The following is a 69,256-nucleotide window of genomic DNA, read 5'->3' as shown; positions in this document are numbered from 1 at the left end:
AAAATCTGTGTTAGCAGTAGAGGTAGCGGATTTGAAGGCACGGGATGCTGCACGGACAGAGGAGTCTTGTGAGGCAATCCGGAGAGAGAGGGACGAACTGCTGGGGAGAGTAGGAGACTTAGAGGAGGAATTGTATTATTGTAAACATGGGGGCAATGGACTTGGGGACCCCAAACCATCCGCCCCACTAATGGAACTGAAGGAGACACCTCCACCACCCTACCCTGAAAAAACACTGTACCCACCACTGCCGGTGGATGTTGTAAGCCGGCGATCCACAGTTACAGCCCCTGCGAGAGAGGCTTCCCCGGAGGAACTGCAGGAGGCAGGAATAGTGGCCCCGGTTGCGGGGTGGGGGGACCATGCCCCACAAGTAGTAGAGCAGGCAGAAATCCGCCCCTTGTCCCTGAAGGACCGGGAGGCAGTACTGGGCCGCTTGGGAAAGGTACCCCGGGAGGATTGGGATCAGTTTGTGCTGTGGCTACTGGAGGTGGGCAGAGAGATGGAGGGTCTAACTCATGAGGACCAGGTGATAATATGGCGTAGTCTTTTGGGATGAGGTACCTTGGGAATCGATGTGGCAGGAGTGGCACATCCATTTCTAATCCCCGGACAGGTGGCAAAACCCTTGTTTGGGGTGTACTCTCATACTGCGGGGATGAATAAGATGAAGCGAGTCCCTGGGGAAACAGGGCAGGATACACTTAATCGCATACAGGCCTGGGCACGGTGCTGGGTGGATCCCCTGGACGGTCCATGGGTGCTGCCACAGGCAGGGGCACCGGGACCTGGTGGGGGTGTGGAGCAGGGCAGGGGTGTGGAATTGCTGGAGAAATGGTTGGAGCTGAGCAATCCGCAGTTCGTGGGGCATTTAAGGTTGCAGCACCCTGAACTTGCTCCCAATCAGCTACCCCAGTTTCTGGTACAGGCAGATGTGTGGAGGCAGATGCATCAGGGGGAAGAGCCAGTCCATGCTATTACTGCGGGGGATCAATACAAGGTGGAAAGGAGTGGGTCAGCCTGGAGAGGAGGAGGTAGAGGGAGAGTTCATGGCTTTGGGGGGCTAGTCAGGGACGAGCGGGCAGCTATAGAGCAACAGATCCAGAGACTGCAGGCTAAACTGACTACCCACGATCTTACCAGATCAGGGGGAAAGTGGTCCCGGAGGCCAAGGGACTGGGACTGCCTGAAATGCCAGACATACAATTTTGCATGGAGACAGGAATGTGTTCGGTGCCAGGACCCCCGGTCCCCCCATGAACCAGTGGGAGGGACAGAGGTGGGTACTGCAACTTAGGGGTGCCCTGGGAGGCGTCCTGTCCATGTTCTCAGTTTAGGACGGGATGCATCTGGTCGCCCCACGCTCCAGGGGGCAATCCAAGGGAGTCCCATGAGGGATTTTTTGATAGACACTGGAGCAGCCATCAGTTTAACCACATGGGGGCAGGGGAGACCCTCAGAAGGGACGGTGGCAATTGTAGGGGCAACAGGAGGGGAGACACAGTTAACCCTGAGGAGGGGACAAATCAAAGGAATCTGGGGGGAAGGGGAGATTATGTGGGGTTGTAATGATATGCTTAATCTGTTGGGGGCAGGAGATTTACACAAACTGGGACTTGTACTGGATTTAGCCAATTGGGTGTGTTTACTGGGGCAAACACAGGACGGTCAGGGCTATACCATTCCCATGGGGATAGCCACTATGACCATTAAAGCGGCACATGCCCTCCCACCACCCCCGGCATCCCTGTGTGGGCTAAGGATAACCTGGATTGTGGTAGGGGCAGCATGGAGGTACTGATGGAGGGAGGGGACCCTCCCCCACAGAAACCCTATTCCTCGGGAGGCATTGGCAGAGGTGGGGGCAACTATTGAGGAATTGGAACAGAGGGGACTGATTCGGGCAGTTGCATCCCCTTGCAATGCTGCTGTGTGGCCCGTGAGGAAGCCAAATGGTACCTGGCGCCTCACTGTGGATTACAGGGCACTAAATGCTCTGGCCAATTGGCCAGCCTCAGTGGTGGCAGCGTATCCTGAAATGTTGGCCCGTATTGGACCCCAATTCCGAATTTTCACTGTTTTGGACATAGCTAATGGATTTTGGTCTCTGCCACTAGCTACCTCGTGTCAGTATAAAACTGCATTCACATGGGAGGGCAGACAATTCTGCTGGACAGTCCTACCCCAGGGATATAGGGACTCCTCTGCAATTTTTCACAGATACATGAGACAGGCTCTGGAGGGGGCGGATTCAGCAAGGTGCATGCAATATGTAGACGACCTGTTGCTAATGTCAGGGACAGAGGAAGAAGACAGGGAACTAACTGAGCAGGTCTTGCAAGCTTTGGCAAGAGCAGGATTGAAGGTCAATGGGAAAAAGGCTCAGATGGGACAGACAAGAGTGACCTACTTAGGAGTGGAAGTGTCTCAGATGGGAAGGGAAATCGATAAGGGACGGGTGCAACTGATCCAGTCCCTGCCACTGCCTACGGATGTTAAAAGCTTGCAAAGTTTTCTGGGTCTAACTGGATTTTGCAGGGATTTTGTGGCCAATTATGCAGAAATAGCCCAGCCTCTATTTGACCTAACCCGAGCCTCAACTTGGGAATGGTCAGAAGAGTGTACTGAGGCAGTGAGAGTGCTAAAGGAAAACCTGGCCAGTGCTCCAGTGCTGGCCTCCCCAGATGGGGAGAAATTCTTTTATCTGTACCCTTTGGTATCGGACACTACCATTGGTTGTGCATTAACACAGGAGTATGGAGCAAAGGACCGACCTGTGGCCTTTGCCTCTCGACTTTTGAGTGCTGTGGAATTGAAGTATGGATGGTGTGAAAAGGTGCTGTTGTGCTCCTACTGGGGGGTAGGGAAATTTAAATACCTTACGGGAATGCAGAAAGTAATAATCCGATCTCATCATGACCCCCTGCGGCTGTTAAACATGCACACTATTTTACAGGGACAAGTGAGTGGGCAGCGTATTGCTAAATGGTTGCTGGCTCTACAGGCAGAAAACATTAAAGCAGAGGTGTTAAAGGAACCCATAGTCTGGGTAGCTGGATTACATCTGGCTGGCACCCCACACCAATGTGAAGCCAGTCCAGGTAAAACCCAACATCAGGTGTTTCGGGCAGCTAATCCCAATCAGGTAAAGGAGGGGACACTGGTATGGTTTTTGGATGGAAGTTGTAGCTATCAAGGGGGACGGAAAACTGCAGGCTTAGCTGTTGTGGGAATCAGAGGCAATGAGACAGTCAGCACCATTGGTTTCTCACTAGAAGCAAAGTCAGCTCAGGAGGCAGAACTGGCAGCCTTGCTAACAGCTTTAAATGAAGTGGATCCCAAATTTGAGGCAGAATGTTGGGTGGTGGTAGATTCAGATTATGTATTTCGTGGTGCCACATTAATGCTGAGATGGTGGGCAGATAATCATTTCAGGGCGACAGACGGCTCCACAATCAAGCATGCTACCTGGTGGAAGCGAGTGGAGGAGCTGAGTCACTGTTTTACACGGATCAATGTGGTGAAGGTAAAGGCACACAAGAAAACAGGACCCCTAAGCAAAGGGAATAATCTGGCCGATGTAGAGGCCAAGCGGGCTGCAACAGAGGCACCCCCATGGCCCTGGGAGCCAGAAGAGAGTGTGCCTGTAGCAGTGTTAACAAGAAGCGGGGTGGATACAGATCGGGGAGGGCGAATTCGAGAGTTGCAGGAATCTGACCCAGGACTGGAAGGCATCATGAAACTTGGGGACAGGCATGTGCCAAAGGTGGAACTAATGGAAGGGATTTGGTGTGTCTTAACAACTGAGGGACCAGTAATGTTGTGCCCTCAGGGAAGTCGGACAGCTTTCTTAAGCTGGGTGCATGGGAGCTTGGCAGGGGGACACCCCAGGTTTGAGGAGGCACTGGGAACTTTAAAAAGGTTGTGCTGGTGGCCAGGAATGGCAGCTGATTTAAAATCACATCTGGAACGTTGTTTGGACTGTGCCAGGCACAGCCCACCTCACAAGGTGCTAAGGGGAGAATTAATGAGACAAGCCCCAAGGGGACCATGGGAAAGGATACAGATTGATTACACAGGACCCCTACCACCAGATCACAGGAAAAACCGATTCATGTTGGTGGTAGTGGATGCTTTCAGCCGGTGGGTGGAAGCTTTCCCCACAAAGTATCAAACAGCCCGGGTAACTGCTGCAATACTGGTAAATGAGGTATTCACTCGCTGGGGGGTCCCAAAGGTGATTGACTCAGACCAAGGAGCTGCTTTTCGATCAGATCTGTTAGGGGAGCTATCGGCCCTCACTGGAATCACACAGTTGTTCCACATTGCTTACCACCCCCAGGCTGCGGGGCAGGGGGAACGCATGAACCGCACCATTAAAAGTGAGCTAAGAAAGGGAGTGGAAGTTGGAGGAAAAAACTGGTCACAGTTACTGCCCTTTGTCTTAATGAGAATAAGGGCCCGAGAATCAAAGGGCACAGGATTTTCTCCATATGAAGCTCTCATGGGAAGGCCTATGGAACGGTGGGAAAATCTACTTACCCCAGTACCTGGGGAAGTCACTACACATGGCCTAACACAAGAATGGATTTTAACTTTAATTGACCATGTAAAACAGGTACAGCAGGCGGTGGCCTGGCGAGACGAGCAAGGAGCAGCAAGAGTCAGAGCGTGGTACGACCTGCCTGGGGAGCGTAATCTACCCATGGTGGGAGATCTAGTGATGTACAAGATTCCAGGTCAACACCATCCATTCCCAGCTCCTAAATGGAAGGGCCCTTATCTTGTCCTTGACCAATTAGGGCCCAGTCTGCTATTACTGGGTACAGAGAATGGAGGACGGGAGTGGGTTCACTGCACGCAAATAAAAAGGTACAAACAGGGGATTGGGAAAGGGGACATGTAAATTTTGTTATGTATGTATTACAGGTTAATTCAAAAAGGAGAAAAGGATGAAAATTCCCTGGCCCTGGATGGAACAATTACTAGTGCTAATCACAATTGTCACATTTACAAATTCTATTCAGATCCCACGATGTGAAGTGTCAAAAGGAGGAAACACATGGACGGCTACACATGCAACCTGTGGTAATAAAGCTAATGAAGACTATGAGAATCTCCCCATAGAAAGATGTACCACTAATACTCCAACAGGAATTTGGCAGTGTCGGTATATGGTTTATGGATTAGATGGGGGAATCCCAACCAGGTGGAGAATATCAAATTTATCAGGAAATATTGCATGGTACTCCCTGGGTGCTGCCATGATTAACGATAGTGAAAAACACAGTTACCCAGCTATGTGGTTTGTTACAGAGGGTCCAAAGAATATAACCCTCTGGTCTCCTGGAGCAAATGAACCCTCTTGGGAAAATAGGGCCCCACATTTAGGGTGTGATGTTACCATATGTAACCACAATGGTACTTCCATGGAAGATAATCCCCAAAGGTGTGATTGTTATGTACATATTACATTAGGCGTAAAATCCCCTTTGGGACGCTGGGTGTACGATGAGTTAACCATTTTACAGAATGTAACCCTACAGGTGATATGGATGCCAAGTTGGAAGAATCCAAATTTAAAGTGGCCACAGCCTGGAGCCGAGAATATTCCCCGACGAGCAAATGTCTGGGAGCCATTGTGGGAGCAGGTGCAGCCAGCACTTTTTAACGTGTCCTTTCACTCTATTACATGGGTGGTACGCCCCAAGGAATGGTGGTTGGACCAAATCCATCCTAATTGTAGTATGTATATAAAAGGATTGAAACAACAATTCAATGCATGGGTGAGGGGACACACCTGGAATCGTCGTCGGAAAAGGGGATTGTGGGCAGCTGGGAACACTATGCTGGGTACATGGAATCTGGGGGACGAGTGGGTAACCAAACAATTAGTAAGCCAAAATGTGAAATTTCAACAACAAATTAATGAATTAATGGCACAGCAACTATCAGCAGTTGCCACAGGGTGGAGGACAGCAGTAGAGGTAAACTTGCAGTTAACTCATTGGGCAGGGGACCTGGTGACATGGGTAGAAGATGGCTTCAGAAGACTAACATGGGGAGAAGTGTGCATAGGTATTCAAAATGCTCAGTTAATAATGTTAATGGATATTATGAGAGATGCTTGGTCAGAACAATGGCCTTCAGTATTGAATCGGGAAGCTAGCCCATATTTATCCACAATTGCAAAAACATACCCATCTACCTGGAAAATAACATCCCCGACCTGTGGGGACAGTTCTTGTGTAATTGTTACTATGATACCATGGGAAGGAAATGCAAATAAGGTTGTTCCCTTGTACCCTATGGGAGTAAGTAGGGAAGGGGGAGCACGTTGGGAGCCACTAGGGAATAGGTGGGGGGCATGGAATGGGGTAAATTGGACTGTCATCACATTAAGCAGTTGTATATCCAGAGGAGGAATATGGATGTGCCCCTCTCCTATGACTATGGAGGAGCAGGATCAATGGCCTATTGCAAAGGGGGGGCATTTAGGGGTAATGTATATGGGGTACGGTGTATTCTGTTGGGAATGTATGCAATCCTGCAATATAACACTAGGAGGCAAAATCCTTCCAGTGTATGACAAAATTATGAACTTCTATACTCTGCCACCTGGACTATGGTGCACCAATGGATCAGTGGACCCAATCGTTGTAAACAATCGAACCAGCACCTACTACCCGATACCGTACCAAGTAGTTGAATTGGTTTGGACAATACCAAATTTCACTGTGGATATTCAACGGACACACAATATGGACAAAAGTACACAAAGATTACAAGAGCAACTTGCTGCAAGCGACAACAGTTGGACACACTTACAATACACACTACAGGATGGCGCTGACAAAATTTTAACCTTATCAAAGGAGGAGAAGCAGTGTTTTTGGTGGTGGCCAGGATGTTGGACCATACTGCAGTGGTCAGGACTCTCGGTGTTGCTGTGGAGTATCATAGCAGCTAATGTATTGTTAACTATATGTGTGTTACCTTGCATATGGAAACGATCAAGGGGGGCACAACCCCCTAGAGAACAGCCACTAATTATAACTTATAAGTAATGTAGTAAGCCCCCCCAAGTGTACTAGACAACCTGGACCCAACCTTCTCGGGCCCACTACACTGGGAAGTCTGGAACACTAATTGGAATAGGTGTGGTATGCCCGTACGAGAGAAGGTGCAGGGCACTATACCACACAAGGGGCAGTGGGACAGATGGAGCATCGACACCTTCCACCTCGATGCCTGGCCCTATCAGGAAATGTGTCGCCATATGTCCTATGCTTTTCCAGGGATACCTGGGCAGGAGGATCCCAAAAGAAAAAGAAAAAAAAGGGGTGGAGTGTTAGGATATAGATATTCAGGCCTGTCTGTAAAGGCCTATACTCTAAGAATTTAGGTGTATTCCTATCACTTGGCTAGTTAGAGGTATAAAAGAAAGAATCAAAATCACTGTCTGCCAGTGTAAGGGCCTTCTCTTACTGTGACAGTCTGAGGCCCTGTTCTTAGGCTAAGGCCTTTGGCTAAGCGACAGAGGCAGCCATAAGCTGGGAAGCGACCGGTCACATCCTCACATTCCAAACTAGTCACATTGAAATAAGGTGCTATTGGGCTGTTAGGAATTTAATCCTGTCCTTATAGTGCCTATCACCTCCAGAGAAAGGGAAGTGCCTAGAAGCTGTAAAAGGAAATTGAGGTTGATAGTTTTCTGTCTGGTAAGAACTCACTTATCAATAGACATAGCTGGGAAACTCTTATGTCTTTACAGATGTAGTTGTGAAATCCTCACTTCTGTATTGTTTTGTCATTATAGTTCCCACTTTGCTATTGTTTATTGGCATGGTCTCTGTCTGGTTCTGTGATTGCTTCTGTCTGCTGTATAATTAATTTTGCTGGGTGTAAACTAATTAAGGTGGTGGGATATAATTGGTTAGCTAATCCATGTTAGGATTGGTTAGTTAAATGTTAGTAGAATGATTGGTTAAGGTATAGCTAAGAATATTACTATATAAATTAGGGGCAAACAGGAAGTAAGTTGGGATTCGAAAATAAGGAAAAAAGGAACTTGTATTTAAGCTTGCTGGAAGTTCACCCCAATAAACATCGAATTGTTTGCACCTTCGGACTTCGGGTATTGTTGCTCTCTGTTCATGCGAGAAGGACCAGGGAAGTGAGTGGGTGAAGGAATAAGCCCCCTAACACTGGGCAATTCAGTGACCAGCCCTGGGGAACTGTGTTGGTGGTGACAAACAGTGATGGGTTCCCTGAGGTGCAACCTGGAACTGGGGTACCACTGAGTCCTCTGGCTTACAAATCTGGGCTCCCTCTCACACTGTGATATTGTGACAAGCTGCAAACCCCTCCAGGTCCTGCACTTACACAGACATCCACAGGCAGGGATACACCCAGCTGAGTTACATGAATACTTCTCCTAGCCACTCATGAACCAACAATAGAGAGGATCCAGCCAATTCCCCCCCATTCCCCAGCCTAGGATCCCAGGGCTGCACCGTCCTGCCCTAGCCAGACCCTGACCAGTGTAAGTTTATTATCCAGTCCTCCACTTCTACAAAGGAAAGTGGACATGCACCAGCTCTTGTTCCTGAGCAGATTCCCCCGGCACTTGGAGCAATGCACTGTACGGCAGGGTCGGGTCAGATGGCTACAGGAGAGTAATACAAGGCAGATATATTAGCCCCAGGCTAATTAGGTCCCTTTTCCCTGGGTAAGGTAACAGGAAAGGTTCCAGAACAATCAGGAACCTTCTGGAGACAATTAAGACAGGCTGATTAGAACACCTGCAGCCAATCAAGAAGCTGCTAGAATCAATTAAGGCAGGCTAATCAGGGCACCTGGGTTTTAAAAAGGAGCTCACCCCAGTTTGTGGGGTGCGTGTGAGGAGCTGGGAGCAAGGGGCACTAGGAGCTGAGAGTGAGAACGCGGACTGTTGGAGGACTGAGGTGTTCAAGCATTATCAGACACCAGGAGGAAGGTCCTATGGCGAGGATAAAGAAGGGGTTGGGAGGAGGCCATGGGGAAGTAGCCCAGGGAGTTGTAGCTGTCACCGAGCTGTTCCAGGAGGCACTCTAGACAGCTGCATTCCACAGGGCCCTGGGCTGGAACCCGGAGTAGAGGGCGGGCCCGGGTTCCCCCTAAAATCCTCCCAACTCCTGGTCAGACACAGGAGGAGTCGACCTGGACTGTGGGTTCAGAAAAACGGCAAAGCTGAGGGCTGCCGTGAAGCTCCAAGGCGAGCAAATCCGCCAATAAGCGCAAGACCCACCAAGGTAGAGCAGGAACTTTGTCACAACTGTTTTAGGTAAAACATAAAACAGATCTATTAACTACAGACCAATTGGAAGTGATTATAAGTAGTGAGCGTAGAGATCACAGTTGGTCACCTGAGAAATAAAAGTAAAATCACAATCTGAGTCCTATAATCTAGACAGGATTTGAGTCAAGTCGTGTCTCACCCTGATGGTATTGTTCTTGTTCCTTCATACACAGCCTGGGACTCTCCTTTCCTGCCTGGGGCCACCTGCTCCATTCAGTCTTTGTCCTCCAGACGTGTTTCCAGCTGTTGAGTTGTGTGGGGGAGAAAGGCCAAGTGATGATGTCACTTCCCCTCCCTTATTTGTTCCTGCAGCTTGCTGGAAAGATCTTTTGCAATGAAGTGAGTCAAACGGTGTCCACTGTCTACATGTTCTCTGGGAAAGCCATCATTGTTTATAGCTCCTGTGATAGTCCTTGGGAGTGTGGATTCATTTCTGGCTCCTCTGTTGTTGTACCTGAAAGGCTAGTTTTGGGGGGTTCCCAACCTCACAACCTATTTCAGTAACACACACGTAGCAAAACATCACAGCTCCCCACGCAATGACAACACATCCAATCCAACGGGATATTAATGTCCAACAGATCAAGACTTTTAACCTAGTACCTCACAAAGCAGACTTGGTACAAAACGTATCATGATTATATCACCATGGTAAATATGGGGGTGCCAGGGTGTTGCTTTGGGGTGCAGAGTGTCACACATGCCTTACAGCCCTGCCCACTGGGGCAAGGAAAGTACCAGGTTGCGTGTCCCCAGGAGAGGGGCTGACATAGCTGGGGAACAAGCCAAGGGCACAGCCATTGTGTGCCCAGGGGTCTGATCTGGAAGGGGGCAGGATACCGGGCTAGATGGGCCCATGGGTCAGATCCAGGGCTGTAGGGACAGGGTGGGCACTGGGCTAGCTGGGCCTGTGACTCTATAACAGCGATGGGGGTGCAGGAGGGATGCCCACAGGCTGACCATTGCCTGAGCTTTCCCTGCTGGCAGCTCCGAGCTATCTATAGCACAGCCAGCAGGAAGTGCCAGGCAAGGGCAGGAATTCCAACAAGTCAGGCGAAATTGTTCTCATTTCCTGGTGTGCTCAGGTCAAAGGGAGGGAGCCTCAGCATCAGGCCGGACGTGGCTCTTGATTTTATCTAATCACATCGGTTTAAAGAAACGGTTTAAAGAAACCCAGCTACCGAACTGGGGATAGAACCCAGGAGTCCAGGCTCCCAGCCCTCCCTGCTCCAAGCACTAGTCCCTTCTCCCCTCCCAGAGCTGGGATAGACCCTAGGAGTCCTGGCTTCCAGCTCCCCCGCCCCCAACGACTAGACCCCACTCCGCTCCCAGAGCCGGAGAGAGAACCCAGGAGTCCTGGCTTCCAGCCCCTCTGCTCTAACGACTAGACCCCACTCCACTCCCAGAGCCGGAGAGAGAACCTAGGAGTCCTGGCTCTCTCTACCTACAAACTCACCCACAGCACCCAGGAATTTCTCAGGGCAGCTCAATGAGGAAGGCAGGAGGGAGCCAGAGAACAGCATAGAAGCGCGGCCAGGACCCTGATCCCCAGGGCTGCCAGGCCTCTGAGAACCACCCCAGCTCAGTGCAGCCATGCTTAAAGGGACAGTTGTCTTCAAACAACCACCTCCACCTGAAAATGGTTTGACTCTTAGCCGGCAGAGTCAGGCTTCCAGGCACCAGTTAGGGTGATGTGTCCGCCTTTGTGGGGTGCTTGTGTGTGACAACGGGCTCCGGCCTGCATGTGTCAGGATGCGTGTGTATCAGTGTGTGTGCGTGTCACTGGGCGTGTGTGTCGGTGAATGTGCGTGCCAGTCCGTGAGGAGCCCCTCCCTCCCTCCCCCCCGCCCGCAATCTCGCCGCCCGCCCGATAACCCAGCCATGATAAGGGTGGGGGGAGGGGGGGTACCGCTGGCTCCGGCCTGCTTGTGCCCAGACAGTCACACGTGCCTGGGACAAAGTGGCTGTATCAGGCCAAGGGCCCTGCAAGGTCAGAGATGGGAAATTGCTGAGCCAGCACCAGCCTGGGCCACGGGGGGGGTGTCGAAACCACTGGAGGATCCCCAGCTCAGGAGGGGTGTGGGGGCTAGTGGTTAGAGCAGGGGGGGCAGGGAGCCAGGACTCCTAGATTGTATCCCTGTTGCCCTTGGGACAATCATTCCCCTTGTCATGCCTCAGTTTCCCCGTTTGGCCAACACAGGAGTTGTTTTACTACCTTTTCTCTGCAGCATGAGTCAGGCCCTGCAGCGGAAGGGCTGAGACAAACCATCGCACCATCCCTGAAGCTGGCCGCACCCAGGGCCAGCAAAATGCCCCGTCTGCCCAACTCAGCAGCGGCACGACGCCCGCTCAGGAGGGCGCCACGGAGAGCTGCGTCCCTTGAGGCTCCTGAGCCAGCTCCGGCCGGCCCCACAAGCTGCCCAGCTGTAGACGACAACCCGAAGGAAGTGGAATGGAAACACCCACCTTGTTTGTGCTTGTGAGCTGCCCAAGAGAGAGAGAGACCTGTAGGTATATATAGCACAGACTGGTCCCGGCACTCACTGTGCCAGGCACTCTCCAGACACAGCCAGAGACAGGCCTTGCCCCAGCTGGGATCAGGGCTCCGTTGTGCCAGGCGCTGCTCAGACACAGCCAGAGACAGGCCCTGCCCCAGCTGGGATCAGGGCCCCGTCATGCCGGGCGCTGCCCAGACACAGAGCGAGAGACAGTCCCTGCCCAGGTCACTCTGTAACTAGACACAGGCAGGATTCTTCTTCCCACTTTACAGGTGGGGAAACCGAGGCACGGAGCTCTGCAGTGACTTGTCCAAGGTCACCCAGCGAGGCTACGACAGCCCTGGGCATTGAACCTGAATGTTTATCCCCCCACCTTAACCACTAGGCCACTTTGCCTCTGGAGGCACATTCTGCAGAGGTGCTGGAACTCGGGGTGCTGATGCTGCACCCGCTGGCTTGAAGTGGTTTCCATCAGATACAGGGTTTGCCGTTTGGTTCAATGGCTCTCAGCCCCCCACATCCCCCCGTCGCCCGTACAGATTGCTCCAGCATCCCCTGATATTCTCTGCAGCAGAATCAAATGCTTGTCCCTAAGGTCAGTGGCCCAGAGAAAACTGACAAGTCACGTCACGTGCCAGCCGCTCCGCTGAACACCAAGCCGGATCCTCCACTGCGGAAACCAGGAGGAACCCAGTGCCGCCCGTGACCCCAGCTGGGATCTGGGCCCCTGATCTCTCGTCACCTGTTCATGATCTGAACTTGACTATGATTTTTAAAATCTCTTGACTCTTATTTATTCCCAGAACAAGGCCACTTCCCCCCACTTTCTGTGCTCCACGGAGTGTAGAAAGACTTCTGGCTCCTAGCCCCACCCTGCTTTAACCACTAGATCCCACTCTCCTCCCAGAGCCAGGGGTAGAACCCAGGAGTCCTGGCTTCTAGCCTCCCCCCCGCTCTAACCACTAGACCCCACTCCCCTCCCAGAGCTGGGGAGAGAACCCAGGAGTCCTGGCTCCCAGCCCCCACAGCTGGAGGGCTGTGTCCCTTTCTCCCAAGCCAGGGGGGTGTCACCTTGCTGGTCCTCACCAGCGCCAGGCGCGTTGGTTCCCCGCGGGGGTCATGTCAAGGTGATCGCAGTGTTTTGTTCTCCACCCGCCAAGGTTATCGGCTCCTGGGCTGTGACTTCAAGGCTCACGCACGAGGGGGGCCCAGCCATGGCACCGCAGCGTCCGCAGTGGGTGGGGAAGGTCCCCTGGGACAGCATAAAAGGCTCCCTGCCGGACCCGGGTGCTTGCCCGGGCCGGACTGCCAGCACTAGCTGTGCAGCCATCCCTCTGCCAGCGCGGCCACCGTCCCCAGAGTATCCCACCAGCTGGGCGCCCAGAGAGCCAGGATGGGGAAAGCGGTAAGGGCCGGGCTCTGATTCTCTGCAGTGGGAAGGGGCCAGATGCCAGGGTGCTGGGTCTCCTTGTGGACAGCTCGGTAAATCGAGAGTGTGTACGGGGCTAGATAGATAGGTGGATAGAGAGGGTATATGGGGATGGATGGATGGATGGATGGATGGATGGATGGATGGATGGATAGACAGAGGGGAGTATGTGGGGCTGGATGGATGAATAGTGAGATGACTGTGTATGGGGATGAATGGAAGAAGGGGTCAAATGGGGATGGATGGATAGAGGGGGTATGTGGGGATGGATGGATAGAGGGGTTATGTGGGGATGGATATATAGATGGTATGTATGGGGATGGATGGATAGAAGGTGTGTACGGGGATGGATGGATGGATAGAGGGGTTATGTGGGGATGGATGGATAGAGGGTGTGTATGGGGATGAATGGATAGAGGGTGTGTATGGGGAAGGATGGATAGAGGGGGTACATGGGGATGGATGGATAGAAGGTGTGTATGGGGACGGATGGATAGAGGGGGCAAATGGGGATGGATGGATAGAGGGTGTGTATGGGGATGGATGGATAGAGGGGGCGAATGGAGATGGAGGGATGGATAGAAGGGGTACATGGGGATGGATGGATAGAAGGTGTGTATGGGGATGGATGGATAGAGGGGGCAAATGGGGATGGATTGATAGAGGGTATGTATGGGGATGGATGGATAGAGGGGGTATGTGGGGATGGATGGATAGAGGGGTTATGTGGGGATGGATATATAGATGGTATGTATGGGGATGGATGGATAGAAGGTGTGTATGGGGATGGATGGATAGAGGGTGTGTATGGGGATGGATGGATGGATAGAGGGGTTATGTGGGGATGGATGGATAGAGGGTGTGTATGGGGATGGATGGATAGAGGGGGCAAATGGGGATGGATTGATAGAGGGTATGTATGGGGATGGATGGATAGAGGGTGTGTATGGGGAAGGATGGATAGAGGGGGTACATGGGGATGGATGGATAGAAGGTGTGTATGGGGATGGATGGATAGAGGGGGCGAATGGAGATGGAGGGATGGATAGAAGGGGTACATGGGGATGGATGGATAGAGGGGGTACGTGGGGATGGATGGATAGAGGGTGTGTATGGGGATGGATGGATAGAGGGGGTACGTGGGGATGGATGGATAGAGGGTGTGTATGGGGATGGATGGATAGAGGGGGTACATGGGGATGGATGGATAGAGGGTGTGTATGGGGAAGGATGGATAGAGGGGGTACATGGGGATGGATGGATAGAAGGTGTGTATGGGGATGGATGGATAGAGGGGGCGAATGGAGATGGAGGGATGGATAGAAGGGGTACATGGGGATGGATGGATAGAGGGGGTACGTGGGGATGGATGGATAGAGGGTGTGTATGGGGATGGATGGATGGATAGAGGGGATACATGGGGATGGATGGATAGAGGGTATGGATGGATAGAGGGTGTGTATGGGGATGGATGGATAGAGGGGGTACGTGGGGATGGATGGATAGAGGGTGTGTATGGGGAAGGATGGATAGAGGGGGTACGTGGGGATGGATGGATAGAGGGTGTGTATGGGGATGGATGGATAGAGGGGGTACGTGGGGATGGAGGGATAGAGGGTGTGTATGGGGATGGATGGATGGATAGAGGGTGTGTATGGGGATGGATGGATGGATAGAGGGGGTACGTGGGGATGGATGGATAGAGGGGGTACATGGGGATGGAGGGATAGAGGGTGTGTATGGGGATGGATGGATGGATAGAGGGTGTGTATGGGGATGGATGGATGGATAGAGGGGGTACGTAGGGATGGATGGATAGAGGGGGTACATGGGGATGGATGGACAGATGATGTATATGAGGAGGGATGGATAGAGGAGATACGTGGGGATGGATGGATAGAGGGGGTACGTGGGGATGGATGGATAGAGGGTGTGTATGGGGATGGATGGATGGATAGAGGGGGTACGTGGGGATGGATGGACAGAGGGGGTACGTGGGGATGGATGGATAGAGGGTGTGTATGGGGATGGATGGATGGATAGAGGGGGTACGTGGGGATGGATGGACAGAGGGGGTACGTGGGGATGGATGGATAGAGGACTTTGAAATTTTTAATTTCACAGCAAGCACCCATCTGTTTTGTTATTTGACTTTCCAATTGGAGGTGGCGGGGGATGTAATCGAGTTAGATAAACAGCGCCTCCTGGGGGCCGCACAAGGAACAACTGGCCCAGCTGTGAGACTCCCACATGGCTGGACATTTCGCAGCCAGAGGACTCCAGGGGCTCCTGGCACTCAGGGCTGGCCCCAATGCCCCAGGGCGGCGTTAGGGGACGCTGTGCTAGGCGACCCAGGTGCAATAGGGGGCACTCTCCCTTCTACACCAGCCTTTTGATGGCTTAGGGAACCGCTGTCAATGAGAGAATGAGGTGAACCGTGCCACCCCTCGCATCTGGGCACACGCTACGAGCCCCAGCAAACCACTTGGGTGCAGTGCCTGAGGAGGAACAAAGGGATGTGAAGTCATCTGAACCAGTGCTACAGGACCCAGGAGTCCTGGCTCCCAGCCCCCCCCCCCCCGCTCTAACCACCAGACCCCACTCCCCTCCCAGAGCCAGGCGTAGAACCCAGGAGTCCTGGCTCCCAGCCCCCCCCCCCCCGCTCTAACCACCAGACCCCACTCCCCTCCCAGAGCCAGGCGTAGACCCCAGGGGCTGCTGAGCTGAATACCCACGCATCAAGATGCCTTATCGCCTACCAGCAGCAGTAGTAGGGCTGTTATCTTGCACAGAGACCCAACTGGGTCCCTTCAGCGCCGCCCTCTACTAGTCGAGCTCAGGGAGCAACTCCCCCAAAGGCCGACAGCAGCAGGGCTGTTCTCCTCTCCACAGGACCAATACGAGATGTACTCGGTGGAGATGGAGAAGCAGGGCGATGGTGCCGTGGACGTGAAGATCAAGAAGAAGAAGACGAACAAGGCGGCGAAGAAGAAGGAGAAGCTGGAGAGCATGAAGAAAGAGATGGACGTGGTGAGTAGGGGCAGCCGGACTGGGGGCAGCCGCAAGACTCGAACATGGGCCTCGCACAAAGCTCCGTTGCTCAAGCCGCTGGCAGTAGTAGTAGAACTGTTAGCTTCTGTGTGGAGCTAGAGGCAGCTGTAGACAACCCCCCATCTCAGAGCAATAGGCTCAGGCTCTCGGCAGACTCAGGCGGCGTCGCTGTGTCAGTCACACCCAGGGCAGCTCCCCCCTCTCCCAGCGACGGGCTCAGGCTCTCGGCAGACTCAGGCGGCGTCGCTGTGTCAGTCACACCCGGGGCAGCTCCCCCCTCTCCCAGCGACGGGCTCAGGCTCTCGGCAGACTCAGGCGGCGTCGCTGTGTCAGTCACACCCGGGGCAGCTCCCCCCTCTCCCAGCGACGGGCTCAGGCTCTCGGCAGACTCAGGCGGCGTCGCTGTGTCAGTCACACCCGGGGCAGCTCCCCCCTCTCCCAGCGACGGGCTCAGGCTCTCGGCAGACTCAGGCGGCGTCGCTGTGTCAGTCACACCCGGGGCAGCTCCCCCCTCTCCCAGCGACGGGCTCAGGCTCTCGGCAGACTCAGGCAGTGTCCCTGTGTCAGTCACACCCAGGGCAGCTCCCCCCTCTCCCAGCGACGGGCTCAGGCTCTCGGCAGACTCAGGCAGCGTCGCTGTGTCAGTCACACCCCGGGCAGCTCCCCCCTCTCCCAGCGACGGGCTCAGGCTCTCGGCAGACTCAGGCGGCGTCGCTGTATCAGTCACACCCGGGGCAGCTCCCCCCTCTCCCAGCGACGGGTTCAGGCTCTCGGCAGACTCAGGCGGCGTCGCTGTGTCAGTCACACCCGGGGCAGCTCCCCCCTCTCCCAGCGACGGGCTCAGGCTCTCGGCAGACTCAGGCGGCGTTGCTGTGTCAGTCACACCCGGGGCAGCTCCCCCCTCTCCCAGCGACGGGCTCAGGCTCTCGGCAGACTCAGGCGGCGTCGCTGTGTCAGTCACACCCGGGGCAGCTCCCCCCTCTCCCAGCGACGGGCTCAGGCTCTCGGCAGACTCAGGCAGCGTCAGTCATGCTTTGGGCAGCCCATTCACCCACTCTGGGCTCCCTTCTCTCCTCCAGGATGATCATCAGCTCTCAGTGGAAGACCTGGAGCTGAAGTACCAAACCAACGTGAACAAGGTAAGGGCCCCCAAGATGGAGGCCAGGTAGGTCTGTGCCTCTCAAGCCAGCCCTGGGTGCCATTTACTTCAGATGCCTTGCTCCAGTACAGCCCAGGGGCTAGAGTACAGCACACCTTCTCTGGCTGTGCCCCCCCCCCCCGAAGGTGACCATGCCCTCTACAGGGTAGCCCATCCCCACCGGGCTTTGAGAGCCACTGCTTTTTGGGCTGGGGGCTCCTCCTTCAATCCCCCGTGTATTCAGACAGACTATGATTTGTCCCCAGGGCTGTGAGCTTCCTCTAAGCAGTGCCCCAGCCAGGTTTAGAAGGTATCTCCAGAGCTATGAGCTTCCTGAGGGCAGTGCCCCAGTTGGGGTGAGAAGGACACCAGACAGTGGGAGGAAGACTGCCATAAATAGTGCTGTTTTCAGCCCTTGCTGAGCAATCAGCTCAGGCTCTCTGCAAACTCAGACAGGCATCGGGCACATTTCAGAGCTTTTCTCCCCCACTACAAGAGCTAGAACCTGGCTTAAATTTTTTTAATGAAAGCTGAGATCCTGCAGCATTCTGCTGACTCCTGGAGCTGGGGCCTTGGCTCTCCATCCAGCCCTGGGTGCATGTTGATCTCTGGAGAGGAAATTGAGAAAAGGTGGAGAAGCTACAGACAGGAAAGTGGGTGGACAAAGGTGATTCTGGAGATCCTAGAAACTCTCATAGCCCCACACCTTTATTGAAGCCCCACCCCCACCTAATAGCCCCGCCCCTGTGAAGTAGCTCCACCCCTTTTATAGCCATGCCCCCACATAACATAGGAGTGGCTCCAGCTAACATGGGACACTCTCTCTATCTGCATCCAGGGCATGAACAGCACAGTGGCAGGAGAGATCCTGCTCCGGGATGGCCCCAACGAGCTCAAACCCCCCAAGGGGACCCCTGAATATGTCAAATTCGCCCGCCAGCTGGCCGGGGGGCTGCAGTGCCTGATGTGGGTGGCTGCTGCCATCTGCCTCATAGCCTTCGGCATCCAGTGCGGCCAAGGAGACCTGACCAGCGCGGATAACGTGGGTACCCCATGGTGTGGGGGAGGGGTCAGAACACCTGGGTTCCATCCCTGGCTCCGGGAGGGGAGTGGGATCTAGTGAGTTAGAGCTCGGGGGAGGGGTCAGGACACCTGGGTTCCATCCCTGGGTCCGGGAGGGCAGTGGAGTCTAGTGGGTTAGACTGGGGGGGGCTGGGAGCCAGGACTCCTGGGTTCTATCCCTGAGTCTAGGAAGGGAGTGGAGTCCAGTGGTTAGAGTGGGGGTGGGGGGAGGAGCTGGGAGCCAGGACTCGTGGGTTCTCTCCCCAGCTCTGGGAGGGGAGCGGGTTGTCCCAGGCTCTCTGCAGACTCAGGCAGCTTGGCAAAGCAGGGGGCACCGCTGGGCCAGGGGATGAGTAATAACCTTTCTCCCTGTGCCCTCCCCCTGGGCAGCTGTACCTGGCTATTGCGCTCATCGCTGTGGTGGTCGTGACTGGCTGCTTTGGCTACTACCAGGAGTTCAAGAGCACCAATATCATCGCCAGCTTCAAGAATCTTGTGCCACAGGTAAGCAGTAGGGCTGGGAGAGGAATCCAGGCCATTCATACCCCAGTCATTGCACTGGGGGTGGGGGTCTAGTGGTTAGAGCGGGGGGACTGGGAGCCAGGACTCCTGGGTTCTATCCCTAGCTCTGAGAGGGGACTGCTTAAAGCAGAGCCATACCTATGTGCTGCTGTTCCCCAGCTGCCCCACCCCAGAGGTGGCTGCATCTCAGCGCTGGGCGAGCCTTCACCGTGCGACGTCCCCGTGTGGCTGGAGCTCTAAGGTTAACGTTGACTCTTCTCGCTCTCCTAGCAAGCCACGGTGATTCGGGACGGGGACAAATTCCAGATCAACGCCAACCAGCTGGTGGTGGGTGACCTGGTGGAAATCAAGGGCGGGGACAGGGTCCCGGCCGACATCCGGATCATCTCAGCACAGGGCTGCAAGGTGCGGCGGGGGGGGGGGGGGGGGGGGGAGGGGGTGTTCTGCCTTAGATGGGCATGGGGGTGGGGGAACATGGGGTACGTTCTGTGTGTGTGTGTGTTTTTCTGCCTCCTGCCGGACGGTTCCTATCCATCTGCCCAGCTGATCACTTAGGCACCCATTGATCTTCCCCCACACTCCTGGGCCTGCTCCCTCACCCCCACCCCCACAGCCTGCCATCCACGCCAGAGGCCTCCAAGCTGGGGCAAGGGGGGGGGGATTCAGGGTGGCACTGACCCACTGGGCTCTCTCTTGCAGGTGGATAACTCATCTCTGACAGGGGAGTCCGAGCCCCAGACCAGAGCCCCCGAGTGCACCCACGAGAGTCCCCTGGAGACCAGGAACATCGCCTTCTTCTCCACCATGTGCCTGGAAGGTGCCAGCAGGGAAGGGTCCCATTGGCGCGTGAAGGGGAGACCCAGCTGGGGGCGCTCTCCCCCTAGCAGTCAGGGCTGGCCCCAATGCCCCAGCATGGCACTAGGGGGCGCTGTGCTGCAGGGAGCGGGGTGGGGGGCTCTCCCCGGCAGTCAGGGCTGGCCCCGTTCGTGGGTGGAGTGTGGGACGGCTCGGTGGCAGGCGCTGTCTCTAAATTCCCTCCTGTGGTTTCAACTGAATACAAGATTCTCCTTCATATCCTGTCCTAAATCACTGTGCCGTGTTGCTGTGAGGTTGTTCCCCTGCTGCCCCACCCCAGAGGTGGCTGCATCTCGGTGCCAAGTGAGTCCTCCCTGGGCACTGTTCCATGCAGCTGTTCCCCAGCTGCCCCACCCCAGAGGTGGCTGCATCTCAGCGGGTCCCTCCCTCAGGCACCGCCACCGGCATCATCGTTAACACCGGAGACCGCACCATCATCGGGCGCATCGCCAGCCTGGCCTCGGGCGTGGAGAACGAGAAGACACCCATCGCCATCGAGATCGAGCACTTTGTGGATATCATCGCCGGCCTGGCCATCTTCTTCGGGGGAACCTTCTTCGTCGTCGCCATGGTGATTGGCTACCCCTTCCTCAAGGCCATGGTCTTCTTCATGGCCATTGTGGTGGCCTACGTGCCTGAGGGGCTGCTGGCCACCGTCACGGTAAGTCCCCCTTGACCAGCCCTTGCAGGGTCCTGACTCCGAGCTGGTCTCACAAGGGATCCAGTCCAGGTTTTGTGCCAGCTTCACCCTGACTTCAATCCAGTCCCACAAGGAATCCAGTCCGGGTTTTCTTTCAGGTTCATCTTGACTCCAATCCAGTCTCACACTAGATCCGGTCCAGGTTTTATACATAGTTTGCCTCCGATCTTGCTTTGTGCAGGTGCCGGTCGATGTTTTATGTTGTTTTCACACTAATGCCAATCCGGCCTCACACCAAATCCAGACCGGATTTAATGCAGTGGTTAGGCTGACCTTGAGCCAGTTTTGTACTAAGTCCAGCCCAGGTTTTGTGCAGCATTTAGGCTGATTCCGATCCAGTCTCAGCGTGGATTCAGTCTAGGTCTTCAGCCTCATTCTGGATCCGGTTCAGGTTTTGTGGTGTTTAGACTGACTCTGATCTGGTGTAACACTGGATTCTGTGTTATATACAATACTTAGACTGGCTCTCATCCAGTTTTATAGTGAATCCAGTCCAGATTTTATAAATAGTTTGTGTCCAAGATCATTTCATATTGGTCCAATAATGGATCCAGATTCAGATTCTTCCAGACAGTATTCAGGGACCGGTCTCACATCAGATCCAGTCCGGATTTTGCAGTATTTGGACCAACTCCTAATCCAGTTCCAGACTAGATCCAGTCTAGATCAGCATTTCTCAAATGTGGCCACCAGGGGCTTTTCTTGCGACTTGGGGGGCTCAGAGCAGTGCCTCTCCCCCAGGGCCACCAGAAGGGGTTGGTCCCTTCCCCCCTCTGGAGCCACAAATGCCAGAGAAGCAGGCGGCCAGTTAGGCCCCACCTTCCTGGGGGTGGTGAGGTTCGGGCTTCAGCCCTGGGGCAGCAGGGGGCAGGCTCCAGTCGTGGGACTTCGGGCTCGGGCTCCGGCCCTGTACCCAGCCATGCAGTAGCAGGCTGCAGTGGTGGGCTCCGGCCCACAGCCACAGGGCTTCGGGGTCTGGCCCTGGACCCTGGGCTCACTGCCCCCCCACTGCCCCGGCCCACCATCCTTCCCCCAATTACCCCTGGCCCCCACTCCCTCCCTGACCCACCATCCTCCCCCCCCCATTACGCCTGGTGCCCACTATCTCCCTGGCCCACCATCCTCCCCCCCCATTATCCCGGCCCCCACTATCTCCCTGGCCCACCATCTTCCCACCCATTACCCCTGGCCCCCACTCCCTCCCTGACCCACAATCCTCCCCACAATTACCCCCAGCCCCCACTCCCTCCCTGACCCACAATCCTCCCCACCATTACGCCCAGCCCCCACTCTCTCCCTGGCCCACCATCCTCCCCCCACTGCCCCCTGGCTCCCTTCCCACCTCCCCATCCAGGGCTTAATTTGTCCCCTGGCTTGCCAGGGCTGAGTAAGCCTTCTGTGAAAATTGATATTTGTACGGTTGTTAATATCACCATTCACAGCCTCCCAGCTAGCTAGCAAGTCTGCCATGAAAAGTGATATTAACAAACATACAAATATCACTTTTCACAGCAGCCGACTTCCTTAGCTAACAAGTCTTTTTTGAAAAGGCAACCAAAACCACAAGAAACAACAACAAAAGACAAGAATGGGCAAAGCACCTTATTTGTGTTTCTAGTCTGCTTAGGTCCTGTGAAGAATAGAGAACGGGACATTATTATTGAGTCTGCAAAAAAATCCTACATAAATAAATGACAATGATTTGGACATGTCTATGTGCATATTTAGTCGTTTTTCCTCAAGTTAATTAAGTATTTTAAGAAAAAAATTGTCAGTGCGGCCACCAGCAAGAATTTCTTGTGAGAACCCCGGTCTAGACTGGGTGCAGCATTCGATCGGGATTTACCCCGATTCCATTCCAGGTTTCAGGCTGTGTTTAGATGGTCTCCAATCCAATTTGAGTTTTCTACAGTGCTCACATGAGCTCAGATCTAGTCTCTCATTGCATCTAGTATAGATTTTGCATAATGATGTTTACACTAACTCTGATTCTAGTCTCAAACTGAATCCAGTCCAGATTGCGTGCCGTGTTTAGACTGACTCTGATCCAGTTTTATACCAGATTCAACCCAGATTTTGTGAAGCATTCCTACTGACTGAGTGATCTGGTCTCACATCTGATATACTTTGCTGTTTATGCTGACTCTGATCTTTCTTCCTTTCCCTCCCTCCCTTCCTCCCCTGGCAGGTCTGTCTCTCACTCACAGCCAAGCGTCTGGCTCGAAAGAACTGCGTGGTGAAGAATCTAGAGGCGGTGGAAACTCTGGGCTCCACCTCTGTCATCTGCTCCGACAAAACGGGTACCCTGACCCAGAACCGCATGACTGTCTCCCATCTCTGGTTCGACAACCAGATTCACACGGCTGACACCACAGAGGACCAGTCAGGTATGGGACACTGTTCAACCAGCTGCTGCCATCCCGAGGTGGCTGCATCCCAGTGCCGGGCAAGCTGTCCCAGTCCGGTGTTATGTGCAGTGGTTCCCCAGCTGTCCCGCCCCAGAGGTGGCTGCATCTTGGCACCAGGCAGGCTTTTCCCATGCAGTATTATGTGTGGCTGTTCTCCAGCTGCCCCGCCCCAGAGGTGACTGCATCTCAGCACCTGGCAAGTCGTCCCTGCTTCTCTGGTGCTTTGGGACATTTCAGGTCGGAAACGGGACAGGGAACTCCTCGGCTGTTATATCAATCTCTCTCTCCTTCAGGGCAGAGCTTTGATCAGTCATCGGAGACATGGAGAGCTCTGTGCAAGATTGTGTCTCTCTGCAATCGAGCCTTCTTCAAATCAGGCCAGGATAACATGCCGGTGCCCAAGGTACGGCCCAGTATGCAGGAGAGACGAGACTGGCAATATAGACAGCTTGACCACCTATCATTTAATGGGGGCTTAGATCTGACATACAAAATGGGTTCAGCAGGGGGCGCTCTCCCCTGGCGGGCGCTGTGCTGCAGGGAGCAGAGTGAGGAGGGGGTGCAGCAGGGGACGCTCTCATGCTGGTCATTAAAAGATCTCATGACTCTAGTCTCAAAAATCAGGCAGTTTCTCTCTTGCTGCTCCAGCTCAGGATAATTCCACTGTGCCTCCGACCTGAGCGTTCATTTAGATGTGGCATTATTTTCCCTGCCATAACTGTGCAGCGGTGTCGCTGTGCGGCTGTTCCCCAGCTGACCCACTCCAGAGGCGGCTGCAGCTGAGCGCTGGGAGAGTCATCCCCGTGTGCTGTTATATGCAGCTGTTTCCCAGCTGCCCCACCCCAGAGGTGGCTGCATCTCAGCACTGCTTGGGAGTCCAGATTCCACTCACCTGTTCTCCCTTCTCCAGAGGATCGTGATTGGAGACGCCTCAGAGACGGCGCTGTTGAAGTTCTCCGAGATCACGCTGGGGAACGTCATGGAGTACCGGGAGCGCTATAAGAAAGCCTGTGAAATCCCCTTCAACTCCACCAACAAATTCCAGGTCAGCAGGCGTTTGCGTCCTGGTCCTGCTAGGCCTTCAGCTCCAGTTAGGAGGATAAGAACCTTCTACTGCTACCAGCGGATGTAGTGACTCCCGGAGAGGGAGACAGGACCCAGGAGTCCTGACTCCCAGTACCCCTGCTCTAACCACTAGGCCCCACCCCCCTCCCAGAGCTAAGGATAGAACCCAGGAGTCCTGATCCTCCTGCTCTCCACACAGCTGTCCATCCATGAGTTGGAGGACCCCCGGGACCCCCGGTACCTGCTGGTGATGAAGGGGGCCCCGGAGCGGATCCTGGAGCGCTGCGCCACCATCATGATCAAGGGGCAGGAACTGCCCCTGGACGAGCAGTGGAAGGAGGCATTCCAGACGGCGTACATGGACCTGGGGGGGCTGGGAGAGCGTGTGCTGGGTAAGGGGGCATGGATGGGGGCTGGGGGAGGGTGTGAGGGGTAAGGAGGCATGGATGGGGGCTGGGGGTGGGCATGCTGGGTAAGGGTGGGGGGCATGGATGCGGGGGGCTTAGGGAGCGGGAGGTGCCCGGATGTGGGGCACGTGGGACTGAGGTGGGGGGCTCTGTGCATGGGACTCATGGGGCCAAGGCTGGAGGCCCCCCAAGGTGTGGAGGGCAGGTGGGCGGATCAGGGGGGGAATTCCCAGTCCTAAGGGGGATGGATGATCCCCGGGCATGGGGCACGTGGGACTGCGGTGCTGGGGGGGAACCCCAGTGCCCCACCCCTCATGGGCCCTGTTCCCTGCAGGGTTCTGCCACCTGTACCTGGACCCAGGGCAGTTCCCACGCGGCTTCTCCTTCGACACAGAGGAGATGAACTTCCCCACCAGTGGGCTCTGCTTTGCCGGCCTCATCTCCATGATCGACCCACCCCGCGCCACCGTGCCCGACGCCGTCATGAAGTGCCGTACTGCCGGAATCCGGGTACGGCGCCACTGCCCCGGGGAAGCTCACAGCTTCAGAGTCCCCCCCCCCCGGCTGGGGCACTGCCCCAGGGAAGCTCACAGCTCCAGAGTCCCCTCCCTGAAGCTGCCACCTGGAGCGCTGACGCCCTTCCCTCACCCCCAGGTTATCATGGTGACTGGAGATCACCCCATCACGGCCAAGGCAATTGCGGCCAGCGTGGGCATCATCTCGGAGGGCAGTGAGACAGTGGAGGACATCGCCGCCAGGATGCGCATCCCCGTGGAGCAGGTCAACAAGTGGTGAGATCCCTGCCCAGAGCTGGGAGAGAACCCAGGAGTCCTGGCTCCCAGCCCGCCCTGCTCTAACCCCTAGACCCCACTCCTCTCCCAGAGCCAGGGATAGGACCCAGGAATCCTGCATGGTGGCTCAGCAGAGGGCATTGTGTGGGGTTTCTCAGCAAGGGGCTCTGTGCTGCAGGGGATGCTGTGTGGGTGGCATAGGCACTGACTCTGTCGGTGCTCTGGGGCTGGAGCACCCACAGGGAAAAATTGGTGGGTGCTCTGCAGCTCCCCATCCCCCCGCCCCAGCTCACCTCCGCCTCCTCCCCTGAGCGCGCCGTTGCATCCTGCTTCTGCCCCGGCTCCCAGGGCTTGCACCGTGCTGGGAGAGAGGAGGGGGAAAGTGGCGCAAGCAGGGAAGGAGGCGGGGCCGGGGCATGGATTTGGGGAGGGGTCCAATAGGGGCATGGAGGGGGCTGAGTTGGGGTGGGGACTTTGGGGAAGGGGTTGGAATGGGGGCGGGGCCGGGGGCGGAGCGGGTGCGAGTACCCACCGGCTCCGAGAAAAGTTGGCACCTCCCCAGGGGTCACTGTGTGGGGTGGCTCAGCAGTGGGGGCTCTCTCTCCCTCCCCAGGGAGGCCCGGGCCTGCGTGGTGAATGGGGGGCAGCTGAAGGACATGGAAACCGAGGAGCTGGTTGAGATCCTGAAGATGCACCCCGAGATGGTCTTCGCCCGGACCTCCCCCCAGCAGAAACTGATCATTGTAGAGAGCTGTCAGAAACTGGTGAGGCACCCAGGAGCTAACCCACCCGCTCCCTCTGCCTATTGCCCTGTGCTCAGTCCTTCGTCTCTGGTTTTCACGGTCCTTCTTTCTTTTTCGCTTTCTTTCATATTCTTTCTTTGCTTTCTCTGGCTTTCACATCTTTTCTTCATTGTTCATTTTATTGTGTTTTTATGGCTCTTTCTTTCTTTCTTTCTTTCTTTCTTTCTTTCTTTCTTTCTTTCTTTCTTTCTTTCTTTCTTTCTTTCTTTCTTTCACCCTCCCCCAATGTTCTCCCTCCCTTCTGCCGTGTCCCCCACCCCCATGACCTGCCTTTCCCCCTTCCACAGGGTGCCATTGTGGCTGTGACAGGTGACGGGGTGAATGATTCCCCGGCTCTGAAGAAGGCTGATATCGGGGTGGCCATGGGCATTGCTGGCTCTGATGCTGCCAAGAATGCGGCCGACATGATCCTGTTGGATGACAATTTTGCCTCCATTGTCACCGGCGTGGAGCAAGGTGCTCATGGAGCGGGGGGCCTAGACTCCAAATGGGCCAGGCAGCCTGGGGGCCAGCAGGGGGCGCTCTCCCCAGGGTGTGGGGGGCACTGACAATGCAGCTGGGACCTCAAGAGGGGCTGAGAGCATCTCCCAAGCAATTGGGAGCTCTCCCCAGGACAGGTTCGGAGGGTACCGGGGGGAGGTTCGGATGTCTCCCCGGGAAGGGGGTGCTCTGACGGGCTGTGTTCCTGCCCAGGCCGCCTGATTTTTGACAACCTGAAGAAATCCATCGCGTACACCCTGACCAAGAACATCCCGGAGCTGACCCCGTATCTGATCTACATCACGGTCAGCGTCCCCCTGCCCTTGGGCTGCATCACCATCCTCTTCATCGAGCTCTGCACTGACATTGTGAGTACGGGTGCTGGGCCGCAGGCAGCGGGGCGGGGGCTCTCCCCTGGCAGTCAGGGCTGGCCCAATGCCCCAGCGTGGAGTTAGGGGGAACTGTGCCTCAGGGAGCAGGGTGGGGGCTCTCCCCTGGCAGTCAGGGCTGGCCCTGATGTCCCAATGCAGTACTAGGGGTGTGCTGTGCTGCAGGCAGCTGGGTGGGGGCACTCTCCCGGACACCTGGGTTCCTCAGCTCAGCCCCGCGAGTCTCTCTCGTTCTCCCCGCTAGTTCCCCTCGGTGTCCCTGGCCTACGAGAAAGCTGAAAGCGACATCATGCACCTGAAGCCCCGAAACCCGCGACGCGACCGTCTGGTGAACGAAGCCCTGGCTGTGTACTCCTACTTCCAGATAGGTGCGTCCCCCGCTGGACGCCTGGGTTCTAGCCCCAACTCTGGGATGGGAGTGGAGCCTAGTGGGTAGAGCAGGGGGGCCTGGGAGCCGGAGGATCCAGTTTGAACCCTCTGTCCCCCCTTTTTCATATCTCACCATATATGAACCTCTAGTTCTGGTGGCTTCCCCACATTAATTAACCCTCTTTGAGGGATTGACATTGGGTCAGATCTGGGGGGCAAGGGGTGGCTCTGACATATGGGCAGCGGGGCTGGACTTCAGGGGCGGGGCCAAACAGAGCTCATCCCGCCTCCCTGTTAGAACTCATGGGTGGAGCCACACACAGCTGGCTTTGCCTCCCATCCCACCCTGTTGGGAGCCAGCAGGGGGCAGCACCAAGTCCCCAGGGTGCCGGGGGCATCCCACCCTCATGGCTTTTCCTCCCTCCCCCCACCTGCCCAGGGGCCATCCAGTCCTTCGCCGGCTTCACGGACTACTTCACGGCCATGGCCCAGGAGGGCTGGTTCCCCCTGCTCTGCGTGGGGCTGCGGGCCCAGTGGGAGAATGACCACCTCCAGGACCTGCAGGACAGCTACGGGCAGGAGTGGGTGAGTGATGGACCATCCGAGATAACAGCTGCTGCCAGGAAATGAAGCAGCTAGATCCACGTAGAGGATAACAGCCGTACTGCTGCCGCTGGGGAATGGAGCGACTCCATTAGCCCCACCTAGAGGATAAGGACCACCTTGCATGAGAGGAAAGTGATCAGGAACAGCCAGCATGGATTCACCAAGGGAAGGTCATGCCTGACTAATCTAATCGCCTTTTATGATGAGATTACTGGTTCTGTGGATGAAGGGAAAGCAGTGGATGTATTGTTTCTTGACTTTAGCAAAGCTTTTGACACGGTCTCCCACAGTATTCTTGTCAGCAGGTTAAGGAAGTATGGGCTGGATGAATGCACTACAAGGTGGGTAGAAAGCTGGCTAGATTGTCGGGCTCAACGGGTAGTGATCAATGGCTCCATATCTAGTTGGCAGCCGGTGTCAAGTGGAGTGCCCCAGGGGTCGGTCCTGGGGCCAGTTTTGTTCAATATCTTCATAAATGATCTGGAGGATGGTGTGGATTGCACCCTCAGCAAATTTGCGGATGATACTAAACTGGGAGGAGTGGTAGATACGCTGGAGGGGAGGGATAGGATACAGAAGGACCTAGACAAATTGGAGGATTGGGCCAAAAGAAATCTGATGAGGTTCAATAAGGATAAGTGCAGGGTCCTGCACTTAGGACGGAAGAACCCAATGCACCGCTACAGACTAGGGACCGAATGGCTCGGCAGCAGTTCTGCGGAAAAGGACCTAGGGGTGACAGTGGACGAGAAGCTGGATATGAGTCAGCAGTGCGCCCTTGTTGCCAAGAAGGCCAATGGCATTTTGGGATGTATAAGTAGGGGCATAGCGAGCAGATCGAGGGACGTGATCGTTCCCCTCTATTCAACATTGGTGAGGCCTCCTCTGGAGTATTGTGTCCAGTTTTGGGCCCCACACTACAAGAAGGATGTGGATAAATTGGAGAGAGTCCAGCGAAGGGCAACAAAAATGATTAGGGGACTGGAACACATGAGTTATGAGGAGAGGCTGAGGGAGCTGGGATTGTTTAGTCTGCAGAAGAGAAGAATGAGGGGGGATTTGATAGCTGCTTTCAACTACCTGAAAGGGGGTTCCAAAGAGGATGGCTCTAGACTGTTCTCAATGGTAGCAGATGACAGAACAAGGAGTAATGGTCTCAAGTTGCAGTGGGGGAGGTTTAGATTGGATATTAGGAAAAACTTTTTCACTAAGAGGGTGGTGAAACACTGGAATGCGTTACCTAGGGAGGTGGTAGAATCTCCTTCCTTAGAGGTTTTTAAGGTCAGACTTGACAAAGCCCTGGCTGGGATGATTTAACTGGGAATTGGTCCTGCTTTGAGCAGGGGGTTGGACTAGATGACCTTCTGGGGTCCCTTCCAACCCTGATATTCTATGATTCTATGATTCTATAACAGCCGTACTGCTGCTGCCAGTCTACTGGAGAGACCTCTGTTAAGTTTAGCTCCCGTGGTGGAGGTCTGGACTGTGAATCTCAGTGTGTGGGGGTCCAACCCCTCGCCCCAGGGTGGGAAGGTTTGAAGCAAGGCCTGGGATACCAGGGTGGTTCCTTCTTGAATGTCAGTGTACGGGCAGGAGACTGGCTGGCTCAAGGGAATGGCACTCAGCGCCTTTCCCCTCTAGGGGGCGCCGTCTCCGATCTGGCCCCAGGGCTGGCTCAGGGGACTGGGGAATGGGGCACGGGGTCTTTCCCCATGTGGATGGTGGTGGAGGCTGACTCTGACTGGTCGCCATCCCCACCCTCAGACATTTGGGCAGCGCCTGTACCAGGAATACACCTGCTACACCGTCTTCTTCATCAGCATCGAGATGTGTCAGATCTCAGATGTCCTCATCCGCAAGACTCGCCGTCTCTCCGTCTTCCAGCAGGGCTTCTTCAGGTGAGCAGGGAGCCCACAGGCCACTGGGGAGAGAACCCAGGAGTGCAGGCGACCTGTTTTTCTCCATCCATTCCCCAGCTGCCTACCTTCCCCCAGAGTCAGCTGCATCTCAGCGCCCGGCGAACCATCCCCATGTGGTGTCATTGTGCGGCTCTTCCCCCGCTGCCCCGCCCCAGAGGTGGCTGCATCTCAGCGCCGGATGAGCCAGCTCTTTGCAGGGTTATGTGCAGATGTTCCCCAGCTGCCCCACCCCAGAATCAGCTGCATTTCACCCACCTCCATGTGGCGTCACTGTGCAGCTGTTCCCTAGGTGCAGTGCCCCAGAGGTGGCTGCATCTCAGTGCCGAGCAAGTCATTCGCTAGCATCCTCCCAGGTGTAAGACGCTACAAGATGGGGGTTTGGTCTCGGGTGTCCCTGTATCACTGGCAGCTGGGTGGTCCTGCCTATTCAGCTGCACGGAGAGCGTGTCAGCCAGGGGCAGCTGCCGTTCGCTGGCCTCACCCAAGCTCACGCTCTGCTTCTGTGGCAGGAATAAAATCCTGGTGATCGCCATCGTGTTCCAGCTCTGCCTGGGCTGCTTCCTGTGCTACTGTCCCGGCATGCCGAACATCTTCAACTTCATGCCCATCCGGTGAGAGCTGGGCTACCCCCTGCTGGTTCAGCCCGGCGCTAGGGGACGCTGTGCTGAGGGGGGCAGGGTGGGGGCTCTCCCCAGCAGGCAGGGCTGGACCCAGTGCCCCAACGTGGCACTAGGGGGCGCTGTTCTGCGGGGGGCAGGGTGGGGGCTCTCCCCGGCAGGCAGGGCTGGCCCCGGTGTCCCAACGTGGCACTAGGTGGCGCTGTGCTGCGGGGGGCAGGGTGGGGGCTCTCCCCAAGCAGGCAGGGCTGGCCCCGATGCCCCTGGAGGGCACTGTGCCGCTCCAGAAACCAGCGTTGGTTCTTCAGCCTGGCTTAGCGACCGCTAAGGGCTCAGCACTGTGGCTGAGCAGGTGCTGCCGTCTCGTTCTCCGTGGCTAAGGTCTCTCTCCTGGCTCCTATCCAGATTCCAGTGGTGGCTGGTGCCGTTGCCTTACGGCATCCTCATCTTCGTCTATGATGAAATCCGAAAGCTCGGAGTCCGCAGGCACCCCGGAAGTGAGTAACCGAGAGATCGCGCGAGCAGCTGTTCCCCAGCTGCCCTGCCCCAGAAGGGGCTGCGGTTCAGGGCCAGGGGAGCCATCTCCATGTGGCGTTATGTGCGGCTGTTCCCCAGCTGCCCTGCCCTAGAAGTGGCTGCATCTCTGCACCGGGCGAATATAACCTATCGGGGTACAAGTCAGATTAATGAGCTGCTGTGTCTCCCCTATCCTGCAACCCTGGGTGCTTTAATGCCTTGCTGAAGTAGCTCCCAGCTGGGCTGCTCATAATCTAAACGGTGCAAACCACACCGGCATGTCTGTATGTAACAGCAGCCTGCAAGCCACCCCCTGGCTCTCCCCAGCCTGGGTTATACGGCGGGGTGACCCCAACACCCCCCAGTCTTAGATTCCCCCCCAGAAATGCCTGTCCCACCCTGCCTGGTCCTCTCCTCAACAGTACAAACTCTTTTAAGTTCATTATTCCTGTAAAACAATGGTTTTCAACCTGTGGGCCGCACACCCCCCCAGGAGTCCGCAGGCTGCGTCTAAGATTTCCAAAGGGGTCCACACCTCCATTCAAAATGTTTTTAGGGGTCTTCAAATGGAAAAAAAGTTTGAAAACCCCCTGCTTTAAGGGACCCATGTGCCGGTTCGAACCCTTCCGTTTAAACTGGGGGGATTAGCTAAACCAGGAAAACCAGCTGATTCGCGAGCCAGAGAGACCGCTTTTAAGTGAGGCCACGTTAAGGAGGCATAAAAATGAGAAATGGCCCCAAGAGACGAGGTTTCCGAAGGCCTAACCGAGCAAACGATAGCAGAATCATTGATTGCAGTGCTGCAGATTCGATCACACGGTGTTTTAATAGCGTGTGCTGCGAAGAACCACAGGAGACCCATGAAAGAGTAATTCGCACCGTGTCGGGGGCTCCCTGCCCTGCAGATTGCTGACCAGCTTTCAGGCCGGGACACCCCCCCACTCCCCCGCCCCGAGTCCAGAGCGGATTTCCTGTCTCTCTCCTGGGGCAGAGAGCGCAGGGCAGGGCGGGAGATGGGGTGTCATGGGGCAGCTGCCCCTTCGTTTTATAGGCCAGTCCCCGCATGTAGGGTGAGCAGACAGCAAGTGTTAAAAAATCGGGACGGGGGTGGGGGGTAATGGGTACCTATATAAGAAAAAGTCCCCAAACTGGGGACTGTCCCTATAAAATCGGGACATCTGGTCACCCTACCCCTAGGGCAAAGCGCTTTCAGTGAGGAGCCAGGCGGCAGCCGGCTGGGGAAGAAAGGAAACTCCATGCTGGCTCTTTGCTAAAAATATAGATTTTTTTTTTTTTTTGCACCGCCCACTGCCCTGAGAACCAGGTAACGGCCCATCAGCCTTGTTCACAGCAGGCTCAGGTGGCTACTTGCCCTTTGTCACGGAGGAACTGGTTTGGCCGCTCCCCAGATTTCTCTGGAAAACAACCTTTGAGTCAGTAGCTCGGCTTGTGTTTCTAACTGCACCTCCGGGCCATCTGCCACCGTGTTATTGCCCAGCAAATCCTGAGTTTTTCAGTGCTACCGCACGAGGCCTTGTAAAAACTGTCGTGCAGTAGTGTGTGGGTTGAGGCGTATTCTGGCACCGTGCGTCATCCCAGTCTGGCGTCAGGTGCGGCTGGTCGCCAGCTGCCCCACCCCAGAGATGGCTGCATCTCAGCCCTGGGCAAGCTACACCCATGCAGCGTGATATGCAGCTGTTCCCCAGCTGCCCCACCCCAGAGGTGGCTGCATCTCAGCCCTGGGCAAGCTACACCCATGCAGCGTAATATGCAGCTGTTCCCTAGCTGCCCCACCCCAGAGATGGCTGCATCGCTACCCCAGTGACGCGCTCTAACACTGGGATCCTCCACAGCTCCAGCAATCTCACTGTATTATTCATTCTTCTTTTCCACAGGCTGGTGGGACAAAGAACTTTACTACTAAAGGCAAAGCTCTGCCCCACGGCTGCTGCTGCCCCCGGCCTCTTGCAGCATCTCAGGGCTTACACCACCCCCTCAGTGCAGCAAAAGAGATACAGACACCCACACCGTGTTCCCGGTCCCTGCTTCACCAACCTGGAAACTACTGGAGAATGCAAACCCCTTGGGTCAGGGGCACCAGCCATGGAGGGAACAAGACTGGCCCACTCGCAGTTCATAGCTAGGCCTTGCTGGCTCTTTTTGAGTAGTTGGAAGCAGGACGCCTGGGTTCTACCCCTGGCTCTGGGAGGGGAGTGGGGTCTAGTGGTTAGAGCAGGGCAGCTGGGAGCCAGGACTCCTGGGTTCTATCCCCAGCTGTGGGAGGGAAGTGGGGTTGAAGGGCTAGAGTGGGGGTGGGAGGCAGGACTCCTGGGTTCTCTCCCTGGCTGTGGGACGGGAGTGGTGTCTAGTGGTTAGAGCAGAGGGGGGGGTTAGGAGGCAAGACTCCTGGGTTCTCTCCATATCGCTCAGTTTCCCACTGGTCAGGCACTGCTCACCCTTCCTCTTGCTGGGGTGGGGGAGCTTTAGCAGACGCCCGGTTCCCACGGCAGGCGAGGCTAGGTAGTGTTGGCTTTCAGCCAGACTCTCTCTGAAGCGATAGGACACAGGGGGCCGGACAGACATCAATTCCCAGCTCACCCAGACTTGGGAGACCTCCCTCGCTTGCATCTCACAGACCCAGGACAGGAAAATGCTCCATGAGGGGCTGACAGACGGGCGTCCTGCCTCCCTGTGTTCCCAGGGGAGCTGGCCCAGTGGGGTTCCATTGCCCCCCTAAGCGGGATGGCAGCTTGGAAAACAAGCAAGAGGAGGTTGCGGGACAGAGCAGGACTACAGCCCTCCCCCCTCCCCGCCACTCTGAGCATCTGCCCATCTAGCGCGGTATCCCGTCTGCAGCACCAACCCTGATATCCCGACACCAGCATCTATCACCTATCTAGCCTGAGATCCTGTTCCCTTCGTGCTCCCCCCAATCAGATCCATGGGCCCATCTAGCCCGATATCTGGCCTCCACCCTGGCTCAGACCCCCAGGCCCCACTCCCCCTCACTGATCTGTGCTGGATTCCTCGGCGGAAGGAGCATAGCTCCCACAATGCACCTGGCTGCCCCATGGCAGAGGCCTTAATTCCAGCCTGACCCCCAGGTGGGGCTCACCCCTCCCAAAAACTAGGGGCCCCTGTCCACCCAGCTACTACCAGCAGGAAACCCACACACACACACACACCACTCCAGACACCCCAGCCCTGGGAATCAGCGACAGCAGGGGCAGGTCAGGCTGCTCCCCGGGGATAAAAATCAACTGTTTATTTTTTAATTATTAACGAAAAATATCCAATAGATCATTTAATTTAATTTAAATGGGATTTTTTTTGATTGACGTCAAATCCAGTTTTCTTTTAACAAACAAACCACTCTGAGATCCCGGCCGCCTCCTCTCACCGCAACCCAAATAACCCAGCAGGCCACATTTGCTGCCAACGTTGTACAGAAAATTAAGCCACCGAGCGGCCAGAAATCGCCGGCTCAGTGGCAGGCCCCCGAGTGTGCTGAAGGGCTAACCCCGCTGTCGACAACAGCTGCCGAGGGAGAACGTTCTTCAGTTCCAGCTGTATTCAGCTCCAAAGTTAGGAACACGTGGGAGAGCTGAGCGAGCAGAAAAGCTCGTTTTCCTCTTCAAATATATGAACAAAAACCTATGCACAAAATCTCCAAGTGCTAAAGTCTTGAAGGATTTGGTGACCAAAACCAAATACTTCCAACCACTAACTCCAGATAACCTTTCGTTTGTCTAATTTAAAATGAGTTTTAAACACCAACTCTGTTTTGATAAACCTACTTGTCCTTCTTATGGCTCCAGGATACTGAAAGTTATTTTATTGAACTCATAAAAACCATTTTAAAATGCTGATTTTGTGCCTTGTTAAATGAATTCCCATTTTTTAAAGGCAAACCATATTTCTGAGTCTTCTTATGTATCCAGCACAGTCAAGGTTGTTCCAGTGAACCCATAAAAACAGTTTTAAAAGGCTGGTTTTGTGCCTTCTTAAATTAATCCCATCTTAAACACAAACCATATTTTGATAAACTTACTCAGTCTTCGGATCAAAATACGGTTTGCTTTTAAAAGGGGGGGGAATTCATTTAAAAAAGGCACAAAACCTGCCTTTTAAAATGGCTTTTATTCATTAAACAAAATGACCTAAAAATGTGCTGGCCCCAGAAGACGCACATTTAAGGTCATTTTATTTATTTATAAGAACCATTTTTGAAAGGTTGGTTTGGTGCATTTTTCATTGAGTTCCAATCTCCATTCAACGGCAGCTTGACACAAATCACGAGCAAAAAAAACGATCATGCAAATAAGGAATGCGTCATTTGCTGTTTTCTAATGCTCCGAAAAATTCAGCCCCTGAACAAACAGTTGTTAGGCTACAAAATTGCTTAAATAAATGTTTACAGCTATTTCAGCAATTCTGTAGCTTGGCAGCCATTTATCCAGGGGCTTAATGTTTATGGGGTTTGGATTTGTTAGAAAACAGCAAACAATACACTCCTCATTCGCCAGATCCTTATTTTGGCTTTTGCCCCCGGTTAGCAAAAAGCAGGACCAAATTTAGCATCAAGGCCGGGAATCAACACGTGGGGTCTCAGGTGCAGAACTGGGGAAGGGGGAAACTATGGGGATACACCAGAGAGAGTACAGAGGAAAATGACAAAAATGAGCAAACCCTGAGTTGGGAGGGAAGGATAAAAACCCTGGGCTTGTTTAGTCTTGAGAGAAGACAACTGAGTGGGGATCTGAGAACAGGCTGCAACCATGTTTAGGGCCCTTCTGAGGAGGACGGAGATCGATTGTTCTCCACAAAGGTAGGACAAGCAAGAATGGGCTTAACCTGCAGCCAGGGAGATGGAGGTTGGATATTAGGAAAAACTCTCTAACTCCCGGGGAATTCAGCTCTGGAATCGGTGGCCAAAGGAGGCCGTGGGATCCCCGTCATTGGAGGTTCTTAGGACTAGGCCCCCCATCAGGGCTGGGCTAGGGTTGCTGGGTCCTGCCTGGGTGGGCTCTGAGTCCCTTCCGCGCCGTTGCAATGACTGGGTTTTCATGGTTACTGGCCAAGGAGGCTCAGGGTTTCCACTAGAAAGTGCAACTGGGAAGCCAGATTTACATGGCTGGTTACAGTCCCGGGGTCCCGCAGTCACCGATTTGAATCCTGATTAAAATCGGCGATTTAAATCAATCCACCCAAGCCTATTTCCTGCATATTCCTCCTGGGAAGGGAGTGGGACCATCCCCAGCCTCACAGAAGAGTCAGTGCTGGGACGGTGCCCACCAAGAGCTGACTCCAGCTGTTGCCCTCCCACCCTGCCCCACAATCATCCCTGCTTTGGTGTTCGCCATCCTGTGCTGGATCCGGCCCCCTCTGCTGAGCTGGGCAGACCTGTGTCGATTCCTACCCTGAGAGGCAGAGGGTGTCCCTCATACTCATTCACACACACACAGCAGGGCTTGTCCCCTCCAGCAGGGGGCGGCACAGGCACGAACACCAGGGCTCGTCTCCTCCAGCAGGGGGCAGCAGCAAGACAAAGACACCTCCATACCAGAAATACCACACACAAAAAATGTTGAAAATAAAAAAAAAAAAAACCCCAACCGCTGTGATTTATTCTGACCCTTGTCCTGGTGGATCCAACATGGATCGGATCTGGTGCCGCGGCAGGCGGCAAAACCGGGCGTTTAGCCATCCCCAAGGTCTCTAGGTAGCAGAGCTGAGAGTATCCCTGGCGGGGTGGGGGCGATTAGTTTCCATGGACCAAGGTAACGAAGAGACCCAGGGAGCTGAGCGCCAGGAAGCCGGTGATAACAGCTTTGACCAGCAGCGCCGTCCAGCTGCCCAGCAGGAAGACGTGAACGAAGGATCTGGAGGGGAGTGAGAGAGACGGGAGTTAGCAGGAACTCCAAGGCTGGGGCACTGCCTGGGGGAAGCTCACAGCACCGCAGTGTCCTCACACCCTATCAGCAAAAGGGAACGGGATCGCTCTGTGAACGTACAGCGCCTGGCGCTGCGGGCCGCAACGGAGACCCCCAAGGGTGAAGAAGATTTTCGACAGGGCAGTTCACGGCCATCTGCGGGAAATCGAAATGCTCAGGGCTGACAAGGGGAGGATTGCGATTGTCCTGGGGCTCCGAGCTCAGGGAGCCCAAAACCCCTGTAACTGGTGAAAAGGGAGGGATGGGGATGCCGGCACACATGATGTCGGGGTCCAAAACTTCTCTGGGTAGACCTGTCCCAAGACAAGCCCCACCCCCCAGCCAGGGCCCTCAGCCCAGATCATCCCATCCCGCCCCAGACCCTAGATCCTCTCCCCCACCACAGCCCCAGCCTGCCCGGCCCCTAGATCCTCCCCCTGGCCCCAGCCGGGTCCAGCAGAAACCTGGGCCTGCTTGCCAGCCCCTGCACCCCACCTAGATCCCTGTCCCCCCTCCAGCTGAGACCCTCACCTCCCAATCTGACCAGCCCTGCCACGCTCCCCAGACCCCCAACTCCAGCCAGGTCCCCCAACTGCCCTAGAGCTCTGTGCCCTGCTCCCAGAGGCTCCGCTCCCATGCCCCGCCCCCATTGCTCACTCCATGAAGAAGGCCTTGTAGACACTGAGGCCCAGCAGCAGGGTGAGGGGCAGACGATAGTGCTTGGGCAGGTCGTAGCGGGTGAACATCCATACCAGGGCAGCCATGGCGATGTAGTGAACCTGGGGAGGGAATGCAGGGCAGGGGTGTGTCACAGAGGGCAGGGCACTGCCCTGGGGAAGAGCGCAGCACCAGTGCCCCACCTCCCACAACGGGGGCACTGCTCAGGAGAAGATCACAGCACTGATCTGTCCACTCCCCACCTAGGTCATCTGGGGCACGGTCCTGTGGAAGCTCACAGCGCCAGAGCGTCCCCTTCCCTGGGGCACTGTCCCAGGGAAGCTCACAGCACTGGCATGCCATTCCTTGAGGCTAGGACACTGTCCCAGGGAAGCTCACAGCGCCAGAGCATCCCCTTCCTTGGGACTGGGGCACTGTCCCGGGGAAGGTCACAGCACTGGCATGTCAAATTCCTTGTGGCTGGGGCACTGTCCCGGGGAAGCTCACAGCAGAAGGCCCAGGCAGCAGTAGAAGGGCTCTCACCAGGCTGATGTTGGAGTCGATGCTCATCTGGATATATTTCCAGTCAAACTCAATGCCGCGGGCTCCCACCCAGAGAGGAATGCACCTGACAGAGACACAGGGACGGTCTGAGGTTGCTCGGCTCAAACACCGCAGCTGGGACAGGCAGGGAGGGCTCGCCCAGCACTGAGATGCAGCCAGCTCTGGGGCTGCTGGGGAACAGCCGCACAGAACGTCAGGATGGGAAGGAAAGAGAATCCTTTGTCCCAATGACGCTTTACAGGGCTCAGTCAGTGATTGCTCACTGTGGCATAACGCCCCCTAGTGCTGCGCTAGGGAATTGGGGCCAACCCTGCCTGCTAGGGGAGAGCCCCACACCCTGCCCCTATGCAGCTCGGCGCCCCCTAGAGCTGCCCTGGGGTATTGGGGCCGGCCTTGACTAACGGAGGAGAGTCCTCACCAGCGTTCCCTCTAACTTTTCCCACCCATGTGCGGAATGAAGTCTGTTGTGTGACACGTCACCTCCATATTGGTGCATGTAACAAAATTCATGTGGCAGGGGTGGGGCCGAGGGGTTCAGCATGTGGGAGGGGGCTCAGGGCTAGGGCAGCGGGTTGAGGTGCAGGGGGAGTGAGGGCTCCGGCTGGGGGTGCGGGCTGGGGGTGCAGGCTCTGGGGTGGGGCTGGGGATGAGGAGCTCAGGGCTGGAGTGTGGGGGTTCCAGCTGGGGGTGCAGGCTCTTGGGTGGGGTCAGGGATGAGGGGCTCGGGGTGGGGTGAGGGCTCCGGTTGGAGGTGTGGGCTCTGGGGTGGGGTGAGGGATGAGGGGTTCAGGGCTGGGGTATGGGGGTGAGGGTTGCGGCTGGGGGGGCAGGCTCTGAGATGGGATCAGGGATGAGGGGCTCAGGGCTCGGGCGTGAGGGTTCCAGCTGGGCGTGCGGGCTCTGGCGTGGGGCTGGGGATGAGGGGCTCAGGGCTGGGGTAGAAGGTTGGGAGTGAGGGGGAGGGCTGAGGATTCTGGCTGGGGGTGCAGGCTCTGGGGTGGGGCTGGGGATGAGGAGCTCAGGGCTGGAGTGTGGGGGTTCCAGCTGGGGGTGCAGGCTCTTGGGTGGGGTCAGGGATGAGGGGCTCAGGGCTGGGGCAGAAGGTTGGGGTGGTGGCGGGTGAGGGCTCGGGTCGGGGGGCGGGCTCTGGGGTGGGGCTGGGGATGAGGGGTTTGGGGAGCAGGCTGCCCCGGGGCTACAGCAGGGAGAGAGGACTCCCCCCAGCAGCTCTGGTCCGGGGCTGGGTCGGGGCACGGGCGCCAGGGCGGGGGCGGGGCATCTCTCCATGCAGCTTAGCAGGAACTTAGGCCCTCACCGCCCACCACAGCACAGCGCCCCCTAGCACCACACAGGGGCGCCTCGGCCACCACGGGAGGTCTCCCATCCAAGCCCTGACCCCACCTGGCCCAGCTTAGCGGGAGGGCGGGTCCCACCTGGACATGACGAGCTCGGCCGTGGCCCATCCCATGGCTGCCACCATGATTTTGTACTCGCCCTTCCCCGCATTCCTCGACATCACCAGGTGCAGCCCCACCAGGTCAGCCAGGTCTACTGTGGCCTTCATGAACTCCTAGGGAATACGAGGGGTTAAACAGTGCCCCTAACTCCCGACCCGCAGCCTCCTGCTAGCCCAGCCTGGGGCTCTCCCCCCTTCCCCGAGTTGGACTTACCCCCACGAAATCATAAGCCCCGGCTGCACCCTCCCAGGTGGGAAAGAAAGTGGCCAAGAACAGCATCTGGAATGAAAAAGCAACGGGAGATGAGACAACATCACAGCAACGGGCCCAGCACCCCCAGGTCAGGTCAATAGGCCCCCGTAGTCTCTGATTCCGCTTCCTGCCCACTCCCCTCCCAGAACTGGGGATAGAACCCAGGAGCCCTGGCTCCCAGCCCTCAGGTCAGCGAGAGATGTACCCCTCACCTTGCAGAGCTGGACAAAGAGGTAGGTAGCCCCAGCTTGGACGCATCTCCAGAAAGCGTTATACTCTGACCTGTGGGGGACGGGGGGAAGAGATCAGCTGGGGTCACGTGGAGGGGGCCCCCCAATGTTGCTCCCAACCCAGGACAATGCAACCCCTCCCCCCATAGCCACCCCTGCTGTCCCAGGAGCAAAAGCAGGTTCATGGCAGAGAGAGGAATCCACTAGCCCAAACAATGGGTGGGGGGGGGGGTGTCACCAAGACCTTGATTCACAGTAGGATCAGCCCCAGGGGCCCATCTACCCCGGTATCCCGCGCATCACCCCACTCAGACCCAGGGGCCCATCTACCCTGGTATCCCACGGGACCCCATGGGCCCGTCTATCCCAGTATCCCAGCTCCTCCCCGCTGCCCCACTCAGCCCCATCTACTCCGGTATCCCGCCCCCTCAGCCCCATGAGCCCATCTACCCCGGTATCCCGCTCACCACCCCGCTCAGCCCCATCTACCCCAGTATCCCACTCACCACCCCGCTCAGCCCCAGGGGCCCATCTACCCTGGTATCCCACCCCCACCCCGCTCAGCCCCAGGGGCCCATCTACCCTGGTATCCCACCCCCACCCCGCTCAGCCCCAGGGGCCCATCTACTGGGTATCCCGCCCCTCAGGCAGGATACCCAGCCCAGCCCTCCCCCCGAGCATCACTGCACCCCAAACCCTGCCTCCCCAGCTAGGCAGAGCCCCTGCCCGGAAGTACAGACCCCAGACCGGGCACTCACAGGCCGCTGCACTTGTAGGTGATGAAGTAGGGGAAATAGGCCAGAGCGAAGCAGTTCCCAAAGTGGAAGAGGGTCATGGCTGCGGTGGCGCCAGGATCAGTGTGGGGGTGGGGGGGCCCGTCTGGCACTGCCCGGATCCTGCCTGCGGAGAATGATGGGGATCGAACCCAGGAGTCCTGGCTCCCAGAACCCCCTGCTCTAACCCCCTAGACACCACACACACCCCGGGGCCAGGGAGAGAACCCAGGAGTCCTGGCTCCCAGAATCCCCTGCTCTAAACCAATAGACCCCACTCCCCTCCCGGGCCAGGGAGAGAACCCAGGAGTTCTGGCTCCCAGAACCCCCTGCTCTAACCCCCTAGACACCACACACACCCCAGGGCCAGGGAGAGAACCCAGGAGTCCTGGCTCCCAGAATCCCCTGCTCTAAACCAATAGACCCCACTCCCCTCCCGGGCCAGGGAGAGAACCCAGGAGTTCTGGCTCCCAGAACCCCCTGCTCGAACCCCCTAGACACCACACACCCTGGGGCCAGGGAGAGAACCCAGGAGTCCTGGCTCCCAGAATCCCCTGCTCTAAACCAACAGACCCCACTCCCCTCCGGGGCCAGGGAGAGAACCCAGGAGTCCGGGCTCCTCGCCCCTGACACTCACTAGACCCCACCAGTCTCTCGCACATGCGCCGCAATGAGCCGCAAGGTGGATGGACTCATGCCCTGCCCCAGTGCACTCTGGGAGCTGTAGCTACTAGTTTCCCTTGGACCGGCCTTTTGATTGGCCTAACTGGGTAATTGGACTACAACACCCATGATGCAACGCGCACCCAGCTGGTCTGGGAGCAAAGCACTATGGGAATCAGAGACGGTTACGGTACCATCAGACTACACCTCCCATGAGGCTGTGCACCCAGTGTGGCGAGCGGGGCAGCATGGGAGTTGTAGTCATTCGTTCACTAGACTACATTTCCCGTGATGCAGCAAGCGCTGGCAGCAGTGCACTATGGGAGCTGTAGTCTTCCAGCCCGTTTCCACAGCAATAAGGTCTAAAGATCCCCACCGTGCATGGGGAGGCATTAATAACAGAAGGGTGTAGTTGGTTTGAGAAGGGGAGGAGGACTCGGGACTCCTGGGTTTTATGTGGGGAGTGGGGGGTCTAGTGGTTAGAGCTGGGGGGCTGGGAGCCAGGACTCCTGGGTTCCATCCCCGGCACTGGAAGTGGAGTTGAATTCTGGTTACACTCCACATCTTGAAGCTAAAGTGATCTGTGGAAGCCAGATCCAGGGGACAATAGTGGGTTAAACAATCATTTCCCCTTCCCCCGCCCCCCATAAATGGCTCAATCCGGGGCAGCCTGGCCAGATGTTCCTCACTGCTGCATCCAGCAGCTCTAAGGATTTCCCTGACTTTGTGCCTAATCCCATTGCGTAAGCGGCTGGGATTTTCTCTGAACCCTTTATCCGGAGCTGGGATGGGAGGGTGGCAGAAGCACCGTCCCCTGCCACTGCCCCTCTGGTTAGATCCACACCCTGACTCTTTGCAATTAGATCCCTCCCAGCAAGCTGCCATAAATCCCCAGCTGGAGTCCGGCTGCCCCGAAATCCCAGTACAGCACTAGGGGGTGCTGTGCTACAACGAACAGGGTGGGGGGCTCTGCCCTGGCAGTCTGGACTGCCCCTGATGTCCCAGCTCAAGGGGGCTCTCCCCTGACAGCTGGCTGGCCCTGGTGCCCCCAGTGGGGTGCCAGGATTGGGCTAGGGTTAAGACCCTGGACTCGGACATCTCGGTTCAATATTCAGTTCTGCCACAGGCTGCTTTTGTGACCTTAGGAGAGTCACTGCATCTCTTGGGGCCGTAGTTTGCCTGTCAGTACAATGGGCACCATAATCATCCCTTTCTATGGAGATTGTGACATCTAGGGCCAGGGACTGGTTCTGGCTGTGTCTGGGCAGCACCTGGCACGACGAGACCCTGATCTCAGCTGGAGCAGGGCCGGTCTCTCACCGGGTCTGAGCAGCGCCTGGCATGACGGGGCCCTGATCTCAGCTGGGGCAGGGCCTGTCTCTCACCGGGTCTGGGCAGCGCCTGGCACGACGGGGCCCTGATCTCAGCTGGGGCAGGGCCTGTCTCTCACCAGGTCTGGGCAGCGGCTGGCACGACGAGGCCCTGATCTCAGCTGGGGCAGGGCCGGTCTCTCTCCGGGTCTGAGCAGCGCCTGGCACGACGGGGCCCTGATCTCAGCTGGAGCAGGGCTGGTCTCTCTCCGGGTCTGGGCAGCGCCTGGCACGACGGGGCCCTGATCTCAGCTGGGGCAGGGCCTGTCTCTCACCGGGTCTGGGCAGCGCCTGGCATGACGGGACCCTGATCTCAGCTGGGGCAGGGCCTGTCTCTCACCGGGTCTGGGCAGCGCCTGGCATGACGGGGCCCTGATCTCAGCTGGGGCAGGGCCGGTCTCTCTCCGGGTCTGAGCAGCGCCTGGCATGACGGGACCCTGATCTCAGCTGGGGCAGGGCCGGTCTCTCTCCGGGTCTGAGCAGCGCCTGGCACGACGGGGCCCTGATCTCAGCTGGGGCAGCGCCTGGCACGACGGGGCCCTGATCTCAGACAGGGCAGGGCTGGTCTCTCGCCGGGTCTGGGCCATGTCCATCCCACTGGCACCTCATCTGCAGCCTCTAGCTGCTCCCAGAACCCAAATCCCCAGGATGCCGCGGCTGATGCCTCAGCCAGGTCACCCCCGCAGCTTCACGCGGGCGCTACAGGGCTGACGGCGGCTATTGGCCCTTCCCAACCTGCCGAGAGGTCTGAGGCTGGGCCCCGCGCCGCTGTCTCTGCACGTCCCCATCCTGCATCCCCGCCGCTGCTCCACGCACCCTGGCTCGTGTCCTGGGCCTCGCTTCCCGCTGACGTCAGCCCCTGAGTGGATCAGTCGCAGCCTGGGAGCTGGAGGCTGATGCCACGCAGGGTGACCTTGCTGAAGAAGGGGCTCTTCCTCCCCGTCATAGCCACATTGGCCACTAGGGGGCAGCCTGGCGTTGCCATTTTAATCAGCTCACCTGGCCTAGACTTTAAGAGGCAAATAACAGGACTGCTGGGTTGTGGTCTAGCGGTTGGAGCTGGGCACCAGGACTCCCGGCTTCCAGTCCCACTTGTGGGAAGGGAGTGGGGTCTAGTGGTTAGAGCAGGAGAGTTTTGCTAAACCCACCCTGGGTTTTCCCCTCCCACAGAAGGTCTAGGGCCATGCTGGATTACTCAGGAGTTTCACACACAGGAGGAACAGCTGCTACTTCCCCTTCTAAGGGAAAGTAAATCGAGGTTGCAGGCAGTCAAAGCAAATGCCAGTGGGTAAGGAGGATGGGGTTGTGGGGCACAGAATATGTGGGGAGCAGCAGATAGGGTTTTCAGAGAGTTAACTTATAAGCCCCACGCTATCAAGCCCACCCTTCCAAAGCCCTTTGCCTTCTGTGACTCAGTTTCCTTTCTGTCATACATGGGTAATAGATCTGAGCTATGGTGCTTTGTCTACCCCATCCCTGGCTCCCCTTCTCTATCCCCTCAACCACCAGCTGCTTGTCTTCTCTTCCAAGGCTGTTCCTGGCCTGTTGTGTGCCCCCAACCCTCAGTGAGCTGTCACCCCCTCTCTGCTGCCAGCCTCCTTCACCCACTAGTTACATTTTTCAAACCAGACCCTGAGGTGGTCCCTAGGCCAGCCCCAGAGCCACATTATCTGGGTGCATGGGATACCATACCCACTGTGGGTCACTATTGACCCATTATTGCCTTCTACCAGCTGTAGTTTATTGTATAGTTAGATTGCAGTAACTGTTTCCTATCTTTTAACCCCAACCTAAGAATAAATGGTCAGTTTTCACCATGGCAAGAGGTAAATAGTGGGGTGCCCTAGGGATCTGTACCAGGACCAGTTTGCAAACACCACAGAGTTACTCAAGCTAGGGAAGTCCAAAGCTGATGATGAAGAGTTACAGAGGGATACCGCTAAACTAGATAACACAAGGCCAAGTGAAATTCAGTGTTGATAAATGCAAAGTAACACACAAGGGAAAACAATCCCCACTCTACCTACAAAATGGAGTCTAACTTGCTGTTACTGCTCATGAAAGGCCAGGGGGGTATTGTGGATAGCCCTCTGCAGACAGCTGCTCAATGTGCAGCAGCTGTCAAAAAGCTAACACATGTTAGGAACCCTTAGGAAAGGGAGAGACAGTAAGACAGAAAATATGCCACTACTGTATAAACCCATGGTATGTCCCCGCCTTGAGTACTTGGTGCACTTCTGTGCCCCCATCTCAAAGAACCACACCTTAGAAATGGAAAAAGGTACAGAGAAGGGCAACAAAAACGATTTGGGGTATGGAACAGCTTCCATGTGCTGAGATGGAAAAGACTGGGACAGTTTGGCTTAGAAACAAGGTGACTGAGGGGGAATATGACAATCTATAAAACCAGGAACAGTGTTGAGGAGAGTTATGTGTGGGGACAACCCTAAGACCTAGGGGCCACTCTATGCAGAGGGCAGGCACCAGGTGTAAGACAAGCATGAATACGTCCTTCACCCAACAGTCAACCAGCCTGTGGAACTCACTGCCAGGGGATGTTGGAAAGCCAAAATTATAACTAGTTCTCTTTTGAGCCCAGTTAAGTTCACAGAGGATAGGTCCATTGATGGCTCTTAGCCAAGATGGCCCAGGACAAAATGTCATGCTCTACGTGTCCTTAAAGCTCAATGCCAGCAGCCAGGACTGGACAGGGGATGGATCCCTCTGGAACTGCCTTGTTCTGTTCATTCCCTCTGAAGCCTGCACTAATGAACAGGACACTGGGCTACACGGACCATGGGTCTGACCCACTAGGACCATTCTTAGGATTGTGATGTGCCTACCACAGTGTGGTCCTGGATGAAGCTGCTAGAATAGAATTCCTCTCCAGCAGCCAAGAAAGGCAGAGATATCAAGACTCCAGGGTTGCAAGTCTGGGCTGCCTTTTTCAAAAGGCACTGCAGGCTGTGACCCAGGGGGCTCAGGCCAGCTATTGGCCCCTTCACCCTTTGGAGACAGTGCTTCAGCTACACCTGACAGAAGCAGGGGGTGTTTTCTGGGCAAAAACCTAGCATTTCAGCACGTGAGTGCCCCAGCCTCTGTGGAAGGGACACGCTAGGAAAGCGCACACCAAGTGCAAAGGGCCCAGTTGCTGCCAAAACCCAGCATCCTGCTTTGGGTGAGAACAGCCCTTTGCCAAGATGGTGACATGCCAAGCTAGACACAATGTATACCTTTATGGAGAATCTGCAACAGCTGGTCGACTGGAGCCAAGCAACGAGGCAAAGCCCTGAATGGCTCCATTCAGAGATCAGGTGTGGACAAGCCCTTGCTGGGGAGGTCGGGACGACTCTCCAGGCTCTAAGGATGTCACCATGAAGCCCCTGAACGCTGCACTATCAGCGATGCTTTAATTTCTCTGCCCCACCATGGTGGGACGCCCATGGCCCTAGCCACCAAGATCTGCTCCAACCCCTTGCACAGAGACAAGGCAGCAGCTGTCATTACAGATCCCAACTCTGGCTGGGGGTGATCTTGCTCTGATGGTGCTCAGTGGCAGTCCATGGACCGTTGGTTGTCTACAGGCAGGTGACAAACATTCAGCAGAGAAACAAGCAATTAGAGAGGTGGCCCCATGAAAAATCTGCAGCTATGTGGTTTGCAGGTCAGGACCCTGTTAGAGCCTCTTCAGGACCTACTTTGTGCTGAAAGGCACTGACTGGGCCTTGCCTCAGTTTCCCCTCCTTGTGTATTTAGGCTTAGCTCTTTGGGGCAGGGATTGTGCGTGCAGCACCTGGCACTACGGCACCATTTGAGATATGGTGCTACTACACTACATTTGCAGTTTGAGGACTACACAAATAGTCTAGCTCTGAAGCCATGATCTTATTGGGCCCCAGGCTTCAGAAGCAGGTGGGAATAAAGGATCTGAACAATCTCACTCATGTTTCTGCAACTTTAAGTGGCTTTTATTTCCAACACTTATGAAATCTCAATGACACTACTGCCACAGACCACTACTAACCCAGGGCTAGACTCCTTCCCCCGGGGGAGGCGTTGGTGCAGTTTTCTGGTTAGGCGCACGCAGGCTGTGTGAGAGCAGGATTCACACCCACATGGACACGTACAGAGGTTTACGGGGACGGACGAGGCGCAGCATTTGGGGCTGTGTGGTTGAAGCATTAAGATAGGATGATCTCGTGGCCAAATATGTCTAGAGGGGGTGAAGCAGATTCTTCAGATGGCCTGGAATGTAAGTGGGACAGGCGCTCAGTTCTCCTTGGTGTACATGTGACTCAAGAGGTCGGCAACGCGGTTACTGTAGCCATATTCATTGTCATACCTATGGGAAGAGAAGAGGGACAAGTTCAGCTCTCAGCCACCTCCCACACCAAGTGGACAACCCTGACCACAAAGGAGACCCTCTCAACTGGATGTTTCCACATGACTTCTAGGGGGCTCCTGGTTTCCCATCCCTATTGGATCAGCCACATGCCAATAGGCCTCTGGACCAATTGAGGATGGTTGGAAGAAGGCAGAGGTAGTAGAGGACCTTGTGCTTAAGGCACTGACTGGAACTCAGGAGATCTGGGTTTGTTCCTCAGTCTTCCTGTGGGATCTCTGGCATATCCCCTGTTCTCTACCTGGAGCTTAGCTCCAGGGCCAGTGACCTCACTAGATCTGGACTGGGACCCTCAGATTTAGCCAGTTGTTCACCCAGAAGTCTTCAGCTGGGTTACGGGGGCCAGTTGTGCATGGGACTAGGCCAAGGCGCTCCAAGCATACTCTATGGCTAGGGGAACCCAGACACCTCATGCCAGGCAAGCGAGATGCAATTGATGGAACCTGTTGGTTCTTGATCCACTCTGGAGAGTGGTCACTAGACTCCAAAGCATGCTGGACCCCTCCACCCCAGCCTTCTAGGAGAGGCTGGTTTTCAGACCTATCCCTTTGCTTAGGACTAAGTGCAGCATCCCTCTGCTGGGCCTTACCAAGAGATGAGCTTCACAAAGTTATCATTGAGGGAGATCCCAGCTCCAGCGTCAAAGATGGAGGAATGGCTGTCGCCGATGAAGTCAGAAGAGACCACCTGCAAGTGAGGGGGGCATTTGGCTTGAGAGAGATGCAGGAGGGGGAGGAATGTGTAGGGACCAGTTCAGTAGGAGACCTGCCTCCCTTGGCCAGAGGTCCCCAGAAGCAGCTTTGATTGCACCATAGGCTGCACATCAAGATTTAATAGGGCTGAATACCCAAATAGACTATTAGGTCAGTCTGACCACTTATATAGCACAGGCCACAGAATGTCACCGTTATCCCCAAGGACTTCAAACAGATTACAGTATTTCAGTTTTCAGGAGACTCCATTGTTACATGCCACCAGCAGAGAACAGGAGGGACTGAGATGCCACCAATGCAGGAGGTCCCATCCATGGCAGGGAACTGGGTTGGCGAGACCTGTCCAGTTGATCCATGCCCCATGCCGGGGAGGAAGGTGAAAAATGTAAGTCCCTGCCAATTTGATGGGCTTGAGGGGGAAGGGAAGATTCCTTCCTGACCCCAAACATGGCCATCAGTCTAATCCCTGAGCATGTGAAGACACCAGCCAGGCATTCAAAAGGGATTCTCTGGCCCACCAGCCTGGGGTCCCAGCTGATGTTTCAGAGGAAAGTGAGAAGGTCCAGATTACATCCAAAAATTCCTTCTTGATCCCATCATGTGACCAGCTAAAGCACTGAATGGAGAGTCCCCAGAAGGCCTGGAAGAAATCAGTAGCAACATGCCAGGCCAATGCGTACCAGCATTCTTCCCCGTGAGCAGGCCCTATACAGCTCTGTGGATACATTCCCTGCTCACCTCATCTTCTGTGTATCCCAGGATCCCAGCCATGGGGCCCTCAGAAGCCTTCTTCATGGCCTCTTTGATTTCAGCATAGGTTGCCGGCTTGGCTAGGCGGCAGGTTAGGTCCACGACAGAGACGTCAGAGACAGGCACACGAAACGCCATGCCAGTGAGCCTCCTGTGAGAAGGGAAGTTCAGCCAATGAGAGAACCAATTAGGACTGCCTGTAAGCAAGACATCAATGGATCTAGAAGACCAGTCTGTGGTTCTGGCATCGGACCCCTGAAGGGAGACCCCCAGACTCTCCCAACGGAGACGTGGTGTTTCAGGTTTTGCTTAGTGAACACTGCTAGTCAGCCACCATGAATGGTGCAAGCTTCCACACAGATGTGGTTTGCCCATCCCCATGGCCACCTCTAGGAGCCAGAGTTTCTCTCCTAGCCGCTATCTGGCCTGTGGGACATCACCCAGCCACCTGGGGCAGGATTGCTACAGGAACACCTAGACTGGAGACCTCTCCCGATGCCCGCTTAGAGAGATAGCCCATACCCATTCAGCTCTGGGATGACCTTGCCAACTGCTTTGGCAGCGCCAGTGGATGCTGGGATGATGTTCTGGTGGGCGCCTCTTCCGTCGCGCCAGGCCTTGGCAGAGGGCCCGTCCACAGTTTTCTGTGTGGCAGTGTAGGCATGCACTGTGGTCTGAAGGTTGAGAGGAGAATTATGGTTATGAGCTGGTAGAAGCTAGAGAGACAGTCACCGGTTCCCGCACACAGGCAAGCTGCTGGGGGTTGACAGCACACAGGAGACTTACCATGAGTCCTTCCACAATGCCGAAGTTGTCATGGATCACCTTGGCCAGAGGCGCCAGGCAATTGGTGGTGCAGGAGGCATTGCTACATGGGGAGGGAAGGGAGACAGAATGATGTCTAGAACAGACACCTGCTCCTGGGTTTCCAGTAGCCTGCCTAGTTGAGTTCCCATTCCCACCACCACCTCCATTTCTCCCTGGTGTAGGGGAGACCAAGGGGGAAGACAATAGAAACCACGCTATTAGGATAGTCTTTGCTCACATGTCAAAGTAGAAATCCACCTGCCCTCCTCTTGAGGGGACAATCTTCCAGCCCAAGCTGTCTATAGGCCTCTCGCTTCCCAATTGTATGGCACAAGTGGCTAAATTCTTGTCTTGGGCCCTTTCCTCAGGCACATGTCCACAAAATGGAGGCTCTCTCAAACATCCCTCTGACCCCCGAATGGCAGATCCATGCCCTCATCTCTCCTTGGCTACATACAAGGCAGCCAGACTCAGGAAATCACCCCAAGCCAGTCTGGGGAGCAACTCAGAAAGTCATCCCATCCTACTGTCCAACTCCCCGCCCCCACCTCCCAGCACAATGTGGGGAGGCAGGTCTTACCTGACTATTGTCATGCTGGATGGGTCATACTTGTCCTCGTTGACACCCATGACGAACATGGGAGCATCAGGGGAGGGGGCACTCACCACCACTCGCTTGGCTCCACCTTGTATGTGGGCCTGTGGAAGAGGAGGCTAATCATGGAGGATCCTGCTATGGAGGAGGCCAGGCCAACATCATCTGGAGGAGTTAGGCACTAGCAGACCTAGACTCCATCATACTAAGGTCTTGGACGAAGGCTGCCCAGGAGAATGGCATCCCAGACAAAGCCAGGCTGTCCTAGCCCTGTAGTGGCTCAGCTTGTTAGCCACAGGTTCTCACCCAACTCCCAATGAAGGAGGAGAAGCAGGTGTCTGAGCCTCACGTGCCAGCCAGACATGGGCCCTGCAGCTCCTGTACCAAGCTAGGCAGCTCAGACACTCACCGAAGCTTTGTCAACACTGAGGAAGACTCCGGTGGACTCGACAACGTAGAGCGCTCCTGCGTCACCCCAGGGAATCTCACTGGGCTTCATGCTGTAACAGACAGCAGACCAGGGTTACTGCCCCAAGGGCCGGCTACTTCCAGGAGGTCAATGCACATTTGAGCACAGATGAGGACTCTGTTCCCATTCTATACAGCTTGAGGGAGTGGTGTGGGACCCCCAGCCTCTGAGGACCCTGATACACCAGCCCCTTGGCACCCAACTCTTCCTTTGACTATCTCATTTCTAGGGTGACCTAGAGATACAGCTGAGTGGAGACGCAGTGGATCTGGTCTGGTCTGAGTGGATCTGGAAGAAGGCTGGTCTTCTGGTTTCAAGGCACTAGACAGAGACTCTTGAGAACTGCCAGCTCCACCAGACTCCCTGTGGGGCCAGGAACCAGATATGTGACTCAGTTTCCCCCAACCTGTAAATCTACTATTTCCCCTTGCTCACAGGTGGCTGAGAAGAAGAGTCCATTAGTAGTTGGAGGCAGACACCACAATGATAGGCTGCACACAAGTACCTAGAGATCACTGCATAGCTCTGTCACATCCACTCACCATCCATTCATTCACACTAGCATGATCCTTCAGAGGTCCAGACCCCTGGATCTTACTCTAGATGCTAGGCTCTCAACAATTAAGTTGAGCAGATTCTCAGACGGGACTTCTAATCTAGTCTGACCTGTGTAACAGGCCAGAGAATTTCGCCCTGTACTGAGACCAATCACTTCTGATTCGGCCTGAAGCCAGAATGACATTTCCAGCAAGCCATGCACTCAGCTCAACGGGACGGGCTTCAGAGTCAGGGGAGGTGTCTCCTTGACACTACAGATTCGTGTCTTAAGTGAAGCAAGCAGGTCTGTTGATGCAGGAGGTAGACTAGGAAGCCACATCTAGGCTCTGCTAGACTGGTAGGAGTCTCAAGTAGTTGGACATGCTATACAGGAAAGTAGTTATTTCTCTAGACAGTGCTGAAGGATGCAGTGTACAGGAGTTGCTCTCTGTACACTGCAATGCTACCACCTCTGAAGTGGCACATGGCAGCTGATTTAATGCCAATGCTAGAGTCTAGGACAGGAAGCTATGTACAGGAAGTTTACTACAGCCAGCTGAAACTGCAGGAAGGAGTTTTAGCCTAACAATCAGAACGCTGGAGTGATGCCACCATGGTGCAGAAAGGCTGTCAGGACTCAAATGCTCAGTGCCTCAGTTTCCCCAGCTAGCCAACAAAAGACAGCCCTCCAGCAATTTGGCAACTATTAGCACTGATCCACTGTTGAAGGACCATCACTTCCTGCAGCACCATGCACTGGGCTCAGAGGTCTCCCCTCCTACTATTGAGGAGATTTGTCCCGCTTAGCTGGCAAGATCCCAAGCACTATGCCAGTGATGAGGTGCCAGCCCACACCCTGTGCTACATAAGAATGGCCATACTGGGTCAGACCAAAGGTCCATCTAGCCCAGTATCCTGTCTTCTGATGGTGGCCAATGCCAGGAGCCCCAGAGGGAATGAAGAGACCAGGTAATCAAATGATCCATCCCATCACCCATTCCCAGGTTCTGGCAGTCAGAGGCTAGGGACACCATCCCCACCCATGCTGGCTAACAGCCATTGATGGTCATGGAGGATAGGTCCATTCAGCTCCCCGTACTCACCACTGGAACACAGAGATCTCACTGCCGTCCACCACCAGCTTGCCATCTTCAGCCTTCACCTCGCCGCTGTAGCGCCCGTGAGTGGAGTCATACTTGAACATGTACACCTGAAAGAGGAGAGTGCGTCAGCCTAGCAACCCAAGCCTTCGTGGAGTTACCCTAGGTAGCTCCTGTCATTCAGCAGGGGAATCTCCCCAGCGGATCAACTCTGCTTCCATCAACTGCAGAAGGTGAAGCTGGTGACCAGTTCTCTTCAAGATGGGGGCTGATCAGCAGCAAACCTCTCGCTCGGTGGGCAGCGAGCATTAAGACTATCCTCCAAGTAGATCTAGAGGACACTGACTGATCATGCATCAGCACAGAGGGCAGAAGGGCCAAGCTCCCTGAAAGCTAAGGGGTATGGTGCCCTTAGAGTCCTAGCATTGAGCAATCAAACCCAACAGTGACTGTGGGATGGGTCCTAGACAAAGCTGGGTGTCAGAGATGCAATGGCTCCTTAGCAGCCAGCAGTTGCTGAATGTGCAAGGCCAAGGGAAAAAACCCATGTCTCCCACCCAGCTTCTAAACCACAGGGGCTGGCTTGGACTGGAACACAAGGATCAAGTCCCAGGTGAGGCAGCTCAGAGGAAAGTTGGCCATGGCTGAGAGACACTGCACCCCATAGTCACTACAGTGATATCATTATGGCATGTTTCGTACAAAGTCTGCCTTGAGGCACCAGTTTAAAAGGCTTGATCTGTTGAACATTAATACCCTGTTGGATTGTATGTGCTGTCATTGTATGGAGAGCTATGAAGTTTTGCTCTGTTATGAAGTTGGAAACACCCACAACTAGTCTTTCAGGTACAATAGGGAGCAGGTAGGCAATGAGGATGCTTGAGGGGGAAGGGGTTGACCCCCACATCACGAGCAAAGATCTTTCTAGCAAACTGGAAGAAGCTATAAAAGAGGGGAAGTGACAACACCTGAAAACCCCAGAGGAACAAAGACTGAACTGGGGAAGGGGGTCCCAAGCAGGACAGAAGGGGCAGACTGGGTAATAAACTTACACTGGTCAGGCTTTTGATTAGGGCAAGACAGTACAGCTCTGGGGGTCCTAGGCTGTGACACTGGGGGGGAAGTTGGTTGGAGCCTCTACTGTTCGTTTATGAGTGGCTGAGAGAAGCATTCATGTAACTGCAGCTAGGTTTGTCCCTACCTGTGTAGATGTTTGTGTGAGTGCAGGACTGGGAAAGATCTGCAGCTTGTCACAGCCTCAGTGAGAGGGGACCCAGATTTGTATGTCAGAGGGCTCAGTGGTATCCCAGTTCCAGGTTGCACCCCAGGAAAGCCAGTCATAGGCTGAACAAGGCCCCCTCAGTCCTCAGTTCCTGTCACATGTTGATCTGCCAGCTGGCCAAGCTCACCCATGCCACAATCACTGTCTACATAGGGTTGTGAGGTGGGAGATGTCCAGGGAGACTGAGAACTAACTATGGGAGCCTGAGCTTCCGAGACATGCAGAAGAGTGTCGTAGGCAGGTTAGTTTGGCCATTGGATTGAGGGTTACCATGTAGTTGAGGTCAATGAAGGGGTCATTGATGGCCACCACTTTGAGTCCCTTCTCCAGGCAGGCTCGGAGGACCAGACGCCCGATACGGCCAAATCTGGAACAGGAATGTTAGTAGTTAGATAGGTACTTCCTACTGTAGCCATAGTCCCATCTAGGGAGCTAGTCATGAAGGGACATCCCTTCCATGCTGGCTTTTGAGCTTCCTTAGCCTCCAAGAGCACCCCCCCCCACACACACACACACATTTGCAGCGCAGCCAATGGGAGCTCAGTCAGCAGGGCTTCCCCACGACTGTCCAATCACTAGGACATTAAGCTACCCCCTTCGCTTTGCATTCTAGTGGTGCCCCCTAGCTCTGATCTAGTAGGAGCACAAGCCAGCCATCCTAACCACCTTGGAACAAGTTCCTCCATGAACACCCCCGACATCAATCCGGCAGCTGTAGAGGAGTTAAATGCTTCAAGATGACAACCTGGTGACCCTTGCAGTCACTAAGAAAGCAAGAACTGCATTTTCAGGCTCAGTCATTCAACACCACTACTGCTATGAATGAGCTGGGCTCTTCCTTGAAATGAAGACAGCTGCCAGTAAGTGTGGTTCTGGTGAGGCCAAAGGGGCAAAGATCCAGACTCTATTTCAATGGCAGGGTGCGTCCCCAGCCACCGGAGCTGCAGGGAGTCACTGAGTGACTTGCAAAACAAGTGGAAGCGCCGCACGGTTGGTTTTACCGTTGCTGCCAGTTACGGAGCCCACTTCTTACTACATGCAGCAGAACTTTTCACTCCCACTGCACTGGGCAGCCCCACGGTAGCAGCGGGCTACAACTCCAGCCCTGGGGGCAGCATAAGGGGGAGTCTGGGGCCTTACCCATTAATCCCAACAGTGAGCTCAGACATGACTCGTTCTACTGGTTTCTCTACTGGAGCCGGTTCCTCGACTTTCTCCGGTTCTTTCTCCGGAATGGACGGTTTTCGGGGCTGGGAGACCTCAAGTCTGGAAGGAAAAAGGAATCAGAGCAGAGGCTGGGGCAGATGCCAGTATCAAGATAACAGCAAACAGGCCTTTTTGCAAGGGAAAGCCACAGCTCCTTTAGAGCGACTGGGAATGTGGGATTTGCCCAACTACTTCAGTCCAGAGGGTCCATCCAGACCAGTGTCCCAACTCGCACCATGGCCTGGCCTAATTTTGTTACAGGAAGGTACAAGAAAGGCTCCTTCAAGGGCAGTGATGGAATAGCCTGCCCATGGTAGGAGGTTTCTTCCTGACCTCCTTTAGAGATTGAGGCTTATACCCTGAAGCAGAGGGTTTACATCCCTTCCAAAATCCTATTTTAAGAAACCCTCTCAACTCTGGCTATTCTATGCCTTTTCTGAATCCCTGTAAGCTCTTGGCCAAAGTGACCTCTTGTGGGACTGAGTTCCACAGGCCAGAAACGTGGAACAAAACCATTTGATCGGTTCTAAGTGTGCAGCCTGTCACTCAATGCCACCCTTGTTTGCATAGGGGAGAAGGTGAATGGCAGCACCCATTCCAGTTTGTTATTGGGCACCCCTCAAAAGGGACAGTTCTGATCCTTTCATTTGCATTGTCCATCTTGTGGTCCTGCTGTTTCTGTTCTAACCTTTGAGATCCGAGGGATCCAGTCAAGGGCACCTAACTAACGATGCTGCTATACAAACAGCGTTTATTACAAAAAGAAAAGGAGTACTTGTGGCACCTTAGAGACTAACCAATTTATTTGAGCATGAGCTTTCGTGAGCTACAGCTCACTTCATCGGATGCATGCTGTAGCTCACGAAAGCTCATGCTCAAATAAAATTGGTTAGTCTCTAAGGTGCCACAAGTACTCCTTTTCTTTTTGCGAATACAGACTAACACGGCTGTTACTCTGAAACCAGTGTTTATTACAGTAGTGCCTTGGGCAGATCCAAAACCAGGGCCCCATTGTGTGACACATGACACAGAGCAGCAAACTGCATGCCCTGAAGACCTTAGTTGCAACAAAATTCTATATGCTCTATCCCATTCCTTATACCTTAACACCCCTTGCTCCCCAGGGGCTACTGCGTATTGAGCAGGAATCTTGAGGCTTGTCCAGACAGGGGAAGTGGTTGCAGAATAAAGTAGGGTGTGAATTTAAAGCCCGGGAGCTATTCCAGAATGACTCCTTGGGGGTACACATTCCAGAGTACCTTCACAGGGAGATAATCCAGAATAGCTTCTGCAGAACAGCTCCCTGTCAGTTTTCCCCCACTGTTGATGCATCCACAATGAGGCACTGGACTATAAATAAAGTGACACTGTAGTCAAGGTGCTGCCTCCTTTGTGTCCGTCAGTCACAGCTATCAGCCCTCCCCACTAAGGTAAAGTTACACTACTCAGCCTGTAGGTCCAGCTAGGGAAGCGTGAGCTGGATTCTATGCTGGCTAGTGCACCAGAATTTGTAACGAAGCCCCAGCGGAGGAGTCCTTTGCATTGGACAACAGGAGAAGCTTGCTTTACTTTGCGTGTGGCTATGTTGCCATCAGGTGTGACTGCACCATGCGCAGGCCTACCTGATCTAGCTAGCCTGATGCACAGCAGCTGCAAAGCTGACGCAGCACAGACTAGCCACTCGAGTCCATACCCAGGATCCCAGCTCACGCGGAGGTTTCACAGACATGAAAAATGCGTCAGGGACTATGAAATCTGGTCCTCCCCCGTGAAATCTGGTCTTGTGTGCTTTTACCTTATACTATAGGGATTTCGCAGGGAAGACTGGCGTATCTAGAATTGGGGGTCCTGACCCAAAAGGGAGTTGCAGGTGGGGTTGCAAAGGTTATTTTAGGGGGGGTTCACAGTATTGCCACCCTTACTTTTGCACTGCCTTCAGAGCTGGGCAGCTGGAGAGTGGTGGCTGCTGACTGAGGGCCCAGCTCTGCAGACAGCAGCGCAGAAGTAAGGGTAGCAGTACCGCAACCTGCCCTACAATAACCTTGTGACAAAGCCCCCCCAACTCTTTCTTGGGTCAGGATCCCTACAATTACAACACTGAAATTTCAGATTTAAATAGCTGAAATCATTAAATTGATGATTTTTTTAAATGCTATGACTATCAAATTGACCAAAATGGACCATGAATTTAGTAGGGCCCTATCAATGCTCTGAGTGCTGTGTAGACATACCCAGATTGGGACAGAGTCTGAGGCCCGTGCTTCAATGGCTTAGATGCTAACAAAATACAGAGAATATCATCTACCGAATAGCGCTTCAAATTTACCCTGGGATTTGACCTCCTGGGATCAAGTCATTTGTGAGAGATTAAAGTGCAGATCTGCTCTGCATTTTGAAGTTCACTATCTGAACTTTGTGGATTTGCTATTTGTCAAGATCTGCTCCTACCAAGGCTGATCAAATCAGAGTTTAAAAGGGAAGCTGCAGTTATTTGCTTATCACTACACGCAGCTATAAAGAAGAGCAAGTCCCCAGAAATATACAGTCTCAGGAGGCCAGACTAAGGCCCATGTGTGTTTAGGTTCCCACTAAGATGCACTTAAATCAAAGCTTACCTGAAAACTTTGACACTAACAGATGATCCAATTGACTCCTGGCTCAACGGAGAGTTACAACGCTGCAGCATTTTGCTGGCTGCCCTAGCTACTGACTGGAGATACTGAAAACAGCGAGTTCAAGACACTTTAAAACTGATCTTTAACCATCACTGACTATACTGAGATCTATGTTACTATAACAGTTAGTGCAGGTCTTTTAGAAAAAGGACCCAGACAGTGAAGTCATTCTTACTTTCAGTTCCTTTGATGTTGGTTTAGTCCCATCATGGGGACACCAGCCCTGATCCTGCAGAGCACTTGGGCCCCCTTTCCTGCAACAGCTACTCATGTGCTTATGTGTATGAAGCACATTCAGATGGAGCGTGGCGAGATGGGCTATGGGCCTTAAATTCCATATTTCAGGGGAGGCCTCTGTTTTGTCAGTGCAAAGTCAGCCCAGCAGACCATTGCAGGCAGAGGCTAGGTAGGGGAAGGGCATGTGCACTGAGTGCAGGCCTAGACCTAGAATGCTAATGTGACTGCAATTGATCCTAATCAAGTCAATTTCAACTCTAAGACAATTCAGGGCTCAAGTCCTTCCCACTGTTCTGTCTTCAGACAGGTTGGGGACATCCTTGAGGGAGGTCTCACCCCCTTTAACTGAGCAGAGAATTCTGTGGGGGGCCCTTTCTGCACCCTCCCAACTCAATCCAGCCATAATGGGGTAGCAGCAATGAGTCCCCCACCCCCTCCCAGCCCTCTGACTGGACGAGCCAGCTAGGATCTTCCCAGAGCAGGAGATTTCAGAGTTAAAGCCCCATAGAGATGCATGGGACATTACCCTGCACCCCCTGCAGACTCAGATGCAGCCATGCCAGTTGTGCTAGGGGCTTGCACTTATGACCCAGAGCAATGTAAGTCAAAGCTAAAACCCAACCAGGTCATTAGGCAGGTGTATCAGAATGAGGCCTATTCAAGTACTGGAAATACACAATGCTGTCAAGGGCTTGGTGTGTGTATAAGTACTTTGCTAGGCCCATTTACATAGCCCTCTGCTTCCATCAGCTATAAATCCTGGTATGATGCTGCCATCCATCATCTTGCATCTGAATCAGCAGAATATAGCATTACCCAGAAGACTCCCAGAGGCCCCTCTCCACGAGATCAGTTACGAGGTCAAATGGCAAAGGTGAATCTGGCATGAGGCCCCACTGGGGTAGAAGAAAGCACTCTGCTTTGTGTTTACACTGAGCCTGAGCCTTTGCCTTTTGAGAGCCAAGAAATCCCTCTGGAGTCTGTCCCTCAAGAAAAACAGGAGAGCAAGAGATTCGTACATCACAGGCCACTTCATTTCACGGACCAGTGCTTTTGGCAAGCAATTTGAGTAGCTCACATCCCCAACCCTTGGTTCAACAGCCTCTTATCCACTTTTATCCAGCCTCCCTCAGATACGGAAGCAGTGTGACAAGGGTTCGTATACGGGATTGGAAGTCAGGGTTCCCAGGTTCTGGTACCAGTTGCCACTAGCTCACAGGTGTGACCTTGGACAAGGTCATGCCATGTCTGTGCCTCAGTTTCCCTACCTGTACAAGAGTGGGTGAATTCTCCATTTTAACTGGGCTCCAGGTTTTAACAGCACTAACAGCATATGACTGAGTCATCCTGTCACTTCAGCGCTAGACAGTCTCAGACTCCCCCCAGATATCAATTAAGTCACATACCAAGAAACTAAGGCACAAATCACTAGCACTGACTGAATACAGTCCAGACGCCCTGACCCTCAGCCCTGACCCAAACCACTACAGGCACCATCTAGGTCTTACATGCTGCCAACCGCTCCCTCCCCCCCCCCCCCCAAAAGAAAAAAAATCACAGTAGGGACTGGGGCCTGCAGGGCAAAGATAAGCACCCAGAAATATTACAGGCAAGCCTGCTGACAGACAATTTTTTGAAACCAAACAAGGCGGACAGATAAACACAGATGCAGCAGGTCAGTGCAGGCAGGCAGGCAGGCAGGGGGTTTGGCCCGAGTCCTGATGGGGCATGAATATCCAGCCACTACCAAAGAATGAAGCCACCTGTGAGGGTACACTCAGAACTGCAGACCTCTGACTGCAAAGCTGGGGTGGGATTTATCGTAGAATTGGTCCCCGCAACCCCTATCAGAATCCAGGAGCCTGTGCAAAAAAAAATATCGAGGCAGCAGCTGCTAGAGGCAGCAGATGGCATTTCGCTTCAAGATGGCCAGCTCTGCAAGATGGATTCTGTTGCACAGCACCGCGTGAGGATCAGCTCCTAACACTCACTTGCATTGCGGTGGACTCATCACTTCCACTCCCAGCAGAGGGACCATGGCCAGCTTTCTTTCACTCCACAGCTACCAACCCTGAAATCTAAGACCATGTCTACACTATCACTTATTTGGCAAAATGTATGTGGCTCAGGGGTGTGAAAAAACCACCCCTCTGAGCAACATGAGTGCTTATGCCAGTGAAACTTGGGTGCACAGTGCTAGGGTGGTGGGAGAGCTTCTCATTTAAGCAATTTTATTAGGTCAACAGGAGAGCTCTCTCCTGTCAGCATAAAGCAGCTACACAAGCGATCTTACAGGGGCGCAGCTGCATCGGCACAGTTGTGCCGCTGTAAGTTCGCTAGTGTAGACACAGGCAAAGTGCAGCAGGAAGGACCACCTAATAGGGCTGCAGCTTTGAACCCAACACCTGTGCTGTCCGAGGAAGGGAAGGTGCAGAGGACGTGCTGTTCTAGAGGCAAGAGGACTGGATCGCTCATTCCTACAGCATCACTGCAAAGCTACGCTTGCCATATAAAGGGGGGCGGGGTCTGTGTTTTGGCATGACTCATGAGAACCCCTTCTGTATCCTTGCACTCTGATCATCTATCAGACATTTGTCTTACCATAGCAACTAGGACTCCTTCTCATGGAGCAGGACCCCCTTGTGCTAGGTGTCCATCACCATGGCCCCTTTCCCAGTTGCCCCCAATTGAATGCCAAATACATAGTGATGCTTTAGGACCTACGCACAGAGGAATACAAGGGATCTTAAAGGCATACATCTGCACCAGCCCAGCTAAGGCTCCAACAGAACTAACGGCATACGACTGAGTCATCCTGTTGAAGTCATCCGATGAAGTGAGCTGTAGCTCACGAAAGCTCATGCTCAAATAAATCGGTTAGTCTCTAAGGTGCCACAAGTCCTCCTTTTCTTTTTGCGAATACAGACTAACACGGCTGTTACTCTGAAACCTGTTGCTTCAGTACTTGACAGTCTCCAACTCCCCCCGGAGATTGATTCAAGATAAGCTGGCCAGTCTGTACTGGCTGCAGAGGGGGGGGGGGGGCGGGATGTGGCTACTTCCACCCCACTGCAGGCGTTCTACCGCAGTGACATTGAGAGGTCAGGACGCGGAACACCAAAACCAGACGAGAACGCCACAGACGCTGCTGTCTTCGCTCAGGCACAGATACCCGGCGTCAGACCTCAGGGGCTTTACAAGCATCATTTTATGAATGTGGAGAGCTAGGGAGATTAAATGACCTTGGAAGAGTCGGTAGCAGAATAGAACACAAGCCACCCAACTCCCTCTGCTTTTCCCACTAGACCGTGTTGCCTCTGTAAGACAAGTGGCACTCTCCTTGGTACTTGTTCTGATCTCTAGGTTTCCTCAAGCGCAAGAACTGATGTCTGCTTTCCCACGCCAGAGGACAGATCCAGTTTCACCTCTGGCAGACTTCCAGCAATCAAAGACAGGAAGTCTGCTCAGTTTAGATACTCACTCAGCACCATGGCCAAGGGTCACAAATATGCTCTATATGCACACCCCCTTTTTCTTCTGAAAGGGGAGGCAGGAGAGAACACAGCTTGCTGGCTGCAGATGCTGACAGAGGCAAGAGTGCCTCCCTGGCGAGGAGCTATAAATGTACTTGGATCTCTGGGGCCTGATGTACTGATTAAAAGTGCTAAGTAATACAATTGTATATCTCAAAGCACTTTACAGAAATTAACTGTTTCCCCATCTGTGAAATGGGGGCTAAGAGAGGGGAAGTGACTTGCCCAAAGTACCAGGACCTAGTGGATAGAGCACACAACTATCTCCCCACTGTCTACACTAGGTTTCAACAGAGCAGCAATTTAACCATCAGTCTTGAGCAGGATTACAGACAGACGCTTCTTGTCCTGCTACCAGTGGCTGATTTTAAGCTAGCTGCCATATATTAATAGGGAGAGACTGCCTCGTCTGCAGAGGGGAGGGGCATATGACATTGGTAGTGGTGCAATACAGCAGAGGCTGGGCAATAATATTGCAGTCTGTCCTCCAATGCAGGTGCAATTTTGCTGTGGGGAGCATGCCATCTCCTGCCTCTGCAACTGTTACTCCCAGCTAGATCACATGGAGGGAGGGGAACCAATATAATCTCACTGGAAGTACTAGTGTCAGGAAGGAAGAGGTTTAAATCCCTCCAGGGTCAGGCGATTTTCAGCACCCGCTGTCTGGTGCGACTGGAAGGACAAGCATGCTAGCAATAAAAGGCTTCCCATATCAGAGGGGCAGGGCACAGGAAGGAGAACAGAAGGCCACTAGCTGTGAAACATTCCCTGGAGGTGTTCTGGGCTGGGTTTGGGGGATCCAATCAGGCATGTAAGAGGCGTGGAGGGACGAGGCCTCAAGCAGGAGATGCGGCTGTGGCTCTGGGGTTAGTCTATTTTGAGTAGATTCTATTTTAAGCAAACAGCAAAGAACCCACTTGATCTGATCAGCAGGGAGATTCTCCCCATAGATCTCCCACATGGGGCGGTGATGGGTGGTCCAAAGGAAGAGCACTGCATCTGCCCATCCCCCACAGGGGGACGGGCTCATTTCTTGCATAGCTGCAGGCGGTGACTAGAAGGTAAATCCTCCTCTAGCCCTGCCCTGCTGGGAGGGGGAGGGGAGGTGATGTGATGCGGAGTCTGATTGGAGTTCCCCTGATATTTCCATGTTTCTAGAGAAATCTATGGTGCAAGGGCACCACCAGGTCAGTCTGCATCATCACCCCCCACCCCCCTCTGCAGATGTCACCCCCTCAAGCTGCCCCAAACACATGCAACTGCTCCCCAAGCAGATCTCTGCACTCCCCTCCCCACCCCAGGGCACCCTGATTACTCCCACCTCAGAGCTGCATCCCTCCTTTACCAGACAGGGAACCTCCCCACCACCCCAGTTCCCTGATACACCCCTGGGCCCCCTCCCATTTACACTCCACCCTAGATGCTCATTCTACTCCCATCCTACCCCTCAACAAGACACCCCCTCCTCACAACTCTCTGCACATATATAGGGCCCTAAGCCATGCCCCCGCCAGCCTCCTCCCCATCTGCAGCATCCTCTACCCCCCCCAGCTCTCCACAGCTGGGGTCCCTGCCCCACAGCCCCTCTAGTTCTGCCACTACTAACCCCCCCACCCAACTCCTCCACATGCTGCCCCTCAGACCTCCTCCTGGCCCCTCTCCACATCACGCCCCATCTAACCCCAGCTCCCCACCCCATGCAGCCACCAACCCCCCCCCCCACTTCCCCAGCTCACGCTGCCCATCACCACAGCCAAACACCAAGAGCCACCCCACCCCACCCCACTTCCCCAGCTCACCTTGCACCCAACCCCTCCCCACCATAGCCAGCCACCCTCACCCCAGATCTAACCCCTGCTGCATCCCCCACAGCTTCTCCCCACCTGGAGCACCCTACTTCCCAACCCCCCACCCCAAATCCATCCCCTCCCCCACATGCCCACCCCAAATCCATCCCCTCCCCCACATGCCCAGCCCCCCACAGCCAGCCCCGTCACCTGCTGCGCCCTGCCCCACATACCAGGTGGTCTGGGGTCTGGATGGCGTCGAACGAAAGCATCAGCGGTGCAAACGCCCGTTTATATACTCCCCCCGCCCCTCCCCTGCCACGCCTCCCTCACCCCCCCCAGCCACGCCCCGCCCTGTCTGGCGCGCGCTGTCCCCGCCCCGCCCATTCCGAGCCGCGCGCGCCTTAGTAACCGCACAGCGCGTGCAGGCCAAACAGTCGTGATGGAAAGCGGGAGCGATGGGAGGGAGAAAAAGCTAGGGGCCTCTACTGCGCAGGCGCTATAGCTTTGTCGCGAGGCGCGCTAGCGGTTACCAACCGACGCGGCACGCACCGCCTCCAGGATCACGCCCCGCCCACTGCCATTTTCGAGCGCATGCGCAGATTCTCTCCCCCTCAGCATCCTCCGGCTGCACAGCTGCTCGCGAGGGCTTCTGGGGATTGTAGTTTTCGTGACTGCTCCCTGCCTGGTGTGAGCTGGCAATGCACCCCTGGTGGGGCAAGGGCAGGAGCCAGGACTCTTGGGTTCTGCCACTACCTCCCTGGAAACTAGACAAAACACGAGAGAGGGTGGGGTATGGAAATGAATTGACAGTTAGATTAGATAGATAGTGGGGCTGTACAGGGATGGAGAGATAGGGCAACACAATGCTTAGGGGTACGGAACGGCTTCCGTATGAGGGGAGATTAATAAAACTGGGACTTTTCAGCTTGGAAAAGAGACGGCTAAGGGGAGGTATAATGGAGGGCTATAAAATCCTGACGGGTGTGGAGGAAGTAGATAAAAGGAAGTGTTATTTACTCCTTCCCATAACACAAGAACTAGGGGCCACCCAATGAAATTAAAGGAGTACTTGTGGCACCTTAGAGACTAACAAATTTATTAGTCTCTAAGGTGCCACAAGTCCTCCTTTTCTTTTTGCAAATACAGACTAACACGGCTGCTACTCTGAAACCAATGAAATTAATAGGCAGTAGCTTTAAAACAAAGAAAAGGAAGTATTTCTTCACACAACGCACAGCCAACCTGTGGAACTCCTTGCCAGAGGATGTTGTGAAGGCTAAAACTATAACAGGGTTCAAAAAAGAACTAGATAAGTTCCTGGAGGATGGGTCCATCAATAACTAATAGCTAGGATGGGCAGGGATAGTGTCCCTAGCCTCTGTTTGCCAGAAGCTGGGAATGGGCGACAGGGGGTGGATCACTGGATGATTCCCTGTTCTGTTCATTCCTTCTGGGGCACCTGGCATTGGCCACTGTCGGAAAACAGGGTACTGGGCTAGATGGACCTTTGGTCTGACCCAGTATGGCCATTCTTAGATAGATAGATAGATAGATAGATAGATAGATAGATAGATAGATAGATAGATAGATGGTATGGGTACACATAGATGGTGGGGTATGTATGGGAATTGATAGATAGATTAAATGGATGATGAGTGTGTGTATGGGGATGGATGGATAGATAGATATGTATGGAAATAGATAGATAGACAGGTAAATAGAGGAGTGTGGGGACAGATACATAGATAGATGGTGGGGTAGGTGGGGATGGCTAGACAGATGAGGGGTGTGTGTACGGGGGATAGATGGACAGATGAGGGGTGTGTATATGGAGGTTGGATAGACATGGTGGGAATGGATAGACAGATCAGGGTGTGTATATGACAGGTTTCAGAGTAACAGCCGTGTTAGTCTGTATTCGCAAAAAGAAAAGGAGCACTTGTGGCACCTTAGAGACTAACCAATTTATTTGAGCATAAGCTTTCATGAGCTACAGCTCACTTCATCGGATGCATACTGTGGAAAGTATAGAAGATCTTTTTATACACACAAAGCATGAAAAAATGGGTGTTTATCACTACAAAAGGTTTTCTCTCCCCCCACCCCACTCTCCTGCTGGTAATAGCTTACCTAAAGTGATCACTCTCCTTACAATGTGTATGATAATCAAGGTGGGCCATTTCCAGCACAAATCCAGGGTTTAACAAGAATGTCTGAGGGAGGGGGGAGTGGGGAGGAAAAAACAAGGGGAAATAACATTCATTAACCAGGCAGAGAACAGTTCAATCTCTCTGGTCACGCGATTACAGACATGAAAGTTGCAATATTACAACAAAAAAACTTCAAAACCAGACTCCAGCGAGAGACTGTTGAATTGGAATTCATTTGCAAATTGGATACAATTAACTTAGGCTTGAATAGAGACTGGGAGTGGCTAAGTCATAGAATCATAGAATCATAGAATCATAGAATATCAGGGTTGGAAGGGACCCCAGAAGGTCATCTAGTCCAACCCCCTGCTTGAAGCAGGACCAATTCCCAGTTAAATCATCCCAGCCAGGGCTTTGTCAAGCCTGACCTTAAAAACCTCTAAGGAAGGAGATTCTACCACCTCCCTAGGTAACGCATTCCAGTGTTTCACCACCCTCTTAGTGAAAAAGTTTTTCCTAATATCCAATCTAAACCTCCCCCACTGCAACTTGAGACCATTACTCCTCGTCATTATGCAAGGTAACCTATTTCCCCTTGTTTTTCCCTAAATTGGTTAGTCTCTAAGGTGCCACAAGTACTCCTTTTCTTGGTGTGTATATGGGGATGGATAGACAGATCAGGGTGTGTATGGGGGAGGATAGACAGGCGAGGGGTGTGTATAGGGGATGGGTAAACAGATGAGGGGTGTGTGTGTATGGGGAATGGATAGATCAGGGTGTGTATATGGGGGATTGATAGATAGATGAGGGGTATATGTATGGGGGAGGATAGATAGAAGAGGGGTTGTGTGTGGGGGATGGATAGACAGATGGGGGTGGATAGAGAGATGAGGGGGGATGGATAGACAGATGAGTGGTGTGTGGGGGGATGGATCGATGAGGGGTGTGCATGGGGATGAATGGGGGTGAGGTTGAAGCAGAGGGACATCTGGGTACTGTAGCTGGGTCCCCGTGCCAGCTGGCTCCCTATTCCAATGCTGGAATTGCTCGGAGGCCTCCCATCCCCCCAGCCGGTGGTGGTGGGGTGGTGCGTGCACGAGCCCGCCGCTCGCCTGCCTGACGTCAGCCGGAGAAATGAGCCAGCACAATTGAGCTGTTAATAATTCAGGCGACAGCCGGCGGGGGGGGGGGGGGGGGGGCAGGAGGTGATGCTCTCGCCCACTGTGGCTGATGCCTTTGAAAAGGCTAGGCCCGAGGAGAATCCCGCTGCCATGGCAACCCCCGGCCCATCACTCACACAGCATTGGCATCCCAATACGTTTGCTGCAGCCCCGACCCCTACGCAGCTCCTCTAAATGAGGGGGTTAACCCTCTATGGGCCAGAGGAATTGTGGGTCTACAGGAGGCTGGCCATGACTCAGCACTGATCACCCAACTCTAGCCTGGTGGTTAGGCCCAGCTAGGCCAGACTAGGCCAGAGAGGCAGGCCAGGACCATGGGAGTCGGGACCCCGTGTGCCTCCTGTTTGAGGCATGATGAGGGGGAATCAGAATGAAAAAAAACAAGCCCCTTGTGACAATATTAGGAGCCTGGACTCCTGGGTTCTATCCCTGAGTCTGGGAGGGGAGCAGGGTCCAGTGGTTAGATCAGGGGACTGGGAATTAGGACTCATGGGTTCTTTTCCCCAGCTCTGGGAGGTGAATGGGATCAAGGCTTTTAGAAGGAGATGCTGAGAGTCAGAACTCCCGGGTTTGGCAGTAGCTCTCCTCTCTGCCACATTGTTTGACCAGAAAGGCAAAAATATTACCAAAAAATCATCCCATGACCAGAATCCCAAAATCCTTTGTGAATGGGGTTAGGGGAAGACCGCCATCTTTCTCTGTGTGTTTGTGCAGCGCCTGGCACAACGGGGCCCTGATCTCAGCTGCGGCAGGGACTGTCTCTCACTGTGTCTGGGCAGCGCCTGGCACAATGGGGCTCTGATCTCAGCCAGGGCAGGGGCTGCCTCTTGCTGTGCAGCACCCGGCACAATGGGACCCCGATCTCAGCTGGACAAGCCTGGCGCAACCATTATGATCCTACATACATTTAACATCTCTGAGTTAGGGAATGGCCGAACTGACACTTCAGGCTCATCGCAGGACTAAAATAACTAGCCAATCAATGAGCAGAGCAAGAGAGAGACTAACCAGCATCCAAATCAATAACCTGCACTAATGCAAACTCCGGCATGGACTGCCAGCATGACCAGGTATCTGTTTGCCCTAGGGAGGTTACATCTCAAAGACAATGACCTGTCCCTCACCCAGGCCACCCATCCTTTGGTCCTGGATGTGGTCTTTGGAAATGCAGAACCCTTCCCAGATCACCCCCAGAGGTTGACAACCCCCCTTCCTCTCTGCATCTCAACACAGATTCACCGGAGATTGCCTGGGTTATCTTGTCCCCGCTCTGACACCGCCTGCGTTTGCAGCTTTGGCTGCAGACAGGCCGGTGGGGCCCCAGGCCGTGGAGAAGAGACTAAAAATAAATCGTCAGGCCTCACTGGAGAGAGAGGGAGAGACAGGGAGAGAAAGGGGGCAGGAAAAGAGAGAGATGCAGAGAGATGGAAGAGAAAAGAGAGAGAGTTGTGTTTGGCAATAGATAGATAGATTAGATAGATAAAGTGTATGGAGAGAGATAGATAGATAGATAGATAGATAGATAGATAGATAGATAGATAGATAGATAGATAGATAGATAGATAGATGTGTGTAGTAGGATAGTTTGCTTATGAGAATCTCATGTGGGACTGTCTCAAAAGCCTTACTAAAATCAAGATATATCACATCTACTGCTCCGCCGCCAATCCACTAGGCCAGTTACCCTCTCAAAGGAGGAAATTAGTTTAGTTAGGTTTGTTTCCTTCTTGACCAATTCCTGCTGGCTATTCCTTATAACCCTATTATCCTCTAGGGGCTTACAAATAGATTGTTTAATCATTGCTTCTGGTATATCTTTGCAGGTATCGAAGTTAGACTGACTGGTCTACAATTCCCCAGGCTGAGGTTGTCTGTGGCTTGGATCGCTCACCAATGTGAGCCCTTGTCCCAGTTTGTTAGCTCTGCATCTGATATGGGGGTGAGCTGTTATGGCTGGGGAAGGATTTCTCAGAAGCCCTGGGAGTCAGGACTCCTGGGTTCTAGTTTTGCTTTTAGGAAGATAGATGGACAGAGGAGATCAAATGGTCCATGGATAACAGACACAGAAGGAGGTGATACAAGAGAGAGGGAGATGGAAGATAGATACAAGGGTGTGTATGGGGATGGATGAATAGATAGAGGGATGTTTTGACTGGGAATGTTTTGCATTATATATATTCACTGTAGTGAATGTGTGTACATCCCTGCTGCCCCCTGCTGGAACGGATGAACTTTGCACTCTGCGTGTGTGTGTGTGTGTGGTCTTTGTGTGTATGGCATTGTGTGTGTGTTTGCACACACACATACACCTTCCCACTCCCCTTTTGGCTAGAATCACAACTATTCCTGTGTGCCCATGTCCCCGCATGGCTAAAAGCCAGTGGAGAGTCCCGCCTCTCCTGCAGGCCGGGGCTGGTGAGCTCTAGATTAACTGGGGCATAAACTCTGCGTGTGTGTGTCCTGCTGCCTGGTCCTGGCTTGTTTGTGCAGTGACGGGGCATGCGGTGCTGCACGTGAGCGCACACGCGTCCCTCTGCTGGGCAGCCTGGGAGTTGGCGAGCTGACACACCTCAGGGACTCAAGGCGCTGTTTTATGGGCAGGCCAAGCTGTGCAAAGTACTGCCAAAGCACAGGGAAAAGACAGAGCCCGTCGGGGTCTCTGTCAGAGGGGGGGAGGCACCTGAGGTGATGGGTCATATGCTGCACTTGGGGTCCCATCTCCCGTGCCCAGTTGCCCTCCCCGTGTTCCAGACCTGGTGCCGTCTTGCTACATAGCGCAGGCTCTCACGGATTCATAGAGTCCAAGGCCACGAGGGACCGTTGTGATCATCTACTCTGATGTCCTGTGTCACACAGGCCCGAGACCTGCCCTGAACAAACTCCTGTTTGAGCTCGAGCAGAGCCTTTCCAGAAATCCTGGTCTCCCGGCCTGCAGGGCCGCTGCGCAGACAGCAACTGACGGTTT

General features: G+C 54.5%; 3 protein-coding genes across 5 annotated transcripts; 1 reads left to right on the top strand and 2 right to left on the bottom strand.

The window, feature by feature from the left end:
• Window positions 1-13,231: 13,231 nt before the first annotated feature.
• On the top strand, window positions 13,232-32,889 carry ATP4A (ATPase H+/K+ transporting subunit alpha). The gene is made up of 23 exons (XM_073323413.1): window positions 13,232-13,243; window positions 16,160-16,297; window positions 17,398-17,457; window positions 18,295-18,498; window positions 18,909-19,022; window positions 19,311-19,445; window positions 19,740-19,857; window positions 20,288-20,556; window positions 22,784-22,982; window positions 23,297-23,406; window positions 23,914-24,048; window positions 24,268-24,460; window positions 24,810-24,985; window positions 25,130-25,266; window positions 25,880-26,030; window positions 26,357-26,525; window positions 26,763-26,917; window positions 27,183-27,306; window positions 27,747-27,892; window positions 29,678-29,811; window positions 30,342-30,443; window positions 30,855-30,946; window positions 32,861-32,889. Exons 1-23 carry the CDS (start codon window positions 13,232-13,234, stop codon window positions 32,887-32,889), a joined length of 3,102 nt encoding a protein of 1,033 aa, XP_073179514.1.
• Window positions 32,890-36,552: 3,663 nt separating this feature from the next.
• On the bottom strand, window positions 36,553-41,532 carry TMEM147 (transmembrane protein 147). Of its 2 annotated transcripts, XM_073323037.1 has the most exons (8): window positions 41,469-41,532; window positions 40,817-40,958; window positions 40,041-40,110; window positions 39,790-39,855; window positions 39,553-39,689; window positions 38,099-38,183; window positions 37,556-37,677; window positions 36,553-36,847 (listed from the first exon to the last, which is right to left on the bottom strand). In XM_073323037.1, the coding sequence occupies exons 1-8, from the start codon at window positions 41,491-41,493 to the stop codon at window positions 36,727-36,729; spliced, it is 768 nt and encodes a 255-aa protein (XP_073179138.1). In that variant the 5' UTR covers window positions 41,494-41,532; the 3' UTR covers window positions 36,553-36,726. The 2 variants fall into 2 exon arrangements, with proteins under 2 accessions (XP_073179138.1, XP_073179139.1); XM_073323038.1 differs by lacking the exon at window positions 38,099-38,183.
• Window positions 41,533-46,805: 5,273 nt separating this feature from the next.
• Window positions 46,806-63,275, bottom strand: LOC140902545 (glyceraldehyde-3-phosphate dehydrogenase 2). Of its 2 annotated transcripts, none has more exons than XM_073322721.1 (11): window positions 63,191-63,275; window positions 54,660-54,785; window positions 53,790-53,886; window positions 52,241-52,347; window positions 50,541-50,631; window positions 50,117-50,235; window positions 49,516-49,597; window positions 49,252-49,403; window positions 48,718-48,880; window positions 47,856-47,953; window positions 46,806-47,206 (listed from the first exon to the last, which is right to left on the bottom strand). In XM_073322721.1, the coding sequence occupies exons 2-11, from the start codon at window positions 54,686-54,688 to the stop codon at window positions 47,134-47,136; spliced, it is 1,011 nt and encodes a 336-aa protein (XP_073178822.1). In that variant the 5' UTR covers window positions 54,689-54,785; window positions 63,191-63,275; the 3' UTR covers window positions 46,806-47,133. The 2 variants fall into 2 exon arrangements, with proteins under 2 accessions (XP_073178822.1, XP_073178821.1); XM_073322720.1 differs by having other exon boundaries at window positions 63,168-63,259.
• Between the last annotated feature and the right edge of the window lie 5,981 nt (window positions 63,276-69,256).

The sequence above is a fragment of the Lepidochelys kempii genome, chromosome 24, assembly GCF_965140265.1.
Source record: "Lepidochelys kempii isolate rLepKem1 chromosome 24, rLepKem1.hap2, whole genome shotgun sequence".
Lineage (NCBI taxonomy): Eukaryota > Metazoa > Chordata > Testudines > Cheloniidae > Lepidochelys > Lepidochelys kempii.
The sequence above is the reverse complement of the archived record's forward strand: the minus strand, read 5'-3'. Positions and strand labels throughout refer to the sequence as shown.

What these genes read in the sequence shown, in the direction of transcription:
- LOC140902545 (XM_073322720.1), bottom strand. Translation starts at nt 63,229, where the DNA reads ATGCTTTCGTTCGACGCCATCCAGACCCCAGACCACCTGGTATGTGGG. An exon ending in GTCATCCCAGAGCTGAATGG is followed by an intron (nt 48,881 to 49,251) that starts GTATGGGCTATC and finishes CCCTTCTCACAG; the next exon opens with GAGGCTCACTGGCATGGCGT. An exon ending in TTTGTGAAGCTCATCTCTTG is followed by an intron (nt 47,207 to 47,855) that starts GTAAGGCCCAGC and finishes CTCTTCCCATAG; the next exon opens with GTATGACAATGAATATGGCT.
- ATP4A (XM_073323413.1), top strand. An exon ending in ATAACATGCCGGTGCCCAAG is followed by an intron (nt 23,407 to 23,913) that starts GTACGGCCCAGT and finishes TCCCTTCTCCAG; the next exon opens with AGGATCGTGATTGGAGACGC. An exon ending in AGTCCGCAGGCACCCCGGAA is followed by an intron (nt 30,947 to 32,860) that starts GTGAGTAACCGA and finishes TCTTTTCCACAG; the next exon opens with GCTGGTGGGACAAAGAACTT.
- TMEM147 (XM_073323037.1), bottom strand. Translation starts at nt 41,493, where the DNA reads ATGTGCGAGAGACTGGTGGGGTCTA. An exon ending in ACCTACAAGTGCAGCGGCCT is followed by an intron (nt 40,111 to 40,816) that starts GTGAGTGCCCGG and finishes CGTCCCCCACAG; the next exon opens with GTCAGAGTATAACGCTTTCT. An exon ending in GGGCTTATGATTTCGTGGGG is followed by an intron (nt 39,690 to 39,789) that starts GTAAGTCCAACT and finishes CGTATTCCCTAG; the next exon opens with GAGTTCATGAAGGCCACAGT.